Source organism: Elgaria multicarinata, chromosome 7, assembly GCF_023053635.1.
Source record: "Elgaria multicarinata webbii isolate HBS135686 ecotype San Diego chromosome 7, rElgMul1.1.pri, whole genome shotgun sequence".
In the NCBI taxonomy this organism is placed as follows: domain Eukaryota; kingdom Metazoa; phylum Chordata; class Lepidosauria; order Squamata; family Anguidae; genus Elgaria; species Elgaria multicarinata.
Window position 1 is genome coordinate 9,924,497 of NC_086177.1, and position 72,089 is coordinate 9,996,585.

Below are 72,089 nucleotides of genomic sequence, written 5' to 3' on the forward strand. Positions count from 1 at the left end.
GGGGTGCCACAGTGGAGAAAGCTCTCCTCCTAGTAGCCACCTGCCTCACTTACTTTGGCAGGGGCTCACGGAGAAGGACCCATGTGGATGATCTTAGGGTCCAGGCAGGTACATATGGAAGGAGGCGTTCCTTCGAATAACCTGGCCCCAAACCATTTATTATTATTATTATTATTATTATTATTATTATTATTATTATTATTTATTTATTTATATAGCACCATCAATGTACATGGTGCTGTACAGAGTAAAACAGTAAATAGCAAGACCCTTACATTCTAATAAAATCATAATAAAACAATAAGGAGGGGAAGAGAATGCAAACAGGCACAGGGTAGGGTAAACAGGCACTGGGTAGGGTAAAACTAAAAGTATAAAGTCAGAACAAAATCAAGTTTTAAAAGCTTTAGGAAAAAGAAAAGTTTTTAGCTGAGCTTTAAAAGCTGCGGTTGAACTTGTAGTTCTCAAATGTTCTGGAAGAGCGTTCCAGGCATAAGGGGCAGCAGAAGAAAATGGACGAAGCCGAGCAAGGGAAGTAGAGACCCTTGGGCAGGCGAGAAACATGGCATCAGAGGAGTGAAGAGCACGAGCGGGGCAATAGTGTGAGAGGAGAGAGGAGAGATAGGAAGGAGCTAGACAGTGAAAAGCTTTGTAGGTCAACAGGAGAAGTTTATATTGGATTCTGAAGTGAATTGGAAGCCAATGTAGAGATTTCAGAAGTGGAGTTACATGGTCAGAGCGGCGAGCCAAGAAGATGATCTTAGCAGCAGAGTGGTGAACAGAAACCAACGGACTGATGTGAGAAGAAGGAAGGCCAGTGAGAAGGAGGTTGCAGTAGTCCAACCGAGAAATAACCAATGCATGAACAAGAGTCTTGACAGAAGAGACAGACAAAAATGATTGAATCTTGGCAATATTATACAGGAAAAAATGACAGGATTTAGCTACTGCCTCAATATGAGGAATAAAGGAGAGCGAGGAATCAAATATAAAGCCAAGACTACGAGCTTCCTTGACTGGAGTAAGTGTAACATCATTGACAGTGAGAGAGAATGAGAGATGAGGAGATGGTTTAGGAGAAAAGGTTTAGGAGGGCTTTGAATGTCAATATCAGAACTTTGAATCGGGCCCGGACCTGGACTGGCAGCCAATGAAGTTGTAAAAGGACTAGCGTAATGTGATCTCGCTGGCCAGTCCCTGTTAGTAAATGGGCTGCCCTGTTTTGTACCAGCTGAAGTTTCCCCCAGCCTTTGAATTTGGCACCCTGCGAAATTACTAAATGATATCTGTAGGGTTTTTTTGCAAGTGCAGCCTTGACATTTTGAGTGTCTTCAAAAGAGGATGTTCCTATTCCCCTATAGTCCTTGTGCAGAAAGCCTAGAGGGGCCACTAATAAGAAACTTGCAAAGTTTCAAAAGGATAGGTGCAACCTTTTACATGGAAGGTGAGTCCTTCCAGTTTTGAGAGAGGGAGAAGTGATTACCTTCCTCTCCTTCCCCCAACCGGGTTTTTGGGAAATTTGTATGAAAATGACACACATCATATTGGTATCCCCAAGCATAAAACCTGTATGGCTTCAGAAGAATGGGTACATAGTATTCTAACAATTAGTTCCAATGGAGGGACATCACCAGAATATCCTAACCTATTAACATAACTTTATCCACTCCCAAACTGGAATCCAGCACTGCTTCAAGGGAAACCCATATCGATAGCCGTGTTCACAGTACTATGATAGCAAACCCACAGCAATACAACAAGTTTTGCAAAGAGCAGTTTGCCCGGCTCTGTTCCTTGCACTCTTTCACCCTTCCAAAAACAGTTCCCTACCACATTGGTCTCCAGTTCGGCTGCTTCGATTTGAAGAGATATGAACACAGCCTAAATTTGCAGTGGTTTGATTTTGCAAGACAACAACAACAGCAGCGGCAAGAAGTTATATCTTTCCTTCAGATGAAATTAAATCACTGTTTGTGGAGACAATCCTATTTGAACATGATTTCTGCTGCTCTTTGGCAATCGCGTCCTTCAAAGCAATGAGGTATAACTGAGTTCATTTCTCTGGCACTTGGGGGATTTGTGACCATTGGGCGGCAGCAGCAGCAGTAAGTGCGGGTTGGTGGGTTTTACATTATATGCATTGGTGTATCCATATTGCTAAATATGGTTAGTAATTATATCAACATAAATAGTGATCTAGCAGCTATCAAACATCAATGGGGTTTTACCGTCCTGTGAACTCCCATCTTGAAATGTCTGTCAAATTCGTGGCCTCTTTCCCCTCTCACTAAGTATAGTGTATCTATATTTCATATGCAAATTCTCCAATGAGTGATTTGCCTGTTTTGTAAGCTAGACTGCACCTGTAACATGTGGGATTGAGTTAAAAATGACAAGCAGACAAGCACAAAGCACATTATCTTGACAAACCCAGCCTCTGAAAATTAGCCTGTGCCTGAATTATTAAAATAACAAGGAATATTTCACTCAGCTATGCAGAAATGTTCCTAATTGTCCACTTTAGCCAACTTCTTTCAGACTTCACAATCGGTCAATTTGCAGTAGGGGCTTGCAAATTCCTGAAATCCCATTAGAGGATAGCTCAACAGCAGTTCAGCCACCCTCATTTATTTTAATAACCTGCCAAGCAGACATGAAAACGGGAAAGCAGAAGGTGACAACATGACAGGAACCTGACTTGTCAGAGCTACATTATAATCTAGTTAAACTACTTTCTGCCTTTCATTTCTTTTCTGGTAAGTGGTGAACTAATTGTCAAATTACTAATTTTGTTGGCATTAATATCAATACCAAGGCATGAAAACCCCAAATAGATAGCCCTTCTTCTGTTATCTCCATGGCAGCTGGAAGGGTGAAAAATAGTTCTCGAATCTCACAGAATGGAATCTGTGGAACTTCACCAATTTTGTGTTGTGGCTAGGAACTTGCAATGTGCAGACAAACGTTCTGAGGAACTTTGAAACTATTCCACAGACTTCAACCAGTCAGCCTCACCATATGGTAACAGATTTTTAAGATTAAAGAAGGAAAGATAATGCATATATTTTTCTTTGAACAGTTGTACTTCTGTCCAAGTTATGGGAATTTGCCACTCATTTTTGAAAAACTGTGTCATGTAGTTGACAGAGTGTTGAACTTAGACTGCATTCAGATCTCCATGTAATCTGATGACCCTTGCTTACGGGATTGCTATGTTTATTTATTACATTTATATTCCACCTTTGTTCCACAAGGAAACTCAAGGTGGTGTGCATCAGCTTCCTAAGCAGTCTCCCAGTCACTGGCCGGACTCCAACCTGCTTAGCTTCAGGGGCTGCTGGACTATGCACCCTCAGACCATACCCTTGGGCATGACCCCTGGGGATGCAAATGTAGTAAACATTTAAATGTAAAACAACTACATTGCTTGAATAAGCCTATCACCACTTAAGTTGGCAAAGAATGGACAGCCCATCCTTTCACTCCATCCGTGGGGCAAAATGAACAGGACATAGACAGCCTCAAATCAATTATGGACATCAAGTCACATCTTTAAAATTATTTTAATGATGAAATATGGAGTTGGGAAACAGATCACTATATAATAATAATAATAATAATAATAATAATAATAATAGGGATGTGCTCCGCTTCTAATCGGACCGGCGAATTAGAAGCGGAGCGGGGTGCTTCGCCTCCCCTTAAAGCGGAGGCGAAGAGGATTGGGGGGCCGGCGGAGCGTTGTGAAGAGGATCGAGGTGAAGGTGGATCCTTCGCCTCGATCCGGAGCTCCGCAAGAAAGGTAAGTGGGGTTTACCGGGCCCTGCCGCTGTCGCTGTCGCCCATGCGGTGACAGCGGCAGGGCCCTAGACTTCCTGGTTGAGCCACGGGCTCAATTGAAGAAGCCGAGGGACCGCAGACGGACGCAGGTAAGGCCCCCCTCCCCCTCCCCCTTGGTCCCTTACCGGGCTCTGCCGCCGTCGCCGCACAGGTGACGGATCGGCCGTGCGGGGCGGATCGTGGGTCCGTGCACACCCAATAATAATAATAATAATAATAATAATAATAATAATAATAATATATTTATTTATTTCTTCCCAGCCTCTCCCTTTGGATCGAGGTGGGGAACAACATTAGAACAGGAATCAATACATCTTAAAAATGTATGATTTCACATTGATCTGGATAGGCCTGCCGGAAAAGGCTAGTCTTTAAAGCTGCCTTAAAATCAAACAGAGAGTTAATTTTACGAATCTCCTCCGGCAGGCCATTCCACAATTTGGGGGCGACAGAAGAAAAGGTCCTCTGGGAAACTGATGTCAGCCTAGTTTTAGCTGACTGAAGTAAGTTCACCCCAGAGGACCTGAGTGTGCGGGGCGGACTATATGGGAGAAGGTGATCCCGCAGGTAACCTGGACCCAAACCATTTAGGGCTTTAAAGGTAATGACTTTGTACTTTGCCCGGATACTAATTGGCAGCCAGTGGAGTGATTTTAATGTTGGGGTAATATGCTCACCCCTAGATGTACCGGTGACCAGTCTGGCTGCCATATTTTGAACTAGTTGAAGTTTCCGAACTAGGTACAATGGTAGCCCTATGTAGAGCGCATTGCAGAAGTCAAGCCTTCTGATATATCTGATTGTCATTGTCCCCTCCCCTTATTGTTCTACGTAATAAATTAAACAATGCATTGTTCCCACCCCTCTCCGAGATTGTATCAACTTTCCAACAGACAGAAGGCACCACTTCCAATATAATTCCTTCAATGTTTTTCTAAAAACGCTTTCCTCATCACAATGGACATTAGAAAAATACTGCTGAGAACGATCTTTTCAAAAATTAATATAAGATCACCACTTTACTTTTAAAGGCTCCTTTTGTTTCTGTCAGCCTTATGTAATTTGCACTATTTCTCTCAACTGTCACATCCCAGAGCTTCTTTGACCATTGTAATTATTATGAGCAGAGCTCCTGAACGATTAAAAGTATGGATGGATGGTAATGCTAGATTTAAGTAGTACATGAAGGAGCATCTCTTCTCTCAGGTGTTCATAATGTGATCCCCTCTTCCTGTCATTTGCCCTACCTCCTCTCTTTTGTATAGTATCTTGTTTAGATTGTAGGCCTGCATCTCTCTCTTTCTCTCTCTCTCAAAACATTTTACAGCACCTAGATAATACAGGTTAATTAATGCTGCTCCTCCTTGGCCACAGCTAGACCTAAGGTTTATCCTGGGATCCTCCAGGGTTCACCCCTGCCTGAGCACTGGATCCCCTGTGTGACACCTAGATGAACAGGTTTGACCCCAGGACGATCCAGGGATAAACCTTAGGTCTAGCTACGGCCCTGCTGACAATAATGAATTTAGTAGCAGACACACAGGTTTACAACGCAAACAAAACAAAAGATACAAAATCAGGGACAACTCTAAATGCTTTAGAGCAGAGGTAAGCAAGTTGTGGCCTTCTAGATGTTCTGGCTTACAGCTCTCATCAAAGTTATCTAATGGTGAGTGATGATGGAAATGTAGGCCACAGCATCTTGAGGGCCTCAAGTTGCTCACCCTGCTTTAGAAGATGGACTACCAATTTAAAATGATTTAATGAGTAACTGGAAGGCTAGTAGGATAAATAATGAAGTTCAACCAAGGATACCTGAGAGAACGCCTTCTCCCATACCAACCTGCCTGGTCACTGAGGTCATCTGACGGACTGCTCCTGGTGGTTTCACATAGATCCATCCTCCAATTGGAGTCCACCAGGGGAAGAGCCTTCAGCGTGGTGGCTCCCCTCCTATGGAATTCCCTGCCTCTGGAGATCAGGCAGGCGCCAACCTTGTACTCCTTTTGGCGCCTCCAGAAAACATCTTTATTCCAGGAAGCCTTTCTTTAATAAGCAGCATTGAGTCTCTGTATCTGCTTCTTTTAAAATTTGTTTTAAGTGTTTTATTCTGTTTTTATTTTCATTTTATCTTGTACACCACTCCGAAATTTTTCAATGGGGAGCGGTATATAAATATTCTAAATAAATAAATAAATAAATAAATAAATAGATATCATAGAAAAGAAAGGGGGGAACCACAAATCAACGCATTTGTGATGAAAGAGAATTGACTAGACATGCCATTTCTGGGAATGATTTGGGGTTTATAGTGAATGCAAACAATGAGTCAGCAATAAAATGCTGTGGTAATAAAGATCAATGCCATTGTTGTACATATCGATCAAAATGTCATAGCAGCACATGGGAAGCAATGGCAGTGTTCTTCTCCGAAGACTCCCATATGCTCAACAATAAACTAGATCAGAATAGTCAGGATACTTCCATTTTTTAAATTAGTATAATACACAAATAAGGCCTGGTTTACATCTGTAACAAAAATTAAGTGGGAAATAGATTTTTTGAGACAGTAGAATGGATTGTACATCCCTAGAGTAGCAGTTCACATTTTTTGATGTTTCGTGAGTAAGAAAATCACCTGCAATTAGAAAACAAGCACATCAGGGAGAGGGCTGCAATCATTCTCCCAGCAGTATGATTATTTTTTACTCACTAAAAGTTTAAATTTTTTTTGTTTTATTTGGTGAGCTTTGCCTATGTACATGAGAAGAGCTCTGCTGGAAAAGAAGAAAGGTCAGTCTGTTTCCACAAGGGCCAACCAGGAGTGGATCTAGAATCATAGAATCATAGAATAGCAGAGTTGGAAGGGGCCTACAAGGCCATCGAGTCCAACCCCCTGCTCAATGCAGGAATCCACCCTAAAGCATCCCTGACAGATGGTTGTCCAGCTGCCTCTTGAAGCCCTCCAGTGTGGGAGAGGCCACAACCTCACCAGGCAACTGATTCCATTGTCGTACTGCTCTAACAGTCAGGAAGTTTTTCGTGATGTCCAGCTGGAATCTGCCTTCCTGTCACTTGAGCTCGTTATTCCGTGTCCTGCACTCTGGGAGGATCGAGAAGAGATCCTGGCCCTCCTCTGTGTGACAATCTTTTAAGTATTTGAAGAGTGCTCTCATGTCTCCCCTCAATCTTCTCTTCTCCGGGCTAAACATGCCCAGTTCTTTCAGTCTCTCTTCATAGGGCTTTGTTTCCAGACCCCTGATCATCCTGGTTGTCCTCCTCTGAACACGCTCCAGCTTGTCTGCGTCCTTCTTGAATTGTGGAGCCCAGAACTGGACGCAATACTCTAGATGAGGCCTAACCAGGGCCGAATAGAGAGGAACCAGTACCTCACACGATTTGGAAGCTATACTTCTATTAATGCAGCCCAAAATAGCATTTGCCTTTCTTGCAGCGTATCGCACTGTTGGCTCATATTCAGCCTGTGATCTACAACAATTCCAAGATCCTTCTCGTTTGTAGTATTGCTGAGCCAAGTATCCCCCATCTTGTAACTGTGCCTTTGGTTTCTATTTCCTAAATGTAGAACTTGGCATTTATCCCTATTAAATTTCATTCTGTTGTTTTCAGCCCAGCACTCCAGCCTATCAAGATCACTTTGAAGTTTGTTTCTGTCTTCCAGGGTATTAGCTATCCCACCCAGTTTTGTGTCATCTGCAAATTTGATCAGCGTTCCCTGCACCTCCTCGTCCAAATCATTAATAAAAATGTTGAAGAGCACTGGGCCCAGGACTGAGCCCTGCGGCACCCCACTCGTTGCCTCTCCCCAGTTTGAGAAGGTTCCATTTATAAGTAGTCTTTGAGTCCGATTCTGTAGCCAACTGTGAATCCACCTAATAGTTGTTCCATCCAGCCCACTTTTAGCTAGTTTGTTACACATAAGTGTCACATAGTTTGTCTACACATAAGTGAATAAACCTTTTATAAACATTTTTAATTGCGTTTTCCAACTTATCCCGCCACATGACGCTTGGCTTTTATCGTTTTATCACTTACTGTTCCTGTCGTTATATTTTCTGATCTTACCCGTATAAGGAGCTGTATTTTCTGTAATGTGGCTGATTGTGTCGTTAAGAAACATTCCATTATTTTCAAATGCTTTCCCTTAGCCAATCACCTTCCTCAGGGGTGTTTCCTGTGTTTCCTGCAGCCATTTTAACTTTTTCTTGCCTTGTGTTCCTCTTTGCAGCCACAACTTCCCTTCCCCTTTCCATGATCTGCATGTGATGTAAACAGTTGAAATCAATGGGATTTCCTTGAAAGAATCCCCTAACCCTGCTGGAGGCTCCCTGCATGTGTATGGGCATTGTTCGATATGTGTTTACTCTGAAGTAAGACTCTCTCTGTTCAATGGGCTTTCCTCAAAGGGAAGCCAGCATGTGATGTAAACAGTTGAAATTGATGGGATTTCCTTGAAAGTAATCCCCTAACCCTGCTGGAGGCTCCCTCCGTCCCTCTCAGAGGAGGGGGCAATGGAAGAAAACAGGAAGCGGGAGGAACAAACCGCAGACGGGGGATTTGAGGAAAAAACTATTAAAAATACGTTGTGTGGCCCAGATCAGCAGATATCTACGCACAACACAACGGTAAGAACCATTTTAATAAATACATGTGCCTGGGGATGTATAAAATCGTAATAAAACAATACGTTTAATGACTCAAAAAATGGCGTTTTATATATATGTCTAGATCCGGCCCAGATGCCAATGGGAAACCCACTAGCATGCATTAGCCTTCTCCCACTGGTTTATATAGGGTCATACTGCCTCTGATATTGGAGGCAGCTTATAGCCATCAGGACTAGTTGCCATTGATACCCTTATCTACCATGAATGTGTCTAATCCCCTTTCAAAGCTGTCTATGTTGTTGGACATCGTAATATCTTGTGGAAACAAATGCCATCGCTTAACTATGCACAGTGTGAAGAAATGTTTCCTTTTATGTGTCCTGAATCAAACCACATTCAGCTTCATTGGATGAACCTGGTTTCTAGTCTTATAAGAGAGGGAGGAGGGATTCCCTATCCACTTTCTCCACACTATGTATAGACCTCTAACAGATTTTCTCGCTTGCTTTTTCTTTAAAACTAAAAAAGAAGAAGAAGAAGAAGAAGCCCCAAACCTTGTAACTTTTCCTTATAAGGGAGTTGTTCCAGCTCTCTGGATATTTTGGCTGCCCATTTTCTGTACCTTTCCCAGTTCTACAGAATCTTTTTCTGAAATGTGGTGACTGTATTCCATATTCTAAGTATGGCTGCATCATAGATTTGCATAAAGGCATTATGATATTGGCACTCTTTTCAATTCCTTTCCTAATGACTTGGGCCGTTGCTAGGCGAGGGTTTAGCCCGGGCTGATACCCAGGCTCACCCCTGTGCGTCCAGATGACTCACAGGGGGTACCGGAGTCAGCCCAGGCTAAACCCTCCCTTGGCCCAGGATAACTGGATCCTCTTGTGGCCTGGTATTTCTGTAGCCCCGGGCGAGCGAACGAGGGGGGGCACGGGCAGACGAGGGGGAGCACGGGTGGGGGGCATCAGACATTGTGGGGGGGAAATCAGGGGCAGGGGGAGCGGAGAACCCTTTTTTAAAAAAGACCTACCTTTTTGTTGGTGCGCTCCTGCGCACATGCCCCCTTTATGTTTTTTTTTAAAATGGCCAACGCGACCGGGCTTTCCCTTACCCCGTTGCGTGTCACATGTAGACTGGGGTGACGGCCCACGCTAGCTGCAGCACGGGCTTGCCCCTACTCCCCACCAGATTATCAGGTAGGTCTAGCAAGGCCCTTGCAGTCTGAAGTGGTACAATCCACTTCATCATCTCAGGATTCTATTATCTGATGGCCATGTGTAGACTAAGGCATCATCTACACCAAGCAGGATATTGCACTATGAAAGTGGTATGAAAGCGGTATATAAATGGCAGGAGCCACACTACTGCTTTATAGTGGTATTGAAGTGCACTGACAACTGTTGGGGCCCATTGACACATGCCATATGCCACTTTGGTAGTTCTATATCCTGCTTGGTGTAGCTCCTGCCTTTTATATATCACTTCCATACCACTTTCATAGTGCAATATCCTGCTTGGTGTAGATGAGGCCAACGCTTAAGCACAGTTCTTAGGGAACTGCAAAAACGGCATCATTGAGGAAATGGCATAGCTGCTTTTGATGGCAAGCATCCCGAAAATGTGGTGCAATTTTTCGGGAAGGTGGGAATATTTGCAAAAATAAATGGAAATGTTTTGTCCATTTTGGGCTAAGTTATGTTTTACTACTAGCTGCTAAAAAGATTCACTAGTTGGGGAACAGGGAAAAACTGTACCACTGAAATACTATCTCCATTTTGGGAGGGAAGTAAAAAAGAAGAAGACAGCTGCGGATATTTAGCTTGCCATTAGCATGTCTGCTTTCTGTTTCAAACATTTAAAAGCTTCTGTTTTAAATTAAGATAAACAGGTCCCCAAACAGCTGAGCCGTGCATGGCACAGAACAATTGAGGAAGGATCAAAGTGCCTGACAGATAAAACTGTGCTGGATGTGGTAAAATAAACAGGACTTAATCCCTTTATAACTTGAGTAAATAAATACAGCTTTAATTTAGATACAGTTTTGCCTCCAGGTTACTCTGTTCTGTTAACACCTATCTGTCAGCAGTAATACCATGTAAATGAACCACTCTGAGCTTTCCCCCTTGCATTCCGTCTAATCCTCTTCCATTCTTCTAATCATCCTACGCACAGAGGCCGGTATCTATTTTCATCTGGCAAGATAAGATCTCCTAAGGAATTAAAGAGGGCTTCCACTTAGCTTGGCAGCCGGCCCAGCGTTGGCTGTGATCTAGGGCTTTAGGGATTTCTCATTATGCGCTGGTGCACGCTGGATCGAAGACTCGCATTCCTGGCTACTGGATTTTTAATCCTCCTGCGACCAATGTTAGGGGCTCCACTTATTTGAGATCTTTGATTACTCGGAGCTCGGAGCCTTTGATTGAGTGAACTTCTAAAGACAGCGTGTGACTGTTGATTTCAAGTTAGTGGTTTTAAGTAACTATTGGAAAAAATAGATAGGGGGAAAAACCCAACAAGATTAGGCTTTTCAGTCACTCCCTCCCTCCCCCTCTTTTTAAATTGACTTTCCGAAGCTTAACTATATGTACACAAATGCAAAACCTCTCCATACAGATAAGTAATCATTTTAATGAAGAACTCAAGTGGCCCTGTTTTTTCCTCTGTTTGCTTTGTACAGGCACTCAAGCGCAGATTGTAAATGTGCGCTATTTATTGCTCATATTTGTGTACAGAAAGCAGTTGAGACCACAGATCTGTATGTGCTTCTCCTCCTGTTTCTGATGTGGGAGTGGAACCTCAGTCAATGTAAGAGATTAAGCATCTCCAAAGCAGCCCTGAGTAGCCTTGGAACACTCAGGCATATTTGCCCCCTTTAACAATGGCTGATTAAGGAGGCGCTTGTGTATGCAGGCTGAATTCCTTTTGTTTTGGAACCAGCAGCAAGTGGTTTGCGAGGGAGGCAAAGCTGGGCTATTGTGGTCAAATCCACATCAGCCAGCCATGGCTGTGAATTTGAGCTATGAAGCAGAAAGCCTTTGCTCCAAATGCCACCTCTGCTCTATCACAGCCTCACCCTCTTGATCCATTTGCAATATGGGAACAATAACACTAACCCAGCTCAAAGCCTTGCAGTAAGGGTTACAATCAAATCATAGAATCATAGAATAGCAGAGTTGGAAGGGACCTATAAGGCCATTGAGTCCAACCCCCTGCTCAATGCAGGAATCCACCCTAAAGCATCCCTGACAGATGGTCGTCCAGCTGCCTCTTGAATGCCTCTAGTGTGGGAGAGCCCACAACCTCCCTAGGTAACTGATTCCATTGTTGTACTGCTCTAACAGTCAGGAAGTTTTTCCTGATGTCCAGCTGGAATCTGGCTTCCTTTAACTTGAGCCCGTTATTCCGTGTCCTGCACTCTGGGAGGATCGAGAAGAGATCCTGGCCCTCCTCTGTGTGACAACCTTTTAAGTATTTGAAGAGTGCTATCATGTCTCCCCTCAATCTTCTCCTCACCAGGCTAAACATGCCCAGTTCTTTCAGTCTCTCTTCATAGGGCTTTGTTTCCAGACCCCTGATCATCCTGGTTGCCCTCCTCTGAACACGCTCCAGCTTGTCTGCATCCTTCTTGAATTGTGGAGCCCAGAACTGGACGCAATACTCTAGATGAGTGTGTGAAGTACTCTTAACAGATACAGATCTGTGTAATCATTAAAATCATTGGAGGAGATCCGGCGGGTTGTACCACAACCTGAAGATTGCTACATTGAGGCAACCCAGAAGAAGGCCTTCTCTGTAGTGACACCCACCTTATGGAATACTCTCCACACTAGTATTTGGGAGGCGCCTACAGTGGCCTGCTTTAGATGCCAGTTAAAGACCCATCTCTTCACCCTGGTTGATTGTGCTGCCCGGTTTCCTTGCTAATTACCACACTGAGTTCTTGGTTTGAAACTTTTAATAAATGGTTTATTTTAATGTAAACCACTTAGACATATGTTTTAAATATGTTAAGTGGTATATAACTTTAATAAATAAATAAATAAATAAATAAATAAAATATATAACTCTTCAGTCCATATATAACACATGTACTTGGAAATGTCCCACTGGATTCAATGTGGCTTACTCCCTGATAAGAAGCCACCTATAGAGCTTTGACCATTAGGTGGGATGGAGACGTAACAAATAAAAATAAAAGAAATTCTTTCAGCATGCATACACCTACTTAGAGATTGTGGCAAAAAAGGGCTACCATGTGAAAAATGGACATATTCTTGATCCAGTTATGAAAAGGGGACTTGCAAAAGTTTAGAGATACTTTGACCACTAAATATAGAAATAATGGAAGACAGGAACACTTGCCATTGGTAATTTCTGCTTTTATTTTTACAAATGTTATTCCTTTCTGTTCTTACATTGCTGTATAATATTTTTGTTTTATTAATATTTCCTTTTGTAAAGGCTGTTAGAATGATGGGAGAGTGAGTGTGGGTAATAAGGAATATAACACACACACATTTCTATTTATTTTTAAAATTTATAAATGTTATAAATACAAATCAGGACCAAGGTACCTAGCAGACTGCCTTCCCCTATATATACCCATGAGACATCTAGAAAGCCAGAGGGGATCTACACTAGTCAAGTTAGAATGTGTCTTACCGTTTTTAAGTGTGCGTTTGGTAGTATTTTGCCACATGATGTATAGTTTGTGACGTTTTATTGTTGTCTGTTCTCCTATTTTTATTTTGAACTTCTCTGAAATAAGTCATTCTATTTGTTATGATGTGGCTGAGTTCATCGTATTAAATGGGTTTCCTGTAGTTCTTAATTAGCCAATCACATTCTGGGGGGGGGGGCATGTTTATGTAATTTCCGTGCCCAAAGTTGGAGCCATTTTTTTCTTTCAAGCCTCTTTTTTCCATACACTTCCAGTTTCACTTTTGGGGGGCTGCTGGCTGGATTATTTGTAGCTGAAGGATTGTCTCAGAGAGAAGAAGAAGTGGGAGGGGAAATTACATACAGATTTATTTTCTTGGTGTGGCCAAAAGGAATGCATTCCCACGGAAAGAAAAAAGCAAGTAAACATTTTAAAAACTGCTACGTTTTAAATCGTTCAAAAACAAAACGTCCAATAACTGTAAAAACAATGTTTCATATACTAGTGTAGATCCCCTCCTAGTCTTTCCAGGAGAGGGACCCATCCGCTGGAACCCCATATGTGATCCGGGAGGCGAAAAATGTGATGAGTTTTAAATGCCTCCTGAAAACATAACTGTTTACTCACGCTTTCCCTGGCTTGTAATTGTTGTCATAATGTTGCTCCATTTGATTGTGTTTTTTCTATATATTTTTTGTAATTGTTCTGTTATGTATTTATTGTTGTATTTGTCATTGTTTATTAACTTATTATTTTAATCATTTTTTAATTTTGGCATGTAAGCCACTTAAAGATTTTGTTATGAAATGCTATACAAATAATAATAATAATAATAATAATAATAATAATAATAATAATAATAATAATATAATTGCAAAGAATGTTTACTAGTCATAGTATCATTTGGAAAGAATTGCTGATTTGCTTGAAACAGTTTTCTGTGGTTATATTACTAGCTCTGTTCATATGGATGCTCAGACATGAGGGCAGAGGCACATCGGACTTTTGCCCATGTCCATTGAAGCCCATCCTGAACAAACTGTAACCCCTGCCAGATGGTGGTCTACAAGAGCTCTTGTTTTTGCAGTCCTAGGCAGGCACATACCTACACACACACACAAAAGGAATGAACCACCATGGACAATTGGCGGACCGTTTGGTTTTGTGAGCCCAAGTTGTTCAGACCTTATTTAAAAGGCTGAACGAAGCAGCTGATATTTATTTATTTGATTTATGACACTCTCACATACAAAGCCAAGAGACAACCAACATAATTCCATTCAATCATCTCTGATTGTGAAGAACATGTGATTGGCAGTCTTCATATGTAGCACCTTTTGAGGTTGATCTCTTTTTTGGTGGACCAGTCAGATGGGCGAGAGGGACTAACTGCCTAATGCTGGGAAGTAGTGTGGGGTTGTGGTGGCTAGTCAATGTACAAGGGATGTGCTCCCACTGGCCTGGCCTGGCCGATGCAGGATGAATAGAGCTTGTGAGCATATCCTAGGGGGGTGACTTTCATCCTGTGGTAAAGCACATGCTTTTGCTTGCCAAAAGTCAGAGGTTCAACTTTTGGTATCTCCAGCTCGAAGGATTGGGTAGGAGGCAATGTGGACAGCTCTGCAGGAGTCCGTGGAGGACCAGGGCCTTTCAATGTAGAACAATGTTGAGCTAGCTGGAAAAATAGTCTACCAACATGACAGTGTAAGGTGGCTTCCTATGTTCCTGTGCATATACGGACAGTAGACATAGGTTTGTCCACCAAATTGGGGTGCTGCTTTGGGTAAGATCAGAGATCTCACAAGCAAAGCCTATGTGGCAAAGGTCCTGAGAACCTTCCCAGCCCTGAGATATCTTTTAGCTTGCGATGGGAAGGATTGAACCTGGAGCCTTTGGCAGGCAAAGCCTATGCTCTCCCTCTGAGCCCCAGCACTTTCCTGTAGCAGCCTTCGCCAACTTGGTGCTTTCTAGATGGGTTGGACTGCAGCTCCCATCATTCCATGCTGGCTAGGAATGATGGGAGTTGGAGTCCAACCCCCACCCCTCCCCTGAGGGCCCCGGGTTAGGGAAGGCTGCTATAGCAGCACTGCAAACTTTTATGCATTTATTTAACAGCCTCTATGTACACGTTGTTTTACAAAGAACAGGTTTGTTTGACAGATTTGTACCCCGATGGTCTTACCGTCTAAACAAGGACTCAAGGGAAACAACCAAGGACGTGGAGGCCAGGGTATATGGGGAGGGGGGGCCAATGTGTGATTACATATCAATGAATGTGAGGAAACTGCAAATTGGTTAATTCTTCATTGGAAGGTATACTCAATGAATCCTTGGGGTGTGAGATAGATAGTGGTTTTCTTTGCTTTGTAAAAACAAAACAACGACCCCCCCCCCCAAACCATCCAGATTTGGACTGGGTTCCAACCAATTGAATTCAAGCATGCAAATTTCATTAGGTAGTAATGGAAGAAGGGAATTGCTTGTGCTGATGACAGACTCCTGCCATTGCACAGAATGCACTCTTTTGTACTCAGCAGGTGTATGAAGCAGATAAATGTGGGAGGGCAGAATGAGGTAGTGGTAAAACAAGCTTGCATAATAAAAAATGATTTGCATAATAAGTAGCCATCACAGCTCATCCACTTCCTAGCCAAGTTATGGTCTACAAGACAAAGGAAGAGTATTAAATGAGACGTGGATTGATTAAGCTACTGTGTAACAACTGGAAGGAAATAAGACGGTCATTTGTTTCTCCCAACCAAGAAAATCCACTAGTACTGGAGAGGGGAGGGTTGAATTCATGAAGGGTATCAGAGTACAAAAGGGCTGCTGCTAAGGTCAGGAGAAAACGTCTGGAAGTTAAGCATATTACCGTGGGGTCTGCAACAGAATATTGTGACATATCCTCATTTCTTTGTAGGATTTTTTTTTCCTGTTCAAGGGCTTCAGCCATGTTTCCCGTCATGGCTTCCTCCAACAGGTCATTCCATTCTTCCACTGCTGAGTTTTCAGATTTTCTTTTCGAACTGACTGTCAACGTTCAGTGGCTACTGAGCATGCATAGCCTTTATTAGGCTGCTTGGGGGGGGCGGGGCGGAGAGGGGGTTGCTGTGGACCTGAACAGATGTTTGAAATATTTGTAAAACCTTTGAAAGCAAATTTATTATTTATTTAAAACATTTACATCCCGCCCTATATCAATAAGATCTCAGGGCGGCGTACAGATAAAAGCACACAGTATACAAACAGTAAATATACACAGCTAAAAACAAATTAAATCGCAAACCAAGTTAAAACGCTATATAATTTAAAAGCAGTTAAAACGATTAAATCTGAACAAATTCATGCCAGAAAGTGATATCAACAAATGCCTAAACTAGCATTTTCTCTGTATCATAAATTTCATTTTTGTGTGTGACTATACCACTTGATGACTACTAGAGCAGATATTTTCTGTTTTTATAAAAATAAATCTGTACATTACTGTCTAGATAGATAGATCTGCATTAGTCTGTTGGGCCCCAGGAATACATTATGCGATAGAAGGCTAATTCTGATCCAAGTTCGCTTGATCTTGATATAGGAGTTAGCACTCCTTATTTATAATGCTATTTTTTTTGCAGTGGGGGAGGGGACCGTGTTAGGCTATTATAAGGTCCCATTGGACCGTTTCTATTATTTATTATGAGCCCGATAGTTCACGTAGGCTTTTGGGGGTTCTATTTTGCTTTCTCTTCTGTTAACTTCGTGTTAAATTATGGTTTTGAAATGTGATACAAATAATTTTTTTCCCTTGCTAAAATGGCATTGTTTTAAAATCAATCATAACCTTTATTTCCAGCTAGGACTTTAAAGGGGTCCAACAGACCCCCCAATAACTGATGCATATCTTCAACAAAAATGGTGGAAGAGAAGTAAAAAAAGATTTTTCATACTTCTGCAAACATCAGGGTTCCTCCAAGTATGCCGAACCCTCCCCCTTGTTACCCAGTAGCTGTGTTTTGGCTACAATCCGATTGGCACTCGTAACCACCTGAGTTCACATGAAAATGGGCTGGGCCGGGCAAAGCTGGCAATAGGCCCAGGCCAGATAGGATTTTTTTTTAATCAGTTCTAAATACATACGAACTAGAACGATTTATAAAAAAGGTAATGGCAAGCACTTTTATTCAAGATGTATATAGGACATCACTTCTTAACATTCAGAGATGCCTTACGTGCTTTTCTTTGGGCAAATTCATCATCAACAACAGAAAAATCAAGCAACTTTGCCTAGGCGGACTCGGAGTAGGCCCCCTCAAAATCATAGGCCCATGCCAACTGGCCTCACTGCCCCCCCCCCCCTCTGCCCAGCCCTGAAAACGGGTGATGTACTGGAGTGTCAGTAAACCTAGGCTCCCCATATAGCAGGAAAGCTTTGTTTATATCAGAATTGGAATAACCGATGAAGTTCCCATGAGGGCGAAGATGGTTTGATATTGGTTCTTTTGCATGGTTCCTCACCACCCCCAGGCAGTAATGGGACTACTACCGGGGTCCTTGGGGGTGGGGGGAGAATGCTGAACTTATAGCATTTTTGTGATATCTGGTTATATATAAATATAGGTGGAAAAAAGAGGGGGGAAAGCACTGCAAAACAAATGTGGAAAGAGAGACATGCTCTGGTGCTAGTGAAAATCTTATCTTTAATTATTATTATTATTATTATTATTATTAATAATAATAATATATTTATTTATTACCTGCCTCTCCCTCTGGATTGAGGTGGGGAACAACATCAAATATAAAAATACTACAAAATATATAAAACTGAAAACATATAAAAGTAAGACATTATTAAAATAACAGCCACACATTTTAAAATTCGACGGGGTAGGCCTGCCGGAAGAGATCAGTCTTTATAGCTTTTTTAAATTCAGAAAGACTGTTAAGTTGGTGAATCTCTCCTGGCAGGCCATTCCACAGTCTGGAAGTGGCAGAAGAGAAGGTCCTCTGGGTAATGGTTGTCAGCCTAGTTTTCACTGACTGAAGTAAATTCTTCCCAGAGGACCTGAGTGTGCAGGGTGGATTGTATGGGAGAAGGAGACCCCGCAGGTAGTCTGGACCCAAACCATGAAGGGCTTTAAAGGTCAAAACGAACACTTTATACATTGCCCAGAAACTCTTTGAGCATACGGAAGATAAGATTTTTCACTAGCACCAGAGTGTGTCCCTCTTTCCACATTTATTTATAAATATACACACACTGAGCAAAGGGGAGCAAGCAAACTCCTGAACCAAGGGTGGGTAATTTGTGACCCTCCAGATGTTTTGGTCCAGATCTACACCAAGCAGGATAAAACACTTTGAAAACGTTTTGGAAACTGTATATGTTGTGTGTCCTGGGCCCCAACAGTTGTCAAAGCTGTTATAAACTGTTTTAAAGCAGTAGTGTAGATCCTGCCTAGGTCTACAGCTCCCATGATGCCTCACCACTGGCTATGCTGGCTAATGCTGATAGGAATTGTAGGCCAAAACATTTGGAGGTTGCAAGTTGTTCACCCCTGTTCTAGACAGATCGTTATAAGTTTCAATTAGTTTTCCCAAAAGCTAATAGCATCTCCTTGGAGCTCTTCAAGTTTCCTTCTTTCCAGGCAGCTGCAAAACAAACTAAGGGGAGACATGATAGAGGGGTACAAAATTATGCATTATTATTATTATTATTAATTATTTATTTATTTATATAGCACCATCAATGTACATGGTGCTGTACAGCGTAAAACGGTAAATAGCAAGACCCTGCCGCATAGGCTTACATTCTAATAAAATCATAGTAAAGCAATAAGGAGCGGAAGGGAATGCAAACAGGCACTGGGTAGGGAAAACAGGCACAGGGTAGGGTAAAACTAACAGTATAAAGTCAGAGCAACATCAAGTTTTAAAAGCTTTAGGAAAAAGAAAAGTTTTTAGCTGAGCTTTAAAAGTTGTGATTGAGTTTGTAGATCTCAAATGTTCTGGAAGAGTGTTCCAGGCGTAAGGGGCAGCAGAAGAGAAGGGATGAAGCCGAGCAAGGGAAGTAGAGACCCTTGGGCAGGCGAGAAACATGGCATCAGAGGAGCGAAGAGCACGAGTGGGGCAATAGTGTGAGATGAGAGAGGAGAGATAGGAAGGAGCTAGACCGTGAAAAGCTTTGAAGGTCAACAGGAGAAGTTTATATTGGATTCTGAAGTGGATTGGAAGCCAATGAAGAGATTTCAGAAGTGGAGTGACATGGTCAGAGCGGCGAGCCAAGAAGATGATCTTAGCGGCAGAGTGGTGGACAGAGACCAACGGACTGATGTGAGAAGAAGGAAGGCCAGAGAGAAGAAGGTTGCAGTAGTCCAACCGAGAAATAACCAGTGCATGAACAAGCATCTTGGCAGAAGAGACAGACAAAAATGATCGAATCCTGGCAATATTATACAGGAAAAAATGACAGGATTTAGCTACTGCCTCAATATGAGGAATAAAGGAGAGCGAGGAGTCAAATATAAAGCCAAGACTACGAGCTTCATTGACCGGAGTAAGCGTAACATCATTGACAGTAAGAGAGAATGAGAGATGAGGAGAAGGTTTAGGAGGAAAAACAAGCAATTCAGTCTTTGCCATATTAAGTTTCAAACGACGATGAAGCAGCCAGGCTGAGATATCTGAAAGACATGCCGAGATACGATCGTGAACATCAGGAGAAAGTTCCGGAGATGAGAGATATAATTGTGTATCATCGGCATACAGGTGATATTGGAGGCCATGAGATTGAATAAGCTTACTCAAGGGCAGTATGTATAAAGAAAACAACAACGGGCCTAGCACCGAGCCTTGCGGAACCCCTACTGAAAGGGGAAAAGAGGAGGACGAGCTGCCGTTACCCGACACGCTGAAAGAGCGACCCTCTAGATAGGAGGCGAACCAGTTATAGACAGAGCCACAGAGTCCAAGGTCATGGAGGGAATCTAAGAGAAGATCGTGATCAACCGTGTCAAAGGCTGCAGTTAGATCAAGGAGAATAAGAACGGAATAATGGCCTTTAGACTTGGCAGTAAGAAGATCATTGGTGATCTTGGTAAGGGCTGTTTCAGTGGAATGCAAAGGACGGAATCCAGATTGAAAGGGATCCAGAGCAGAGTTACTAGAGAGAAAGTCAAGACAACGAGAGTAGACCACACGCTCCAGGATCTTTGAAACAAACGGCAACAAAGAGACAGGTCGGTGGTTAGACAGAGATAGCCTATCAAGAGTAAGTTTCTTGAGAATGGGAGAGACTGTAGCATGTTTAAAAGCAGAAGGAAATGAACCAGAGGACAGAGAAAAATTAATAATATGAAGCAAGGAAGGGAGGATAGCGGGAATAAGATTTATAAAGACGCGAGAAGGAATCGGGTCACGAGAACAAGTGGAAGGCTTCGAAGAGCGCAGTATTGTAGACAGTTCATCAGCTGAGACCGAAGGAAACGCAGAGAAATTTGCAGGGGGAACTGGCAGATGAGGAACAGGAACTGGAAGAGGAGCAGAGCTGGCCAGATCAGAGCAAATGGTTTGGATTTTAGCATTGAAAAAAGAGGCAAAGTTATTAGCAGACAGAGAGGCGGGGAGAAATGGTGGATTAGGCTTAAGAAGAGAATTGAAGGAAGCAAAGAGCTGCTGAGGATGCCTAGCATTTGACTGGAGCATGGTGTGGAGAATGTGGACAGGCAGACATTTTTCTCAAAATCCTAGAACTTGGGGTCATCCCATGAAGCTGATTGGTGGGAGATTTAGGACAAATAAAAGGAAGGACTTCTTCACACAGCACATAGTTAAATTATGGAATTCACTACCACAAGATGTCGTGATGGCCTCCAGTTTGGATGGTTTTAAAAGGGAGCTGGATAAATTCCTGGAGGAGAAAGCTATCAATGGCTACTAGTTATGATGGCTACTAGTTATGATACCTCCAGTATCAGAGGCAGCAAGGCTGAATACAGCAGTTGCTGGAGAACATGGGTGGGTGGGTGCTGTTGCACCATGTCCTGCTTTGTTGGTCCCTGGTTGACAGCTGGTTGGCCACTGTGGACTAGATAGACCCTTGGTCTGATCTAGCATGCCACTTCTTATGTTCTTAAATTACTGGCTCTTTTGCAATTCCCAAATATTTTCCCTTGAACCCCAAATGAAGCATGTGGCATGTGCCTTAGTTTTGTAGCCACCTATTATCCAAACTCATTAAATCAATGACTTCTAGACATCAAAAGCCACTGAATAAATATGTCCATTTACCTCTAGAGACATCAATGACACTGCCAACTTGCCAAAACATCGATTTTGCACCATACAACAGCACTCCCACTGCAACGTGTGTCTTCATTCCTAGTCAACTATGTATGTATTCAGCTTGTTGGTGCAGCTATGCTTCAGGGTCTTATAACTTGGTTTGAAGAACTATAACACGAAACAAGAGCCTTCCCTTTCTAAATCTGGATTCAAACCATGTGCAGAAGAACAGATGACCAAGACCTCTTGCCAATTTGCTTGATCAGTTGCCAATCAGGTAATGAAGATCTCATATTTTCAGATCTGCTCACAGCATGGCGCTTGGCAAAAAATCTTCTATTGCTTCTACCAGTGCAACTTGGCATTGCAGATGGTGCTAAATTGGGCTAGTTGGGTGGCTGCCAGCTTTAACTCTGACCAAAAGCTGCCATAGCTTTCCTACAAGAGCTGGCAACCCTTTTTTAAAACAAACAAACAAAAAAATTGCCAGATTCACATTCCTTGCTCAGGGCTATTTCACATGTGCACTTAGAAGATCATTTCCTTTCTCTGTATTAGATTGCTATACCCTTGATGACTTGCAGCTGAATATGTGAATGGACTCCGCAAAAAGATTTTGTGTGTGAGGTGAAATTGCTGAGATGCTATGCCATCTGTGATTGCTGTGATCCATATACACATGCAGGTGATCACTTGTGTGTGTCTGGTGGAAGTGAATCTTGGCTTGGACAGAGGAACAGTGTTGCCTGTTGAGCAACTACAGAATCAGTCAACTCCATCCTTTCCCATTTACCTTGAATGTATATTGACATCACATAAGGGTGGGCAACCACGGCAGAGTCTTGCTATTTACTGTTTTACTCTGTACAGCACCATGTACATTGATGGTGCTATATAAATAAATAATAATAATAATAATGAGCATGGCCAAATACGGGTCCCGGTTTGGCAGTGGGCATGGCCAGGGCTGCTGTCCCCCTCACCCCCAATCTCACATACATTATTATTATTATTATTATTTATTTATATAGCACCATCAATGTACATGGTGCTGTACAGAGTAAAACAGTAAATAGCAAGACTCTGCCGCATAGGCTACAGGTCCACACAGTCTTCCCCCTCTTCTCAAACACCCCCTTTGCCCCACTGTCTCTCCATCTCAGTGTGCAGGGATGGGAAGATATGAACCTTGCTTCTTTGCAGACTGAGATTTCATTGTGCCTTCCTACTGCCCAGCTGACTGGTGGTGGGTCAGCATGGTCTTCAACTTTCCCCAGAACTAAGCAGCTGGGCAGGCAGGACACATACAATTTAGATGGGGAGGATGGTGCCTGGGGATGACGCTCCCTCTGCTTTCTCCTCTCCGTTTAAATTGCACCCCCACACACACACACCCAGCCTCTGAAATGCCTGCGTGGCAAGCTGGGGGGCTGCCATTGTGATGGAGAGGATGACAAGTGGGGATGGTCCTATCTGTGCTCCATCCCTTCCCATGTACATTGTGCTCTCCTTGTGTGCCAAACAGGTGTTTGGCAGACTGGGGGGGGGAGTAATTTTGGCAGCAACAGGAGGGCACCTGGAGGCTGCAGAAAAAGAATTTGTAGGCTGCAGGTTGCCCACATGTAACTTAAGACATTGTATGGACAGTGATATTATGTAATTTAATCACCAGGTAGCACTAGATTTAATTGTGTCTGGGTGGAGTCGAGAATTCCCTCTTGCTGTTCTGCTCTTAAGAGAGACAACAAATTTTATTTTTATTAAAAAAAATTATTCTCTCAATATTTTAACACTTAATTTTAACTTAAATTTAAATCTTACTGTTTTAACTCTGTATTTTAATCTTATATCAATTTTGCTGTGTGGTTTTATCCTGGTTGTGCTTTTTATACTGTATTTTGTAATTGTGCTTTTAACCTGTTGGTTGTTTTATTGTGGTTTTAATTTTTGTGAACCGCCCAGAGAGCTTTGGCTATTGGGCGGTATAAAAATGTAATAAATAAATAAATAAATAAACAACATTCTTGTCTAACTTCCTGTCCTCCTAATACATGTCTGTATCCTTCCCCAGTCTCCGTGGTCTCTAGGGCTATGCGCTGCCTCAGAATGAACCCCCAAATGTGAGGCAAGGCGGGCCAATTTGGCCTGCCTCGACTTGAATACAAGGCGGTACCGGGTCAGGCCAAGGCATCCAAATGTAAAATGGAGAGTGAGTCCATTGGACTCTCCTCCTCCCCTCCCTCACTGCTCAGCCCCAGGAACCTGGAGCTGCTGTCAACCGTGAGACTTACCTTTACCATCCATCTTCCTCCATCAGAGCTGTCATTTAAAGGTAAGATGGGGTCTCTCTTGTTTTCATAGATCTAGGGCTGCAAACTACGGCAGCCATAATAATAATAATAATAATAATAATAATAATAATAATAATAATAATAATAATGTTACCCCGCCTCTCCCTCTGGATCGAGGCGGGGTAGAACACAAATAAAAACACCATAAAATACATAAAACTAATTCAAACGTTTAAAACCAGTGCATCATTAAAATAGGGTGACCATATTTTGGAAACCAAAAAGGAGGACAACATGGTCGGCCCCCAAGGGTGTGTGTCCAGCACCAAGGGGGCGTGCCCACCCAAACTTAGCCTTGGTCACATGTCTGATTTTACAGCACACATTTAAGACAAATCTGTTCTACATAACTTCTTAATGTTAAAATCACTGAAATAAAGAACAAGTGTATCTGAAATTAACTTCACTCACTCCTACTTTTGTAGGTTTTGCTGTACTTTGAAGCTCTTGCTATATTCTTTGTGTTACATTCTCCCCTTCCCTCAAATATCTTTTCTGACTGTATCTTCACTCATTGCAAGCTGCTGTTGTTGTTAACAGGGTTTGCTACTGGCCAACTGGATGGCTGGCTTTTTTTAATTTCATTTTTTTAAAAAAGCGTGTGTATAATTGTCACAAGTTTCTCTACTCTAACATTAGGGTGGGTGTTGTGGCAGTGAACACTACTTTGCCCATTCACACTTCTCACTTATATACATTAGCTTCTCAAGGCTTGTGTGTTGGCACCACTTCGCACATCCAGATTTTGAACTCCTGTCTACTTCCTGCACAAACATGCAACTCTGAGACCCTCTTACTAATGCCCTGCATTTCATGCCATCACCATGGGGCTAAGTTACAATAGATGTCTCTGAGTTGTCTGTGCAGCCTCTGTTGTCTCTCACTCTAAGTCATTGCAGACAAACCAAAGCCTCCAGCCTCAAACAATATCTCTCTCTCTCTCTCTCTCTCTCTGGGCCTTGCTAGACGAGGCCTTAGCATGCTTTGAGGCCCAGTTTCCCTGCTGTGCGTCCACATGATGCACAGGGGAATCCAGGCCCAGGCCGCGCTGAAGCCTCCCCTAACGCGCCATAAGCGAAGTCACTTATGGCGCGCCTTTTCCGCAGCCCCGGCCTGAGGCTGGGGCTGCGGAACATCTAGCAAGGTCCGTGGCTTTTTGTGGCTACTCGCTTACTCGTGAGTAGCCTGGAAAAGCCACGGACTGGGCACAGCGCTCAGCACTGTGCCCATCGGGCCGGGGGGATCCCGGGGGGGAGATAGGGGGGGAAGGTCAGACCGGCAGGAGAGGGGGGGGGAAGCCGGACATCGGGGATGGGATGGGGGGAGGGACGGACAACCAGGGATGGGGCAGAGGGACAGACAACCGGGGATGGGATGGGGGGATGGACAGACAACCGGGGATGGGATGGGGGCGAGGGATGGATAATTTTAGAAAAAAAAACCCACTTACCTTCTCCGGAGTCTTCGGGGTGCACGTGGCCCCTTTAACAACAACAAAAATGGCCGACACTGCAGGGCTTCTGTAGTCCCTGCGCGTCGGCCGTCTAGGAGGCGGGGCGGCGTGTGCTAAAGTTAGCGCGCCGTCGCCCCGCCTCCCTGCCAGCTTATCCGGCTGGGTCTAGCAAGCCCCCCCCCTCTCTCTCCCCCCCCTCAAAGTCTCCCAATGGTCCAGCTAGGCTGCACACTTGTGGCTCGGGATATTGCTTATTGCAGGTTATTGCTTGGTCATGTCTGGTGACTCTTACATTATTATTATTATTATTATTATTATTATTATTATTATTATTATTATTATCCCAGCTTTTGCACAATACTTTAAAAACCTCTGCCACCAGCCGCCTCCAACTCCTATCCTTTTGCACAACTTTGATGCACTCTTAAAACACTCTATGTGGCAAGCCAGCCTCAGGGCCAAGCTACAGGTGCATCTGGGTTGCCTTCAGCCTCTCTCTGCCTTATTCCAGCCTGCCAACATTTCCAGCCTCAAATAATCCCCCACCCCCCTCTCTCTTTGCCAAAGTCTCCCAACGGTCCAGCCAGGCTGTGCACTTGTACCCTGTGGCTGGGGGTAGGGCAACAGCTTATGGCTTGGTTGTATCTGGTGACTCTTGTTTTTTTAAAAAAACTCCACTGCCAGCCGCCTCTGCCTGCACCAAAACTGGACTCTGAGACACTCTTTAAAAGGCTCTGTGTGGTACAGCAGCCTCTCAGGGCTCAGCTACAGCCATCTCTGAGTTGTGGCTTCAGTCTAACTCTGTCTCTAAGAGATATGCCAGCCAGCCAAAGCCACAAATCTATCTATTTTTCTCTGGTATGCATTTCAAATGTTCTGCATTGCATCCCAGCAGTGCAGTCAGAGCCTAGCTCACAAGTGTACAAAGTGAAGTGGAAGGGAAGTGGTAGCGAAGCAAAGCAATGATATGCCAGATTCCAACATTTGCAGCAACAGGGCATCCGCAAAGAAGAGAGCCTCTCTCTCGACTGGCACCCTACTGTTGGCCGTGAGAGTTTTTCTCTAAAGATGACCCTTCATCGCCCATGATGTGGAAATTTGAGAAAAAGGCCTCTGGCCCATTCTGTTTTGCCCCGTGGGCGGCTTTGACTGACGTCTCTTTCCCCACATTTTGATTTGTGGATGCCTTGCCTCTGCTGAGCTCCAGGTACCCGACTGCACTCCAAATCTGCAACAGGAAAGTTGCCCTGCTTGCCCAGGACTTCTTACCTAAAGACTGGAGATCCTCTTAATGCCAAGGGCTGAAACTGCTCAATATGCAGCACCCCAAAGAGGAGGTTTGACAACCTGAGTTTGAAGGATATGGCTCCAGCAGTTTTAAAACACAATAATTTTAAAACTTTGAACTTTTTAAAAAATCCTAAAAAAAAAATGGATGAACAGATCTGATTCAAACTTGGCATGGCTAAATCTCTCCTTAAGAGCTATCATGGTGCCAACTTTCAGCCCTTTATCTTTAAAAATGTCATTTAAAAAATAATTTTAAAACCTCAAACTTAAAAAAAAATATCCTAAAACTCAATGGATGGGCAGATCTGTTTCAAACTTAGCATAGCTAAAGTCCTTGTTAAGAGCAATCAAGGTGCCAAGTTTCATCTCTTTATCTTTAAAAATAATGTTTTTTTAAAAAATTTTCCTAAAAGTCAATGGATGAACAGATCTGTTTCAAATTTGGTATGCTAAAGCTTTACCTAAAAGCTATCATGGTGCCAACTTTCAGCTCTTTATCTTTAAAAATGATGGTTTAAAAATAATAATTTTAAAACCTCAATTTTAAAAAAAAATCCTAAAAAATCAGTGGATGAACGGATCTGTTTCAAATTTGGTGTGGCTAAAGCTCTACCTAAATACTATCATGGTGCGAAGTTTCATCTCTTTATCTTTAAAAATGACAATTTTAAAAATAATAATTTTAAAACCTCAATTTTTAAAAAATTCCTAAAAAAATCAATGGATGAACGGATCTGTTTCAAATTTGGTATGTCTAAAGCCCTTCCTAAGAGCTACCATTGTGCCACGTTTCATGTCTTTATCTTAAAAAATGGTGGAGTTATAAACATTTTTGTTAATTCCCATTTTAGTTGCTCTTTGGAAAAATCCGGATTAAATCCTAATTAAAAGCAGCACACCATTAAAAAAGGCATCTTAAAATTCAACTGCTGGATGAGATCAGTCTTTATGGCTTTCTTAAATCCTGGAAGACAGTTAAGTTGATGAATCTCTCCCGGCAAGCCATTCCACAAACTGGGAGTGGCAAAAGAAAAGGTCAATGGCAATTTCCATAGTTTGCAACCCTAGATCTATGAAAATGACTGAGCCCCGTCTTACATTTAAATAGGTGCTCTAACGCATGAAGAGAGATGGCAAAGACCCATGCATAGGTGTGTGCAAGGGGTGTGCGGCGCATGCCCAGTCACACCCTAATGTCTCAAGCAATAAACACTGAATTGAGGGGGGCACTGAATTGGAATCCAGATGCAGCGGGAATGGCCCTCCAGATGCTCTGCCACCATGCTGAAGAACCACTGCCTCCGAGAGAGCACAGTTGCTCCTGGCAGCAGGAATGAAATGGAATTGCTCTGCTGGGAGCCTCTCGGTCAGGAGTAAGGGCATCAGTGTCTAGTGTTTAATAAATAAATGAATAAAAATAATGCCCTTTATCACTGAGTATTCAATAAATGTTTGCCTTTAAAAAAATATCCCTGGGTGCACACCCTAATGAAATGTCCTGTGCAGTTATGGTCCCACAAGAAGTTGCGGTGGTGGCTCTGGGTTGGGGGTTGAGTGTAGGGAGGGAGGGAGGAGGGTGAGCAAGCAAGGGGGCAGTCCAATGGATTCCCAGTCGGCTTTCCTGGGTGCAGGCTATGCAGCTGCATGGCGGGTGCCCAGGAACCTGCAAGGGCTGAACCAATTCAGGGTACTTGAACCTATTTATTTATTTATTTATTTATTTATTACATTTCTATACCGCCCAATAGCCGGAGCTCTCTGGGCAGTTCAGCTTTTGTTCCGAATTGAAGTGGCCCAGCCCCAAGCACCCCGAGTTAATTGGGGGCCATTTTGGAGTCTCCAAAATGGCCTCTGGGCTGAGTTTGGGGGCTGTGCACAGCCCTATTGGTCACTATATTTGGAATTGGGCAGAAATTGTCTCCACGGCAGACTCATTAGTTCTCCTAGGAGTTTTGGGTTATGTGTATCTTACATTTCCTTATAACAATGGGTAGACTTGAATCATCAAAAGAGTTTATTCTCCAGTATAACCAGGGCCGGTGCCACCATAGAGGCCACTCAGGCAGCCGCCTAGAGCGCCAAGCTAAGAGGGCCGCCGGGCACAGTGCAGCCAGCCCGGCCCGAGGATTCAGCTGGGCCTGGGTGGGCAAGATGGCGCCCTGTGCCTGCCCAGCCAAAGTGAAGCGAGAGACGCAGGGGTGGGGGTGGGGTGGCTCCACATTCGGACTTCCAGAAAGCGCCCGGAAGAGAGAGAGAGAGAGAGAGAGAGAGAGAGAGAGAGAGAGAGAGAGAGAGAGAGAGGGAATGTATGGGTGAATGGGGTGCATGCATAGGGTCTTTGAGTGAATGCATGTGTTCATGCGTGTGTTTGTTTGGAGTGAGTGATGCTGAATGTGTGTGTGCGCGAGTGTGAGTTGGGGGGATGATTTGGAGGAGATATTCCTATTAAATAATGCATTTTAGACCCATAGACGTTCCTTTCCAATTTGTTTGCTATAATTGGCATAATGTATTTCTTTCACTTTAAAATAAATTTAGCAGTTTCAAGTTTTGTGCTTCTTATTTTTTCCAGGAAACATATGTTCTTAAAAATCAAAGTTGGCATTTTTTGGGGTATGTGTGTGAAAGTAGCTCACCTTGCCTAGGGTGCAAAATAGTCTGGCACCGGCCCTGAGTATACCTCTTGCCTCTCACTATGGCATGATTGTGTGGGTTGATCTCTGCAGAGTAGTTTTATACTTTCTTTTCCCTGCAGCCTGTGTGCATGATATCAGCCAACTCAGGATGACATTCCCTGCATCTGGGGAAATGCCCTCTAGGCCAGCTTAGCCTTTGCCATGGGCTCCTTGTTATGAACAGTTGAGGCTGGGACTGAACCTAGAGAGCTAACTGGAATCATGTGGGCAGAAGGGAATGGAGTATTTAACCTTAGCCCATATGGCTGGCCGGCACAGTGACACCTCTGGATTGACCTGGCTATGAATACTCGTAGCTTGGTCTTCTACCTTTGTTCTGTTGGCTTGTTGCATTTTCAACCTCCTGTAGTAGAGATGTGCAAATCAGCAAAACTCAAGTTTGCTGAAATTCTCCAGATTCCACTCCAAAGCTTGTACCAGATTGCAAACTTTGTTTTTTTTAATATAATTTTCACATGAAAAGCTGTGCATATTTTCGTGTATATTTTTCAAAATGTTTAAGTCAGTTGTGAACATCTTTGAGACGTATGCATTCTTCTACCATCAAAGTGCATGTGAGCATTTGACAAAAATTACTTATTTTTCATGCACATTTTTCAGTGTTGTCAAACATATATTTTCAGTCCCTGAATCACATTGCAAGCTCAGAAATGTATGGAGTTCACCCACAGATTGTGTCCATTGTTCAGTCCAGAAGGTGTAAGCTGGGTAAATCCTGTTTAAAAATGAACTGAACTGAATTTCTCATACATCTCTACCTGGATCCAACCCCAGACCCAGGTCAAGCTTCTAGCTTGAGTTGGCGAGCCCAGGTATTTATTTATTTATTTATTACATTTCTATACCGCCCAATAGCCGGAGCTCTCTGGGTGGTTCACAAAAATTAAAAACATTCAAAATATAAAACCACAGTATAAAACCATAATATAAAATACAATATAAAAGCTCAACCAGATAAAAACAGCAGCAATGCAAAATTACAAATTTAAAACACCAAGTTAAAATTAATTTATAGACTGTTAAAATGCTGGGAGAATAAAAAGGTCTTCGCCTGGCATCTAAAAGCATATAATGTAGGTGCCAAGTGAACCTCCTTATGGAGGCCATTCCACAGCCGGGGTGCCACAGCAGAGAAGGCCCTCCTCCTCGTAGCCACCTGCCTCACTTCCTTTGGCAGGGGCTTGCGGAGAAGGACCCCTGAGGATGACCTTAGGGTCTGGGCAGGTACATATGGGAGGAGGCGTTCCTTCAGATAGCCTGGCCCCAAGCCGTTTAGGGCTTTGAATGTTAATACCAGCACTTTGAATCGGGCCCGGACCTGGACTGGCAGCCAAGCTGGAAAAGGACTGGCGTAATGTGGTCTCGTTGAGTGGTACGCCACCCTGTGGGTCTAGGCTAGCTTTTCCCTGACAGAGTGGTGGTTGGATTAGAAGATCTTTGGTCCCTTATTACTTCTGCATTCTAATGAATTCATTTCAGCCAAATTAGTGGATTGTTCTGATAGTTCGGAAAAAGCTCCAGAGTTCTGCATTCTTCATTCTATGCTCACAAACCCAGGCACGAATGCTCAGTAGAAATGTGTAATGCCATTTTATGGTGCACAGTACATAGTTTACTTTATAAAAAGCAAAACAACTATACGTTATTTCCCTCTCCAAAGTACAGGTGACAGTGACAGGTTATTTATAAAAACACATCGGGAGGCGAGTAATTCAAACTTCAAGTCTTTATATTCTTTTAAATGTCATTTCCTCCCCTAAAGGCTGTTATCAAAATAATCTAAATCACTTTCTTTATATTAATCAAAGAATTACAGCACTTAAATTTGTAGTTGTCACTCACGCGGAGTATGCCTAAAGCATTTTGGAATTGTTTTGTGCAGTCTTTTCAATCATTTTGGGTAGTTTTTCTCAAGACATTGTCAACGTGTACAAAAAATGGGGACCAAAGTGATAAAAAGTAAGGAATGTTATTCCTTTTGGACTTTTAAGCTATGGTGTATTTTTCTCTCTACTTACAGTAACCTAATAAATCCACTTTTTACTAATCCTATATTAATAGCAAATTCATTCTTCACACATACCTATCTTTATGTAGCCAAAATGGCATTATCCACATAAAAGAGGGAGGAAGCAGCAGGTTTAGATGAACCTCAAAGTTTCCCCTTTTTTCTTTTCAGAAGTGCAAAAGAACTTTAGGGAAAAAACTTAAGGGGGAGGGCATGGAGACACACCCAAAATGGCCAAAAGTGGGTGCAGAATGTGGGCTGACTGAGGGGGGAAAACCCAGAAAACCAGGGGTGGGAAGGGGGCAATGAAAGTGTGTATCCTGGGAAAGGATGTGGTTGGCTGGCTGGAACCCTGAACTGAAGCACCCTACACTGCAGCCTTTTGTTGCAGGTCCAGCATGTGAAGAGTTTTCCTGAAATATCTTATATATAGCACCCCAATTATACTTCTGTAATACTATATGACAAATAGGACTTGCAACTAAAGGTGCAATCCTATCCTATGCATATTTAGACAGGAAAATATCCTACAACTCCCAGCATCCCTCATGCTGGCTGAGGAATGCTGGGACTTGTAGGACTTCTCCCCCCCCCCCACCATAAGATTGTGCCCTAAATGTTGTAATGGTGACTGCTCCTGTTCAGTGCTTCACCTAGGCACATCTTCTCCATTTCATTCTCTCTCCCCTTCACCCCCCCACAATACACAATCAACATTTTGTGACTATTAAACATAGAACCATAGAATAGTAGAGTTGGAAGGGGCCTATAAGGCCATCGAGTCCAACCCTCTGCTCAATGCAGGAATCCACCTTAAAGCATCCCTGACAGATGGTTGTCCAGCTGCCTCTTGAATGCCTCTAGTGTGGGAGATCTCACAACCTCCCTAGGTCATGGGTTCTATTGTCGTACTGCTCTAACAGTCAGGACATTTTTCCTGATGTCCAGCCAGAAACTGGCTTCGTGTAACTTGAGCCCATTATTCCATGTCCTGCACTGTGGGATAATCAAAAAGAGATCCTGGCCCTCCTCTGTGTGACAACCTTTCAAGTATTTCAAGAGTGCTATAATAGAATCGTAGAATAGTAGAGTTGGAAAGGGCCTATAAGGCCATCGAGTCTAATGGCTCAGTCTTCATTGGGCTCTTTTTGTGTGTGGGGGAATGCCCCTTAAATATTTTATTTTTCCTAAACATTTTTTCTACTTCTGCAAAACTTGAGGTTCCCCAGAATATGCTGAGACCACCCTCTTGTTTCTCAGAGCGTGGCTAGAAGGGGCGATATCCCGGGAATTGTCCCTGTGCATCCACATGATGCACATTTCCCCGGGATATGGACCTACACATTTTTCGTGGTTTTTCCTGCGGTCCCAGAATGATCCCGAGACCACGGGATGTGTGGGCAGTCATCCCGAGTAAACGTGAGGAGCCAGGAACCGGGCACAGGGCACAAAGCTTTGCAAGCACTCTGTGCCATTGGGGGTGGGGGAGTGCGATCGGGGCTTTTTTAAAAAATACAACAACGTTTACCTTTGTGCTGGAGCAGTGGTGCGCTCCAGTTCCTATTTCTTTTTCAAAAAATGGCAGGCGCGACGTCCTCTTCCTCCTGGAACGTCACACACCGCGTGTAGACGAGGGGGACGATTTCACGATCATCATATTGTGAGATCATCCCCTCCCCCCTCATCTAGTCATGCCCTCAGTAACCACATTTTGGCTACATAGTCATCTAATATGTCTGTGACCCTGTTCAGATGATATGCTAAGCCACTGTGAGCTCCACCAGACAGGGGAAATCACACTTCCCTACCTTCACTTCTCCCCCTGTTTTCGTTGCTCGTTACTTCCTCAAGACAAAGTTAGCAACGTGCAGGAGGCTCCTTCAGTCGGCTGTTCTAATTGCGCTACTTCTCCTGCACACAGAAGATAGTGGCAACTTCCTACCTGGTTGAATTTTAAGATGCCTTTTTAATAATGTGCTGCTTTTAATAATGTATTAGTTTTAAATGTTTTAATTAGTTATATTTTATGGTGTTTGCATTTGTGTTGTACTCTGCCTCAATCCAGAGGGAGAGGCGGGTAACAAATAAATATATTATTATTATTATTCCGTGTTTAAAAATAAATCAGACTTTCTGAGGTTTTTCTGTCCCACGAGGAAGGCCAGGAGGGGTAAGAGGTGCATGGGAGGTAGATGACCTCCTGAGAGGGACCTGCAAAAATCCATTGAGCGCCCAGCAACCAGCGTGCAATAAAATGCTCATCTGATGGAGTTCTGTGTTTAAGCATTTCGATCTAAATGTTATTGCTTAACATGTCATGTGAACCATGACACAGCCTGTTGCTAGACAAGGGTTTAGCCCGGTGCGAGGTCCGGGCTCCCTGCTGTGTGTGCAGATGATGCACAGGGGATCCCAGGGTCAGGCCGGGCTAAACCCTCCCTTGACCCGGGATAACTGGATCCACTTTTGGGCCGGTTTTTCCTGCGGTCCTGGCCTTAGGTCGGGCTGAGGCTGGAACTGTGGGCGTGTGGACCGTTCCGACGCTTTTCCTGGCTACCGCACTTACGTACGAGTAACTGGGAAAAGCGGCAGATGGGCCACAGCGCTCTTGCCCCGGAAGCAGGCAGGCTCCCCTGTGCGTCTTTCAAATTTGTTCTATTGGAGCCTCCAAAGGAAGCGCACAGAGCAGGTGGGAAAGGGAAACTCCCATTAGGTGAGCAGAAGTCTTATATTTCAGTCTTATATTTATATTTACAATAACATCATCATACTAAACTTTTACAAAATCAAATATTCAGCATCATTAGGAATTCGGCACAACTTTTTTATCACTGGTTTCCAGACACTTTTAAAATATTCCATTTCTTCTTTTTGATAGGCAGTTAGCTTGGCTATTTTGTCAGATATCTGTTTTCTTTTCTTTTTTTTAAAGGATTCGTATTAGATTTCTGAAACTTTGCAAGTGGAATTCTTGCTGAAGTGATTAAATTCATAATTGTTCCATGGATATTTTTTAGTTTTATATACTTCACAAAATTCAACAAGCATAATTTAGGTTCTGGTTTTAATTTTCATTAGAATATTTCATTTATAGAATTTATAACCATTAGCCAATTCTCTTTTGCTCCTTTACAAAAGCATGTGGATAGTTTGAAAGGAAGGAAAGGAACCTCTTGTGCAAGCACTGAGTCATTGCTGACTCTTGGAGGGACGCCAGCTTTCGCTGACATTTTCTTTGCAGGCCTTATAGCGGGGTGGTTTGCCGTTGCCTTCCCCGGCCTTTATTACCTTTCCCCCAGCTAACTGGGTACTCATTTTACCGACCTCGGGAGGATGGAAGGCTGAGTCGACCCGAGCCGGCTGCCTGAAACCAGCTTCTGCTGAGATCGAACTCAGGCCGTGGGGAGAGTTTCAGCTGCAGAAACTGCTGCTTTACCGCTCTGCGCCACACGAGGCTCATGTGGATAGTTTATCTTTTGCTAAATTAACAGTACCTGTTATTTCTTTTCCCCATGTTGTCAAACCCTACTGAAAAGCCATCTTATAGCAATTCTGTCTTAGATTTAAGGATATAAAATGTGATTTTACATGCAACTTCAGGCTGTGTCTCATTCAAATATTTACTCCATTCAGTTTTAAATGTCCCATTAGATATTACTTCTGGTTTTTTAAATATATATACATTCTACATTTTTTTTTGTTTCAAACTTTTCAGAACATCAGTCTTGGAATTTAAAATAGTTTTGTTCCAATTCTGAGCCTTTAAAAATGTCTGATCTGCAGAAACTGATGAAATGATGTTTTCTACCATTTGCAAAACCTCTTGATATTACCTTACAATTCACATATCGTTTTTCGTATCTATCTCCTAAATGTTTGTCGAGATTAAAATAATTGTCATTATTGAAGCTTCTAATCTAGATATTGAAAGTGCTAATCTAACTTTCAGTTTCTTCACATTCCTAACAAGTTAATAAGATTATCATTCAGTGTTTTTTTAAAAAATTGTTTTAAACCCAGATAATATAACCTAAGGTTATTGTACAGAATATTTGTTCCAAGAAATATTTTTTTCAAAAATAAAATGTTATACAAAACCCAATATCCATCTTAATAAGTTGGCACATTATTTTAAATCTGGTTTCTGAAACCTTCGACTTTGTTGTTGTCTGGCAATTTTTTTGTATTTATTTATTTATTTATTTATTTATGAGTTTCAGATAAACAAAGATATCAGTTTTGCCACACACACACACAAATCTGATATTGGAACTGGGATATTTTAAAACAAACCTAATACTTGGAATGAATTTCAATAAGAATAAATTAGACAAGTTCGGAGAAAAAATTAGTTAGGAATGACCTGTTAAAATCTTAAGAGTGTGGCATCATGTCCAAAGGTAAAATACTTCACAAATTATGGGGTTAGTGCAATGTTAGTCCAACTTATAATAAACCCATTGAAACGAATGTGACTTAAATTAGTCATGACTCACTTAAGTCCCATTCATTTCAATAGGTCTACTCTAAGAAGGACCGACATTGGATATATATAAATAATAATTTACTCATGCAATTTCTTGGGCCTCTGATTTCTGTGCCAGCGCTATCCCTCTTGGTGCCATTACCTCATCTACTCAGATGACACAGTGGGTGCTTGTTTATTATTGCAAGTGTGCCAGATGCCTGACACTGTATCAGATGTCTCATGTCACGGCCCTTTAGTCTACCATTGGGCTTTTCTACATAAGACTTAGGCCACAGCTAGACCTAAGGATTGTCCTGGGATCATCCAGGGTTCGCCCTTGCCTGAGCACTGGATCCCCTGTGTGTGACCTAGATGAACAGGTTTGACCCCTGGACGATCCAGGGATAAACCTTAGGTCTAGCTATGGCCATCGCCTGCAACTTAACTGATAGGGGTGTGCACGGACCCCCCGATCCGCTTCTCTTCCAGATCCGCAATTTGCGGATCAGGCTGCTTCGCTCCGCCCCACTCCGCCTGTAGTCCGCTCTACTCTGCTGCGGAGCTCTGGATCTGGATCGGAGCTCCGCTTTTTCTCCCCATAGGCTTGCATTGAAATCCAAAAAAGTCTACAACTTTTTTTCTGTTAAAGTTAGAAACTCAAGTTTAGCACCATGACACCTCATGGACATATACACATGCATGCCAATCCTCAAGCCAATCCAAGCCTCCCCTGATTTTTGGGGAATTTATGAAAATCTGACACCCCATTTTCAGACATGGACTGTTCCCCGACATTTTGACAGATAAATTTTTTTGAAGTGAGCACCCTCACAGATGCCATCTAGATCCACATTCATGCCAAGTTTCAAGCAAATCCTACCATCCCCTGATTTTTGGGGGGGCTTTAACCTCTAACACACCACCCATAACCCCAATTCACACCCCTTTCGATATCTCCATCAATTTTCACGTTAGAAACCTCAAACTCAGCACCGTGATAGATTATCCATGGATACACATGCATGCCAAGACTCAAGCCAATCCCATCATCCCCTGATTTTTGGGGACTTTATGAAAATCGGACACCCCATTTTCAGACATGGACTATTCTCCGACATTTTGACAGATAATTTTTTTTGAAGTGGGCATCCTCACAGATGCCATCTAGATCCACATTCATGCCAAGTTTCAAGCAAATCCCACCATCCTCTGATTTTTGGCGGGGCTTAAACCTTTTAACTCACCCCAAATCAAGTCCCATGCTACAACTATGTCAATTTTCACATTAGAAACCTCAAACTTGGCACCATGATAGATTATCCATGGATACACATGCATGCCAATCCCATCATCCCCTGATTTTTGGGGAATTTATGAAAATCAGTCACCCCATTTTCAGACATGGACTGTTCCCCAACATTTTGACAGATTAAAAAAAATGGAAGTGGGCACCCTCACAGATGCCATCTAGATCCACATTCATGCCAAGTTTCAAGCAAATCCCATCATCCCCTGATTTTTGGCGGGGCTTTAACCTTCTAACTCACCCCAAATCAAGTCCCATGCTAGAACTACGTCAATTTTCAATTTTCACGTTAGAAACCTCAAGTTCGGCACCATGACACCTCATGGACGTATACACATGCATGCCAAGACTCAAGCCAATCCAAGCCTCCCCTGATTTTTGGGGAATTTTTGAAAATCGGACACCCCAGTATCTCAGGGATTTAAAGCTGCAGACAGGGGCCATTTCAAAGGAAATCCCAACATGCCATGAATTGGGGAGTAGATAAACTTCCACACTTGAAAAATTGATTTGGAACTTCAAAAAGTCTAAGTGAGCGCAGGGAGGACTTATCCCCTGAGTCAAAGCAAGACACACACAAACCATCCCTGCGAGGCGGGCAGGGGAGGAGGGAGGGAAGGCAGGCAGGCAGCAGACATTTCTGGGGGCATAAGGAAGTGAGCCAAGGATAGTTTCAAAGCAGTAATGCAAACCATCCCTGTGAGGTGGGAGCAGCACAGAGAGATGCCTTTTCTTTTGTATCCCATAACTAGGAGGCTAGGAGGATAAGAGTAAAGCTTTGTGATCCTTGCTTCAGAGTTGATTGACTGCACTGTGATCACAGCCATTATTAAACAACAACAACAATAATAGTAACGTTAATAATAGCAGTACTAATTAATATTAATAGCAATAATAATAACAACAACAACAATAAGGAGTTGAACCACAATGAAAGCCTGCCTGACTTCACTGAAGAGGAAAAGCCAGGAGAGCTTGGGCTATGGGGTGTAAATATAAAATGGAATAAATAAATAAATAAACAAAGGAGGGGTGGAATTTAAAAGCAGCAGTGTTGCTGCATAAACAACAACAATAAATTTTTTTAAAAGGCTATGTCTGTCTTTTACCAGTAAGAGGAAAGTGGATGTGCCCAGGGGAAGGGGGAATTAATTATGCCAATTTGACTGGCCCTCTCTAGGGACCAGTCTTTAAGAAGCAACCTGCCACTTCAACTCATGACAGGCATTAGCTTCAGTCTGTCCACTGGTTAACCTTTGGAGGGCTCTGATGACCCTCCAGGGCAGGGCACAGTGTATGTGCACTGGGCATGTCCACATGCCCTAGGGGACCTCATCCCCTTGCACCACATCTATTCAGTTGTTCACCAAGGTTAGGGTGGGTAGCAGTGCTGTGTTTCCTATCTGTTATTGTTTACTTAGTATATGATTTCAGGTTGTGTTTGTGCATTTGGTGGGGCTACTGTTTTAAAAAATACTGGGAAAAGTCCGTTCACAGACTAAGAAAGAGAAGTTTCCCAGTATCCCAAATCCCGTTTTGCCTATCCCCTCCTCCAACTTTGGGATCATGTGATCATGAATCTGCCTCTCAGCACTTCAGAAAGGTACCTCTCCCACTTTTTTTTACCCGATTTTTCCAAAAAATTTAGCAAGTGAACCGCACCACGCAGAGAGCTGAGAGTAGGCTCAAAATGACCCCCCAGCCACGACTCTCTAAGCACAAGAAGTTTCAGAAAGATAGCTTAAAAAACAACACAGTTATCCCCTATTCTTTTCCGCAATGCAATCCTATGGGCGAAATTTTTCAAAATGACGATTGGAGCGCTCCGCAAAAATAGAAGCGCTTCTCCTATGGGCGCTTCTCTTCGCCTTGCTTCTAAGGGTCCACGGTCCACTTCTACTCTGCCTCTGGGCAAAGCGGAGCAGGCCAATTCGCTTCTGATTCTCCGATTCTAATCGGAGCGGAGCACATCCCTAGTGGCAGTGGTGAAGCCTGCCGTTCCTGGGCCCCAGTAAGTGCAGTCCTCTCAAGCACTGCATGCTGGGAGTTGTAGGCTGTAACTTGGAGGCCTAAGGCTGAGCAAGAAAATGGCGGATCCATCTTAACATGGCAGATCTGCCATAAAATGGCCTCCGCGATTTGGATTTCCGAATCCAAGGCCCAGGGCTTGCACAGCCCTAGTGTAAAGGACCCTCAAGTGAGCAAGCACGAGTGCACAATAAAAGAAATGCTCAGTGGCTCAATTATTTTGATGTCAGAAAGGTTGTGAATAAGAAAATTGTACGAACCGAATTCCAAGGTCCATGTAGCCGTTCACCCTTGAACAGAAGTTGTGGAGTGCTTTACATAGAACAGAATTAGCCTATTGAGCAACATTGTAGGTGGTGGGAGGGAAGCTGCTGTCATGTAAATTCACGAGATGGACTAAATTTGTGAGCTGAACGTAGTGCCAGTTATTAAATGCTGGAACAACAGAAAAGGCAGGGAACTTCCACAACCCAAGGGAGAGGGGACTTCCCATGCATAATTGGCAGTGAAAAACTTAACAACCGCCTGGCTCTATTAGATGGGAGTGTCTTCCAGACAATCTTTGTCCCATCCTCTATTAACCTCAAGCTGAATACAAGCTTGGGACTTCAGAGGTGATGGTGACGACTTGAACCAGCCCAAACACTTTTCTTCGTCCTGCATCTTCCTCCTTCTTTCCTCTCTGACTGCACCACTGGACTGAAATGCAGAAGGGGTTTAAATCCACCACGCCCCCATTCTTCATGACTCAAACTGGCCTTGCCCTCCTGGGAGCTCAGGCTTACTCTGCCCGCCTTTCACAGCAGTTTTCAGGCACTGGACAAGTGAGCTGCAGGCAGTGGCCCTGTTTGAGCTCAAAAACGTAGATACATTTAGAATTTTATGTTTTATTTATTTAAAGCATGTTTAATTCCTTACATGTCTGAGTGCTTTATCTATATTTATGGCCCGACGTGGTAGTATGATATTTATGTAATTATATAGAATGACAAATGCCCTTTAGATTTTTCTACCTATCTCCGGGATTGAGTGTCAGTTCTATGCATGCTGGAGACTAGAAGCCCATCTCATTTAGGGCACATTCCTATGCATTTTTAGACAGAAAAAAAAATCCTACAACTCCCAGCATTCCTCAGCCAGCCATGTGAGGTAAAGAGATGTGGTGAGAGAAATAGTGAGGCTAGAAGCTGGCTCTCTTCTAAAGGAATGAAGAGCCATTCAAAATGATGCTCAATCTCTTCTAACGCTGCCTCTGAGGGGCTCCAGCAAACTCATAAGACCTTGCAGATCTGGACAAACCATTTAGATTCAGGGTAGTAAGTTTCATAAACATCCTCAAGTCCAACCTGAAAATTAGAATCATCTCACGGCTGGAGCCCCTGGACTCCCAGCCGAATAAAATGAACCTCTCCTTTCCTCAACATGCTTGAGCCCAAGGGATAAATACATTCTTACGATTCGTTGAGCTTGACCTTTGGCCTTCTTTGCAAGCCTTCTTCCCCATTCATTCAACAGGACATAGCCAGGAGATATTGTGCAGTGTTCTCTTCCTACCATGTGGGGAGATGTGCCCCAATGAGCTCAAATGATTGGGCTGTGAATGTCATAAAAAATGGAGCCAATGAAGAAGTTGTTGGACGTAATTAGAGAATTAATTAGCCCCAGCCAACATGGCTAATGGTCAGAGATGATGGGATTTATAGTCCAACATAATCTTGGGGACCACAGGTTCCCCACCCTTGTATCAACTTCTTAAAAAATCTTACTACATGGTAGCAGTAACTGCGCAGGCTGGTAGCCAAAAGTAACCCCCAGACACGGGGCTAAGGCCAGCTTTACTGGTCCTCTGCTTCCGCTTTGTTACAAGAGGAGTGGTAATTATGCCCTTAACTGTGTGGCTGTTAAAAACTCAGTACATGGGAAGACTTGAAGAGGCTGCAGTCTTGCTTCCAGTTGTCTGAATCTATTCCTTGAAATGTCTGTATATTTTTTTTAAATAAATATTTTATTAAGAAAATACTGCAGTATCATACATCTTGGTTAGAAATTACTGCTCTTGTAAACAAACAGGCCATAAAGAGGGATTATGTAAACTTCAAAACAGTAATCATGTAAGTTCACTAACTCACTAGTACAGCACTTATCTAAAATAATGCATCTCAATATGCCATAGTTTCAACCCAATTACATAATATCTAGATCTATGATTTATTTTCCAATATACCAAATATACCAATATTTATTTGTATAGAAATTTATATCACACCATTCTAGTTCCCATGCACCACTCAGAGTGGGCACAGCCGTTTAAAACCATTATATAATATAAAACCCCACATTCAATAAAATGCAATAAAAATGAAGAGGAAGAGACCATAGATAGAATAACCTTTAAACTAAAACACTTAGCAGGCAAAAGTTTGCCAGAATAGAAGTGTTTTCAGTCACCCAGCAAAAAATACCGAGAGAAGGGGCCGCCTGCACTTCAGGGGGCAAAGTATAGCACAATTTTGGTGCAGCTACTGAGAAGGCCCTGTCTGTCATCACCATCAACTATGCCCCCACCCTCTGATCTTAAGGGGCGGGCAGGCTGGTATGGGAGGATGTGATCACTCAGGCATCCTGCGCCCAAGCCATTTAGGGCATTAAAGGTGATCATCAAACACTTTGATTTGTGTCCAGAAGGAAATTGGCAGCCAGTGAAGACCCCATGGCCCACATCCTCTAGCATCCTTGCAGCTGCATTCTGGACCAAGTGCAGCTTCCAACAACTCTTCAAAGATAGCCCCAGTATTTCAATCATGGTGTAACAATGGCAGTGTTACTATAGATGAGTCTAGATGGACCCTTGGTATGATCCAGCATGGTTCTTCCTAGGTTCTTATGTCCCATGTCCTCAGGAATGGGAACAGCAGCTACACAAGCCCAAGACGGGCAAAGACACTCTAGGTCACAGCTGCTAAGTATGTGTTCATTTAGGATCCATCCCCAATTGCAAACCTGGATTTCAAGTGAAGCACAACCCTATGTCAAACAACTTCCTTCCTGCACAGGAACACAACAGTATAGTCTGGATTAAGCTTTAATTTGTTAGTCATCATAAGAACATAAGAAGTGCTATGCTGGATCAGACCAAGGGTCCATCTACTCCAGCACTCTGTTCACACATCGGCCAGGGATGAACAAGCAGGACATGGTGCAACAGCAAACCCCCACCCATGTTCCCCAGCAACTGGTGCACACAGGCTTATTGCCTCGAATACTGGAGATAGCACACAACCATCAGGGCTAGTAGCCATTGATAGCCTTTGCCTCCAGGAATGTATCCAACTCCCTTTTAAAGCCATCCAGATTGGTGGCCATCACTACATCTTGTTGTAGTGAGTTTCATAATTTTACTATGCACTGTAAAATTGAGCAGGGGGTTGGACTCGATGGCCTTGTAGGCCCCTTCCAACTCTGCTATTCTATGATTCTATGGTAAGTACTTCCTTTCATTTGTCCTGGATCTCCCACCAATCAGTTTCATGGGATCATCCCGGGTTCTAGTATTTTGAGAGAGGGAGAAAAATGTCTCCCTATCCACACTCTCCATCTAGTTCATCTAATTCATTACTGTGCCCAGGTATCAGTCTAGAACTCCTCCAGCTTCTTTGGTATAAGATGAAAAAGATAAATAGATCAACGTACCACCCACTGTGTATAATCTGCTTATTGGTGGCAACACACTCCATATCCTTGGGTGACCTCTCCCAGTTAGATTTAAATAACATGGGGAACACCATACACCAATGGCCAGGGTGTTGAACAGGAATCACCAAACATCTGGAAATGATCCCCAAGGAAGGACTAGAACCACCAGAGAACAATGCCTCCAAGACCCCTCTCTGCCAAAGAACTCAAGAAAACACCATGGTCAGTAATACTGAGCACTCCAGTGAGCAGAACAGGCACATACTCCTCCTTTCTAGTTCCTGGTGTATTAAGTCCAGTCCCAACACTAGGCCTGAACATAGACCGAAATGCATTTCGATAATTTGTTTCGTCCAAGAATCTCTACAGGTCACTGCACAGTCAAGTAACTTGCACAAAAATGGCAAATTTAAAGCTGGTTGGAAATGATCCTGCACAGATTCAGAGAGGACTTTTTTCAATAAAGGGCTTACTGCAGCTACCTTAAATCCAGAGGGAACTACACCCTCCTTTATGGAGACATTCACCACTGTCCTCACCCACTTGGCCAAGCCTCTCTTGTCTGCCTTAATCAGGCAAGAGGGATAAGGATCAGGCACAGCCATTGTTGACCTCACACCACCAAGGAACTTTCCCTCATTCTCAGGCTATGCAAACGAAAACCTATCCAACACAAGTGGACAAGTAGATGTCACAGGTACGTCATTAGGAATGGTTACAACCATGGTATCTAAGGGCCTTCCTAGATGAGGGTTTAGCCCGGTGCGAGGCCCGGGCTCCCTGCTGTGCGTGCAGATGACGCACAGGGTATCCTGGGGTCAGGCTGGGCTAAACCCTCCCTTGACCCGGGATAACTGGATCCGCTTGTGGCCCGGCTTTTCCTCAGCCCCGGGCTGAGCCCGGGGCTGCAGAAAGTCTAGCTGGTTCCGTGGCTTTTCCCGGCTGCTCGTTTACTTGCGAGTATCCAGGAGAAGCCGCCTACTGGGCCTATCAGGCCGAGGGCGAGGGAATCGTGGGGGGGCTGAGATGGGGGCCAGGGGGGGAGAGTGGATCCAGCAGGAGAGATGGGGGGGGAGTGGAGCCAGGGTGAGGCGATCGCGACCAGGGTGGTGGTGGAGGGGGCATCGGACATGGCAAGCGGGGGCGGCAAGTGGACGGGCGAGCGAGGGGGCAAGCGAGGGGGCGAGTGGGGGCAATCAGACATTGTGGGGGGGAAATCAGGGGCAGGGGGGAGTGGGGAACCCTTTATTTTTTTTAAAAAAATGACTTACCTTTTCATTGGTGCGGTCCTGCGCACATGGCCCCTTTAACTTTTTTTAAAAAATTGAAGACGCGACAGGGCTTTCCTTTCCACATTGCGTCTGACGTGTGGAAAGGAGCGACAGCCTGCACTACTTCTAGCGCAGGCTGGCTGCTCCTCCCACACGGATTCTGAGGTAGGTCTAGCAAGGCCCTCAGTCAGAGCAGTTGTGAGCATCTGTACCTGTAAAGTGTCTAGCAAAATTGTCACAGCAGGCAATTGAATCCTCCTTCTTAACTCTGAGTTGATGTTATAGAGCTTTCACCAATTCACAGAATGACCCTATGTAGATGCGATAGTAGTGGGATGTTATCAGGAAGGGAGACTGAGGAACTGAAGCAAATAGAGGTGACAAAAGATGACATTCAAAAACTTGTTGACTAAAAGCAAATAAATCATCAGAATTTCTGATCTTCTAACCAAAATATGCAACATGTCTCTAAGCTCAGCCTCTATAGCAAAGGACTGGAGGAATGCCAATGTGACACCAATTTTTAAAAAGGGATCCATGCCAGTTTAATGCCCATTCCATGTAAATTGGTTGAAAACTTATGAGTAAGCATATTGAAGGACAAGTCCTTCTGAAAAACCATCAGTACAGCCTCTGCAAAGGTAAGTCCTGTTGCACTAATCTTTTACAGTTCTTTGAGAGTGTCAATAACCATGCAGACCTGGTAGATCTGGTAGATATTGTTGTATTTGGACTTCCAAAAGGATTTTGACAAAGTCCCTCACCAAAGTTTCCTTAGCAAACTTAGCAAACATGGAATAAGAAGATAGGTCCTTTTAGGGATCAGGATCTGGTTAAAGAACAGAAAGAGAGAGTAGGGATAAATAAATAAATAATAATAATAATAATAATAATAATAATAATAATTTATATAGCACCTTCAGTGTACATGGTGCTGTACAGAGTAAAACAATAAAATAGCAAAACCCTGCCGCACAGGCTTACATTCTAATAGAATCATAATAAAACAATAAGAAGGGGAAGAGAATGCACCAAACAGGCACAGGGTAGAGTAAAACTAACAGTATAAACGTAAGATCAAAATCAAGTTTTAAAAGCTTTAGAAAAAAGAAAAGTTTTCAGCTGAGCTTTAAAAACTGCGACTGAACTTGTAGTTTGCAAATATTCTGGAAGAGTGTTCCAGGCGTAAGGGGCAGTGGAAGAAAATGGATGAAACCGAGCAAGGGAAGTAGAGACCCTTGGGCAGGTAAGAAACATGGCATCAGAGGAGCGAAGAGCACGAGCGGGGCAATAGTGTGAGATGAGAGAGGAAAGATAGGTAGGAGCTAGACTGTGAAAAGCTTTGTAGGTCAACAGGAGGAGTTTATATTGGATTCTGAGGTGAATTGGAAGCCAATGAAGAGATTTCAGAAGTGGAGTAACATGATCAGAGCGGCGAGCCAAGAAGATGATTTTAGCAGCAGAGTGGTGAACAGAAACCAACGAACTGATGTGAGAAGAAGGAAGGCCAGTGAGGAGAAGGTTGCAGTAGTCCAACCGAGAAATAACCAATGCATGAACAAGAGTCTTGGCAGAAGAGACAGACAAAAATGATCGAATCCTGGCAATATTATACAGGAAAAATGGTAAATTCTCCAAATGGCAGGAATTAAATAGTGAGATCTCACAGGGATCTGCATTGGGACCAATTCTTTTCAACTTGTTAAGTTATCTGGAATTAGGAGTGAGCAGTGAAGTGGCCAAGTTTGCCGATGACACCAAATTATTTCATGTGGATAAACCAAACAGGGATTGTGAGGAGCTCCAAAAGGCTCTCTCTCCAAGCTGGGAGAGTGGGCATCCAAATGGCAGACAAAAATTCTCAACTTCAAGTATTACCTGATGGGATCTGAGCTGGCAGTTACCAAGAAAGAGATCTTGGGGTTGTGGTGAAGAGCTCCCTGAAAATGACAACCCAATGTGCTGCTGCTGTAAAGAAGGCAAACTCCATGTTAGGCATTATTAGAAAAGGAATTGGGAATAAAACTGCCAGGTTCACACTGCCTTTATAGAAAACTATGGTGTGACCACACTTAGAATACTGTTTACAGTTCTGGGCACCACACCTAAAAAAAAGATATTGTAGAGCTGGAAAAAGTGCAGGAGAGGGCAACTAAAATTCTCTCTCTCTCTTTCTTTCTCTCTTTCTCTCTCTCTCTCTCTCTCTCTCTCTCTCACACACACACACACACACACACACACACACACACACACTACTACAAACTGGGATCCTCCTATGAAGCTGATTGGTGGAAAGTTCAGGACAAATAAAAGGAAGTACTTCTTAGTGCATACTTAAACTATGGAATTCACTACCACAAGATGTAGTGATGGCCACCAGTTTGGATGGCTTTTAAAGGCAGTGGTGGATAAAGTCCTGGAGGAGAAGGGTATCTAGGCTTCTAGTCCTCACAGCTATGTGCTACCTCCAGTATCAGAGGCAGTAAGGGCCTTGCTAGACCAGGCCTTAGCGCGCCTTCCAACCCGGTTTCCCTGCTGTGCGTCCAGATGACGCACAGGGGAATCCGGCGGCAGGCCGCAGTGAGGCCTGGTCTAGCGCGCCATAAGCTAAGTCGCTTATGGCGCGCTTTTTCCCCAGCTCCAGCTTCAGGCCGGGGTTGGGGGAAGTGTGGAGACTTCCGTGGCTTTTCACGGCTCCTCGCTTACTCGCGAGGAGCCGCGAAAAGCCGCGGACCTGGCACAGCGCTCATAGGAGCACTGTGCCCATCGGCGGGGGGGGGAAGAGAGGGGAGGGCGAAGGATGGGAGGGTGGGTGGCACGGGGGGAGGGCGGGTGCGATCATGCCGCTCGCCGCCCGAGCAAGCAGCCGAGCGGCGCTTGCCCAGGCAATGCCGCCCCATCCCGGGCATTGCCCGGGCAAGCGCCGCTCGGCTGCTTGCTCGGGCGGCAGTGGCGTGATCGCACCCGCCCTCCCCCCGTGCCACCCACCCTCCCATCCTTCGCCCCCCCCCCCCCGTTTTAAAAAATAAAATAAAAAAGCCACTTACCTTCCACTTACGACTTTGGGCCACCTTTAAACAAAAAACAAAAAAAATGGCGGACGCTGCAGGGCTTGCGTCCTCCCTGCGGCTCCGCTGTCTGGAAGCATGGGGGAGGCGCGCTAACGTTAGCGCGCCTCGGCCCTGCCTCCCTGCCGGCGTAAGCCGGCAGGTCTAGGAAGGCCCCAAGTCTAAATACATCAGTTGCACCATGTCCTGCTTGTGGGTTCCTGGTTGATGGCTGGTTGGCCATTGTGTGAACAGAATGCTGGACTAGATGGACCCTTGGCCTGATCCAGCATGACTCTTCTTATGTTCTAATGTTTACATTAGAAACCTATGTCAGTTTTCTGCCATCTTCACCATAATGGTGCTCTTCAAGACTTCTATAGTTTGGTGGGAGTGCTGAGAACACTCTGTTAGAGTATCCCTCTCTGTATTACAGTTCCCATGCTTTCTTGAGGTGAATTAAGTACTGTTAAGCCAGTTTAAAACTGCTGCTAGCCAGTTCAAGGGTCTGTCTTTGCCATCCCTGTGCACAGTGTGATGGGTCCCTTCTTGGTGGGCCAACTTTGCCTGACTGTTCTTGCTTCTTGAGCCAGCCACAGTGCAACAAAACTGGCATCTGCATGTGCAATTTTGGCTTGGAGCGCTTCATTGTGTTCATTAAAAGAACATTATTGCATAAGAACAATCTTTTGGGAGAAGAACAATAGTTCACTAGTATTTTTTTAAAAAAAACTCTAAGCCATATGTGTCTTTTCTACATACCTCTTGCAAATGAGGAGATCTCTCCATAACCTCAATCAAGTTGAATTCTGCCTTTTATACTGTTTGTTAAGGGAAGCCTAAGGCACAAACCAAAAAGCAATAATATTGATTCATGCATGTTGTTCCTTCTCAGAGCCAAGGTTAGAGCAGGAACAAACAGAGATTCTACAAAGTCTCTTTTGTGAACAAGGAAATGAGACTTGATTCTATTATTTCCTTTTAAAAATTTGTGCATTAGACCATAACATTGGAAAACTGAAGCTGGAGTTGTCTTCTTAACTTGGGTTCATGCCCTATCCTACTTATTTTTTTCCCCTGTGGAAGAAATATTTTCCTCTCCTAAACATTGTGACAGAACTTAGAGGCCCCGAGGTTTGGGGCAAAATCCTGTCCTACTTTGAGTCTAGGGCAGGATCTACACTACTGCTTTATAACAGTTTATAACAGTATTGACAACTGTTGGGGCACATGACACCCTCCATATACTATTTCCAAACTGCTTTCAAAGTGTTAAATCCTGCTTGGTGCAAAGCTGGCCAAGCTCTGGTACATGGTCTGCAAGCAATTTCAGGAAATGCACTAAAACCGTTTGTAGCTCACAGTAGTCTAGATTGCCTTAGAGGCCAGATCTGCACCAAGCAGGAAATGACACTTTAAAAATGGTTTGAAAACTGTATGTGGAATGTGTCCTGAGCCCAACAGTTGTCACTATTGTTCTAAACCATTTTAAAGCAGTAGTGTTAGGGTGACCATCTGAAAAGGAGGACAGGGCTCCTGTATAGGCTGCCCATACCCTCCGGAAAATTCCGGAAACCTCCTGGCAGAGCTGGGGATCCGGAGCAACTGGACTTAGGGCCCAAAATACCAGGGTTGTGGTTACTGGGCCTGCAGCAACCACAACCCTAACTTACCAGGCCTAAATTTCCCCGGCGAGTGGCGGTGGCCATCTTGAATCTCGCCCGAACTCACGCGAGATCTCGGCAGCTGGCTGGGAACTCTGTGAGACCCAGCCAACAGCCGAGATCTCGCGTGAGTTCGGGCGAGATTCAAGATGGCCGCCGCGAGGGGTCAGCAGTGAGAGTGAGGAGAGTGGTTGGGGGCTGCGTGCAGGAACTTCCAGCAATGCGGCCTCCAAAACCCCCACCCCCCAGCGCAGAAGAAGAAGAAGAAGAAGAAGAAGAAGAAGAAGAGGAGGAGGAGGAGGAGGAGGAGGAGGAGGAGGAGATAGAGGAGGAGGTAAGACTGAGGTTTGTGTGTGAGAGAGAATGTGTGGGGTCTTTGAGTGAATGCGTGTGTGCATGCATGTTTTTGGAGTGAGTGATGCTGAGTGTGTGCGTGTGTGTGTGTGCGTGCACACGCACACGTGTGCTGGCAGTGTGAGCGTATTGATGTCTGAATGGGATGCCTTGTTGTTTGACTGAATGAATGCATGTGCATGTTTGCAGTGGGGGTGGCTGTAGTTTTCTGTGAGTTGGGGGGATGATTTGGAGGTGAAGTTCCTATGAAATAATGCATTTTAGACCCATAGACCTTTCTTTCCAATTTGTTTACTATAATTGGCATGACTTGTATTTTGTAATAGTGGCTGACAATTGTTCATCCTTCTTAAAGAAACGTTTAAAAAATTAACAGGGTTGCTATCATCATCATCATCATCATCATCATCATCATCATCTATCTCTCTTTTCTTGCTTGTGGTGGTTTTTCTAGATGAACATGATGGGCTTTGCCAAGTCATGCTGTCTTTTACGGATTCAGAAATGTCCTGACTATTGAACATGTTTTAAGTATGACTGCTTTCTGGATGTTGGCGTGCATGTATTTTGGTAGGCCTAATTTCTGAAGGTTTTCTGTAAAAACAACCACGATGTCATGCTGGTGACTTATGTGACTAACAAATAATTGTAAGTTTTTCCTGTTGCCATAGTTCTTTAACTTCCATATCCAGTCGTGTATATTTTTCTTTTCTGCAACATTTTTGTCATTAGGTATTGCAATTTCAATGTAGGTGTGTTTTTCTCGGTTGTTTTTGACTGTTATGTCTGGTTGAAGTTGAAACAAGCTAAGACAAGCTTTAATCCATTTTGTTCCATGGCTAACGTTTTCAGGCTAATAGTAGTTTATACTCTTTCTGAATGCTTGGTTGTTTGGTTGTTGTATACTTGTCAACTGCTTCATTTGTTCAGTGGTAGCAGTATGCAGTAAGGTGATGGGGAAACAGTGTTAAATGTTAGGAAAGGTTAGACTATGGTCATCCAGTGAAGGATTTGCAGTCAGAAAAGATATTTGAGGGAAGGGACGATTGTATCATACACAGGGCTCATCTACACCAAGCAGGATATTCCACTTTGAAAGCGGTATAGAAAAGCTAGGAGCCACACTACTGCTTTATAGCAGTATTGAAGTGTACTAACAACTGTTGGGGCCCATGACACATACCATATACCACTTTCATAACACTTTCATAGTGTTATATCCTGCTTGGTGTAGATGTGTCCTGGGCCCCAACAGTTGTCAGTGCACTTCAGTACCACTATAAAGCAGTAGTGTAGCTCCTGCAGTGTAGTTGAATACCTCTATAAAGTAATAGTGTGGCTCCTGCCTTTTATATACCGCTTTCATAGTGGAATACCCTGCTTGGTGTAGCTGAGCACACAGTATAGCAAAAGCTTCAACGTACAGCAAAAGCTACAGAAGTAGGAATGAGTGAAGTTAATTTCAGATACATTGAATGTCTCACTTATACTTTATTCCAGTGATTTTAACATTAAGATGTAATGTAGAACAGGTTTGTCTTAATTGTGTGCTGTGAAATCAGACCTGTGACCAAGGCCATGTTTGGGTGGGCACGCCCCCTTGGGGGCTGGACATGTTGGTGAGCACGCCCCCTTGGGGGCTGGACATGTTGGTGGGCACACCCCCATGGGGCGGCCATGTTGTCCTCCTTTTTGGTTTCCAAAATATGGTCACCCTATTCCTGTATCTTTAACAGTTGCATAGAAAAGGGAATTTCAGCAGGTGTCATTTGTATATATGGAGAACCTGGTGAAATCCCATTTACATCACAACAGTTAAAGCTGCAGGAGCTATACTAGAGTGACCAGATTTAAAAGAGGGCAGGGCACCTGCAGCTTTAACTGAAAGCTCAAAGTTGTTTTTAAATGGATATTATCTGTGTATGTTGTCTGTTTTTATGGTTTTAAATTTTGTATATCGATTTTTAATGTTTTAGTCTTCTGTAAACCACCCAGAGAGCTTTGGCTACGTGGCAGTGTAGAAATGTAAATAACAATAATAATAATAAGCATGAAAACTCAAGTGCATTTTCATGCACATATCCCCAAGTATATGTATCAATAGTATGCATTTTTGAAATGTACATTTATTCTGCCATTGCTTAAAGTGCCTTAGTGCACATTTTTCCAAAGTATTTTGGAAAAGTATTTTTTCCCCAAAAATGTGCACATTTTTCAAATGCATATTCCCCCCCCCCCCCCGTGAATCACATCATAAGCTCAGAAGTGTCTGGACTTTGACCACAGTTGGCATGCAGGTCTGTGTTCAATTCCAGGGTAAATTATAATAAATTCCCTAGTGAAATCAGGACCCAATTTTCTGCTCCTGTCTTGAGGGAAGGAGAAATTTCTGTGAATTTTTTTGTGGGAACGTTGCTTCTTATCTTACTTATCCTTCTAGGGTGGCCATATGACTGGATTTGTCCGGATTTGTCCAGGTTTTTGATGACAAATCTGGGAGGGGAAGGGGAAATCTGGATTTTTCCAAAGAGCAGCTCTAATGGGACTTAACAAAAATGCTTATAACTCTGTCATTTTTTAAGATAAAGAAATGAAACTTGGCATGATGGTAGCTCTTAGGAAGGGCTTTAGTCATACCAAATTTGAAACAGATCCGTTCATCCATTGATTTTTTAGGATTTTTTTTAAAAAATAAGGTTTTAAAATTATTATTTTTAAATCATAATTTTTAAAGATAAAGAGATGAAACTTCACACCATGATAGGATTTAGATAGAGCTTTAGCCACACCAAATTTGAAACAGATCTGTTCATTCATTGATTTTTAGGAATTTTTTAAAATTTGAGGATTTAATTTTTTAAAAAAATATATTATTTTAAAAGATAAAGAGATGAAACTTGGCACCATGGTTGCTCTTAACAAGGACTTTAGCTATGCCAAGTTTGAAACAGATCTGTCCATCCATTGAGTTTTAGGATTTTTTTAAAAAGTTTGAGGTTTTAAAATTATTTTTTAAATATGACATTTTTAAACGATAAAGGGCTGAAAGTTGTCACCATGATAGCTCTTAAGGAGAGATTTAGCCATGCCAGGTTTGAATCAGATCTGTTCATCCATTTTTTTAAAGGATTTTTTTAAAAGTTCAAAGTTTTAAAATTATTGTGTTTTAAAACTGCTGGAGCCATATCCTTCGAACTCAGGTTGTCAAACCTCCTCTTTGGGGTTTTGCATATTGAGCAGTTTCAGCCCTTGGCATTAAGGGGATCTCCAGTCTTTAGGTAAACTGCCACAACACCCACCCTAATGTTAGAGTAGAGAAAATTGTGACAAATATACACAAGCTTTTTTAAAAAATTGAAATTAAAAAAAGCCAGCCATTCTCGATCCTCCCAGAGTGCAAGATATGGAATAACGGGCTCAAGTTACAGGAACCTCAGATTCCGGCTGGACATCAAGAAAAACTTCCTGACTGTTAGAGCAGTACAAAAATGGAACCAGTTACCTAGGGAGGTTGTGGGCTCTCCCACACTAGAGGCAGCTGGACAACCATCTGTCAAGTATGTTGTAGGGTGGATTCCTGCATTGAGCAGAGGGTTGGACTTGGTGGCCTTTTAGGCCCCTTCCAACTCTACTATTCTATGATTCTATGATTTTTAGGAAGTGCTTCATTTTGTCCAACAAATGGCTGAAATTTCCTTTGACTCAACTCTAGACTGTGAATTGAGAGTGTACCTTACACTCTCCTGGAGTTGTGCATTGGAAGAAAACATCAGTAATGGTGGGCATCCTTCTTTCAGGAAAGCTTATCTGCTATTACTGAGTTTCTTATTGATAAACATGTGCAGTGTCAGTAAGTGGTGAGGCACCAGAAGGGTGACCATATGAAAAGGAAGACAGGGCTCCTGTATCTTTAACAGTTGTATTGAAAAGGGAATTTCAGCTGGTGTCACTTGTATATATGAAGAACGTGGTGAAATTTCCTCTTCACCACAACACTTAAAGCTGCAGGTGCCCTGCCCTCTTTTAAATCTGGTCACTCTAGTATAGGTCCTGCAGCTTTAACTGTGGTGATGAAGAGGGAATTTCACCAGGTTCTCCACATATACAAATGACACCTGCTGAAATTCCCTTTTCTATGCAACTGTTAAAGATACAGGAGCCCTGTCCTCCTTTTCATATGGCCATCCTAGGAACCACTAAGTATGTGATAGACAGGTAACTGTTGTTATCCAGATAGGTTGACCTAGATCCCATTACAGCCCTTCTAGATCAAGGGAAGCCATTAAGCTGTCTGGGTAGGTGGAGGTGTCCTGGAGCCTAATGACAAACCACAGCCCAGGAAATCTTCAAAACTGTAGTGCCAATGGCTTACCACACAGAGTAGTAGCGGACAATGCAATGGTTTCCAAATCCAGCTCCAACACTTGGCAGCCAGGGTTCCTAGATCATGGTCCAAAAGCTACTGGCATGGTACAATGGACATGTCCCTTGCATGCTACACAGAATCTCATTATAGATACACATCTGGGTATGCCACTTCCTGCTAATTCACAGCTACACATACTTGGGATCCCAGTAAGTTTGTTTCCTTTCTGGCTTAAAGTGTGTGCCAATTTGATGAAATAAAGAATGCATATTATCAGAATGGTAATTTACAAAATGCTTCCTCCTCCAACTTACCTGGCATTCCTAAGTTTAACATGAGTGGAAAACTCCAAGTTTGCCTTTTAGAAGTCTTTAAACAGAAAGACTTATTTTGATTGTAACTAAACTACCCATAAATCTATGCACACATGTATTGATCTTGGCTGCCTCTTAAAAATGACTCTGTCCCAGTAAGTTGGCATATTTCATAAACAAAAAAAGAGCAAATTATCGATCTATCACACACTCTAAAAGTCCTGTGAAAAATCTAGGTTGCTTTTAAGTTCATTCCGTACCTAAGGGAATGAGAAACCCTGAAATGAAAAATAGATATTTTTAAAAGGGGCAGAAATAACACAAGATATATAGCTGCCCCTGCCAATATTTAATCTTCCATTGTAACTCCGATTCAGGGTATTGTATCTCTTGTTATATGCACTGATAGGCTACTTAAAGCATTAGTATAACTCCTTCTGACATGGATCACTAATTAATTTAGTTATATGCCAGGAGATAATTAGTTCTTTGTGGGAAATGCTGCTATAGCTTGCAAACTGAAACTGTTGTTTGGCATACTTGGTTTACTATGAGCCCAGGCGTGAAGCCACAATCTTCTGATGATGGGTTCAGATATACCAGAAAGAAGTTGAAGCATTTATCGTTTCATGATTTGAATGGACTGTTCATATTTTCAGAACCAAGTCTATGCTACTAGAGAACTTATTTTGGGGAGAGTTTTTGCATATCTTTGCCTTTGTAAGTGATTCTTATGAGGTCCAAGCGAGGTGTTCTGAGACTTTGCTTCAAGGGCCCAAACAGACTTTCAAAGAAATGTCTAGCTGCCACCTGAAGTAGCACCACATGTCTACCCTGCTACGTTCCACAAATGATATCTAGCAAAGAAGACATGTGATGTTATGTCATTGTGCTTTGTGTTTCCCCCACCTCCATTTCATTGGTTGCCTGTTCAAGGGTGGGGTGTGTGTGATACCACTCCAAGCATTTTCTTTTACTAGGTGTAATAGGAGAAATGTCGAGAAGAGTACAGGCCAGCTGATCCCAGCAATAGCGAAATGTTCCTAAAAAGGTATAGTTTAGAACTCATAAGCTATGAAATTCCAATGATATTAGGTGAGCGACAGAGCACAGATGATGATGATGAGATAGACACAAATTAATATAATCCGCACTACATTGCCATCAACCACATGTCATTTTGACAGTGTTGCCAAAGAGAAATGTAAGCACAAAAGGAGAATGGGGCAGAGAAAGTGAGGAGGTTCTGCATCCTTGCTTTGTTCACTCCCTTTTTATGGGAGATTTACATGACTTTATCATCCAGTCTTTCCTGTCTTTTCTCTCTACTTCTTTAGCCTTTCTTCAGACTGCTGGAATTCTGTTGTTGTTGTAGTAGTAGTCATCGTTGCTGCAGCAAAAATAAATAAATAAATAAATAAATAAATGGAACGTAGCACAATTAGTGCAGGTGTTGATCATTCTTACTGCTATTATTCCATCTTTTTAATGATACATGGGTTTTCTCCACACAAGGCTTTTATCCTGCGATTGAGATTGGTTACGCACGGAAGTTTATGGGTCCTTTACATGACATAATCAACTTCCAGTGTCTCTCCCATGTTTTCCAACCATTTCTGCATCTTCATTGGAAATGGAGATAATGAGGTAATAAAATGAAAGTGGTTGGAATTTGTCCGTGTAAAGAGGAAGTGGTGCTATAGCAACAGTGCCATTTAGTGGTTATATAATAGAACATATATAGAACTTGCAGATAAAGCCAATCCTCTGGAGAAAAGAAAAGATGTGTGTATGAAGGACCCCATCTTAATCCTGCAAAAATAATAATAAAATAAAATAAAATTTAAAAAATCCAGAGGCAGTAGCCTTGGTAAAGTTGTGGGATAAACAACATCAACCCTGATGTGGTGAAGCCCATGATTTTGACGTGTGCAGGAACATTTCAGGGAGTTGGATACACTTCTTCACTTCCCATGTTATTTCCGGTTCCCATTACAAGGTGTATGCATGTATTTTAAAAACAATCTGTGATACTTTAGTTTTATTGTCCCAGCATATATGACCACTCCAATAGCGCTCATTTCTCTTTCCGACCACCTCCCCCTTCCCTCCACAAAAGGATCCTTTTTACTAGCCTTAAACCTAGGTCTTAAGATCAACCACAATTGTGTGTGTGGTGTGTGTGTGTGTGTGTAGAGATGTGAAGGAAAAATTAGGAGGAAAAGCCATTGTGCATATTGTAAGGGAAAGAAACATGCTTTCAAATTGTCAGAGGGAGAGGAGAGAGAGAACAGTTATGTAAATATCACATCTCTTTTTGGATTTTATACATTAAATTCCAGCTATGCCAGAGCACATGCCCTCCATAACTGTGAAGAGTTGACTGTTAAGGGAAGCTTTCCTTGAATGACCAACTGTAGGTTTATTTGCACTTTGTTTCTTTAAAATATGTACTTTTAATGTGTTTCTATTCTGTTTCGATTATTTTATTTTAGTTGTCAACCGCTCCGAAATTCTTGAATGGGGAGTGGTATATTGTAAATAAATAATAATAATAATAAAATAAGATGCCACCAACTTTATTATTGATGTGGCAGGCTGGGACTTGTAGCATTTTCACTTTTGGGAGGCACCAGCCAGCCCTGAGCAATGAACAGTAGTGTGTCCATTCTACGTGAAAATAATTGGCTGAGCTGAACAGGCTCCCCTGACTTCACCACCCTGTTTAGTAGATGGGAAAGAAGGACCTTTTTCAATGAAGCTTGTATGTGTGTGTGGAAAAGAGGCAATGTTCACACATTTTTTTGGGGGGGGGGCAGGCAGGGGATGTGACTGTATTCCCCACATTGCCTAGGCAACAACACATCACTCACTGCGTTCTGGTGCTGTGCTGTGCTGCATGGACAAGCAATGAGACCATGGTAGAGAACAGTGTGAGAAAACCGGGAGAGTTGCCACTTTGCTTGGGCAATGCACATTCCCTCTCCCCCACCGAGAACACGGTCACGAGTGACAATTATGGCTGTAACCTGACTAAATAAATCGTGCAGCACAATCCTAAATGTGTTGAATCAGAAGGAAGTCCCACTGAGTTCACTAGAAGTCATTTCCTAGGAAGTTGCTTAGGATTGCAGTCTTATAATTAATTGCATGAGTTCCAGTCGATTAGTTGAACCTACTAAACTTGGATATGGATAAAAACAGTTGTTCTGAAGCAAGAAGGATGCTTTATTTTTGGATGATGCATGCATGTATGGTAGCAGGCATCAGCTGAGAAGAAGCATTCATTCCTGTATAAGAGAAAAAAGGTGTGTGTGTGTGTGTGTGTGAGAGAGAGAGAGAGAGAGAGAGAGAGAGAGAGAGAGAGAGACCGAAGCTAGACCTAAGGTTTATCCCAGGATTGTCCTGGGGTCAAACCTGTTCATCTAAGTGCCACACAGGGCATCCAGCGCTCAGGCAGGGACAAATCCGGGATGATCCTGGGATAAACCTTAGGTCTAGCTATGGCCAAAGAGAGAATATCTTCTTTTAAAAGGTTTTTGCCATCTGCAGCTTTCCTAAATACTTGTCTTAAGAATAATTATTGTCCTGCCTTACTAATCAGGGCAACTTTTAGTTGATTAAACATTTTAAGTGATTAATTGAAACATTTAATTCAAGGCTGGGGAACTAGTTTTGTACATGTTTTAATCTTGTAAACTGCCTTGAGTCCCAGTACTGGGAAAAAGGCGGGATATATTATTATTATTATTATTATTATTATTATTATTATTATTATTATTATTATTATTATTATTATACGACCTCACCTTCCCCCACCTATCCCTCTGTGAGCCAAATGACATCATAACTTGATCTCTGACTGAAGCTCCAGCTCCAGTCAGCTCTTTGGCTGGTCTGAGCTCAGATTCGCTGTGCAGGGGCTTTCTCTGGCTGTGTCAGGAGGCATTGAGGCAAGTCAATGGTCAAAAGTGGAAGGAAATGTGAAAGAGTTCTAAAGCCGTTGGATGATTTGGAAACTGGCAGGTATGGGACAACAACTTGAGGATAGGCTTGCAAATAATCTTGTATTCTGTTTTTGGTAACAAACAGCAAGCTTTATCACACCAGTGTTATACTGTGCAATCACTGTGAATTGTGTGCAAAGGCAATTTTTCAGCTTATAATCTGCCTTTATTGTGAAGCACTCTCATGCATCCTGCTTTAATTGCACTTCTTAACCAAAAGAAGTGCAATATTTTGCTACTAGTTTTCGAGCGTATCATTTGTTCTTTTCCAAGCAGCCACTGGGGCGCAGGAGCAAGATTTGAAGAAAAATTAAACAAATGTTTACATCTGCGTAAGCTTTAAAGATAACGACATCAAAATTGGCACAGTAATAGATATTAAGGAGAGCTTTAAGCATTCCAAATTTGAATCAGATTGGGTCATCTGTTGATTTTTTAATGATTTTTTAAAATATTTCTCCCCTTAAACCCATTTCCTGGTATGCAATTATCCCCACACTGTAACTGTACTTCAGCAAAGCTTAGCTACTTCTTTAGTGATGCTTCGGGAAGTGGTGTGTGTGTGTGTATGTGTGTGTGTGCATATGCTCTATCCTTTGATCTTGTTTTGTATAATATTAGAGTTTCTGATGTGAAATGAGGAAGTGTAACTATTAGATTGTAAGCCTATGCGGCAGAGTCTTGCTATTTACTGTTTTACTCTGTACAGCACCATGTACATTGATGGTGCTATATAAATAATAATAATAATAATAAAGTAAAACAAAAAGTAATTCTGCAGTAGCCACTCTCACTGTTTATTTCCATACTCTCATTAAAGAGAACATAACCCTATGCTAGACTTATGATTTATTTATTTATTTGAAGCACAATTAGTTTTCATTTCCATCCCTTGATGTTGTCAGGCAAGGGGAGTTCAATTAATACATCATTTCTGAAACTTATCTGACAATGAACATGCTCCCTCCCTATTCTTCTCTCTCTCTCACTCACTCTCTCTCTCTTTCCCTCCCTCTCTCTCTCCCCCCTCTCTCTCTCACACAGCATAAATTGTATGTAGTTTGCCAGTGCAGTCATATCTATGTCTCCCTTGCTTGCTAGCCAAGACCTCTAAAAACCCCATTAAGGCTATTAGAGAAATTATTTCCCTTCCTTTGTGAGCTGAGTAGATTTCACAGTTATCGCAGCAAGAGGAAATGAATTAGGCAGTGGAGATCTGTCTCTGGATGGCTATTCCTGTAGCAGGAATGAAGCCAAGAAAATGGAAAGCCACGTTTCCCTGGGTGTCATAGACACCAGACCACCAGTGGGTGGCAGTGTAATCTAAGTGTTGGGTGCCAAAGGTCCCTGGAAAAAAATTCCCAGGCACTCCTGACTGGCAGCTGCGAGGGAAGTAAGCACTTCTTCTAGCAATTATAATTAGAAATCAGCTTTGCCTCTAAAACTATATGGAAACCAATATTTTCCGTGTGCTGTACTCACCATATAGATGTGGAAAAGAGAGATTCCAAGCAATAGCGTCAAGTCTAACATTGTGACCTGGATTGGCAAATGTTATCAAATATTTAAGATGAATCCTGGAGTTTTGTTTGAGGAATCAGATTATACTATTCAGTCAGTCTGCATATTACACTGCCACTTTGCTTGTTTGGCATCATTCCACCTATACCTAGGCGGGGTAATAAAACTTGGATGGAATTTCCTATTTTTCTATTGATTGGTAGGTCATATATTTGAGTTTAACCATGCTTGGGATGGTGGGTAAAGTAGGGTTCTCCGTTTCTCAGAGAGCTAATGGCCAGGCCCAGCACAACTTGAAGCTGAATGTAACTCACTTGTCATGTCTTAGAATTATAGAGTTCGAAAAGAACCTGGAGGTCATCTAGTCTACCCCCTGCTTAATGAAGGAACTGCTATGTAGGATGCAATTACAATATCCCTGGCAGATGGCCATCCAGCCCCTGCTTAAATAACAGCAACAAATGAAAGCGCTAATTTCCCACAATCACGCATTCCTGTCAGAAAGTTTCTACTGACCTATACGCCCCTGCAATTTCTACCCACTGGTTCTAGTTCTGCTCACTGGAACCACAGAGGACAATATTCCACCTTCTTCATGACAACCCCTAGCTAAAAAAGCACAATGGACAGGCACTAAACTTGGCCACTAGAATGCGTTTGGCATGTTAGGTCACAAATTGTGCAGGTGTGGCTTAGGATGCATTTTGGATCCATGGGACCAGCTGTGCCCTGATCCATGTGTAGAAAGGAGACCAAACCAAATAGAGGGTTTCCACTCTCATTTGCCCTTTCTTTCCTGATACTTTCTCACTGCCACCAGGCTAGAGATGTGAAGGGGGGGGGGGAAACGTTTTCCCCCATTTTTTTTTCTGAAGGCTTTTTTGTTTCTTCCCCCCCTCCCAAAAATGGGAAAATTTGAAAAAATGAAGAAAAATGGATTATGAGATGTTTTATTTTAGCATGATGAATAAAATGTTTAAGACAGGGGGGGATCTACACTAGTACATGAAATGTTGTTTTTACAGTCATTGAATGTTTTGTTTTTGAACGATTTAAAATGTAGCAGTTTTTAAAATGTGTACTTACTTTTCTCTTTCCGTGGGAATGCATTTCTTTTGGCCACACTAAGAAAATAAATCCATTTGTTCTCCCCCCCCCATCTGCCAATTTCCCCTCCCACTTCCTCTTCTCTCCACCAGCAAACAAACCAGGAAGCAGCCTCTCAAAACTGAAACTAAAAAATGTCTGCAAAAAAGAGGCTTGAAAGAAAAAAATAGCTCCAACTTTGGGCGCGGAAATTACATAAACATGCCCCCAAGGAATGCAATTGGCTAATTAAGAACTACAGGAAACCCATTTAATACGATGAAATCGGCCACATCATACCAAATAGAACAACTTATTTCAGAGAAGTTAAAAATGAAAACCGGAGAACAGACAACAATAAAACGTCTCAAACTGAACGTCCTGTGGTGAAATACTACCAAATGCACACTTAAAAATGGTAAGATACATTCTAACTTGACTAGTGTAGATCCCTTCAGGGTGTTCAGATATTTACTTCTCCAAATGATTTCTAAAAACTCTGTACAGTATCAGATTATTACAATTTCTGTGCACCGTGTGCAAGCAAGTCTTAGGTTGCAAATTGGGGCTACAACTCTCAAATGTAAGAGCAATATGCATTTCGGCCTCTTGGGGGCACTGCCACTGAAGCAGGGACTGAAACTGATAGTGATAGCTGTAGCTCAGAAAATGAGTCTGATTAAATCTCATGCATATTCATTGCATCTTACTCCCTGCCCTTTCTCAGTTCTTTTTATGGGATTGGGTGCTTTCTGTCCACTTGACACTGTGGAGGACTAGCGGAGACATAAATAATTTTCTTTGTTACTAATGTTGATGGTTTCCTCTGTTGTTGTTTAAATTTTTTGCTTGCTCAAAAACTGGCAAAACCAAAGAGGTTCGTTACAGTTCAATTGTTCCTAACAGTTCAGGAGCTTGTAGCTCCATTTGTTACCAAAAAGGTAAAAAAGGAAGACAGAAGTAAATTCAATTTGTAATAATTGTTTAAATACACTGTACTTTTAATGTACCAAATGTAATAATTTTATGCCAAACCAACTTGGATATAATTACATTTTATATTCTTAAAGTAACAAAGTGACTTTCAATCTGTAAAAAGTGCTAATATTGCATTATTTCAATTTTTCTGAAAATTTCTGTTTTTTTTCTGAACCCCCCCCCCCTCCCAGGAAAAAAAATGCTAGTTTTTTTTTTTCTATGGCTTCAAAATTTCTGGAAATGTTACCTCTCCACACTAGGTGGAATTCTTTCTTGTCCCTGGCTGCCTCCACCTCTGGATCGCTTGTAAATACCTTAAGGTATTGTGAGGTTCAGTGGGATGGACAATCCAATAAGAAACAAAATGACAAGGTTGAAACATTTTTTTAAAGCTGACTGAAAAAATATTAGGAAAAGGGAGTTAATATCTGAATAGTTACAGGACACCCTCCCCACATAAAAACCATAAGAGAATCAGGATAAGAAAATGACCAGGGTTCAACACATCTCAGTAACCTAAGTAGACTAAATCCCTAATTTCTCCTAGTTCTTCCCAGCGACATCTTACTGTCAGAATTCTCAGCTTTCCCAAGCATTCAGTTTATGCCCAGCATTTGGCTTTTCCAAAGCAGCTCTCCAGTTTTCGTTTTCTTTCTGACTCTTCTTTCTTTCAAACCTTCCTCTTTCTGTTCCAGCCTTCTTCCACCTCAAAAAATGCCCCCTTTTGCCTCATCTTTTTATATGTTACTTAAAGCTAGTCTGTTCTCCAGTAACGGACCAAACAAGAGGGCTCGCCTTTACCTCAAATTCCTTTTCCTGAGCTCTGAGCATATTTTTTGCAAAAGCTTCTGCATCTTGCAGAACAGAAAACTACCTTTCTCTCAAAGCACACAAATCAGCTCCGAGGAGCTGAGCAAGGCTCCTAACCTATAGCTGAACCTCTTGATTCTGTAGACTTCGGGCTTTTGTACATGAAGTTTTTAACCAGCACCTTTACCGAGGCGTCTGCTTCGGGATTCTTTGCAGGATTAACAACAGCTCTGTCATGACCTGTTCACCTTGAGATTCCTTTTTTACCTTTTTCTTTAAAGGATCCAAGTTGGTATATGGCTGCCCACTCTGTCGATTAATCTTCCTTTCCGTTCCCACCCTGGGCATCACCTTTTACTCTCCCACTGGTTCTGTGATTCTCAGACCCCTTTTTGGTCCCACAGCAACCAGCTTGGCACTTTGTGCACCTTTTCATTCACCTTCTACTTTACCGCTGTCACCATATGAATCAATACCTTACTAAAGTATATTCAAAATGAGAGTAGGGTGACCCTATGAAAAGGAAGACAGGGCTCCTGTATCTTTAACAGTTGCACTGAAAAGGGAATTTCAGCAGGTGTCATTTGTATATATGGAGAACCTGGTGAAACTCCCTCTTCATCACAACAGTTAAAGCTGCAGGTGCCCTGCCCTCTTTTAAATCTGGTCATTCTAGTATAGCTCCTGCAGCTTTAACTGTTGTGATGAAGAGGGAATTTCACCAGGTTCTCCATATATACAAATGACACCTGCTGAAATTCCCTTTTCTGTGCAACTGTTAAAGATACAGGAGCCCTGTCCTCCTTTTCAGATGGTCACCCTAAATTAGAGGGCAGTTTTCTTCCTTCACACATACACAACTTTCCATATGTTCCTGCCTTGAAACACGACTGTTTAGGCACAGCTGTGCTTGGCTATTTCTAGTTTCTACCCATGAAATGGTGGTGATTTCAACCATATCAACGTAATTTAGTGTTGTAATGGTGTGATTAAAATGGCTGCAGCCACGTGGCCTTGCCCAACCATACCACTTAATCACTTAGCTGTTCACTGAAAGGTGTCCCCTAGTTGAGTATGGAAATTTCAACATGAAAAACAAAGTTCATGAAAATTTGGCTCATCTCCTTGACCAGCCTTTCCCAGCCCTGTGCCTTCAAGATGTGTTGGACTACAACTCCCAGCATCCCCCAGCAAGCATGCTTTTTTTTGTTAGAAAAAGGGAAGGAGATTGTTCATGCCTCTTCTGTGAAATATCTTGATTGGCTCCAAGAGTGGCTTCAGAATATAGACTTTGTGTTTACTTAGGCCTTAGCTAGACCAGCCTTTATCCCGGGGCGAACCCCGGGATCGTCCCTGTATGTCCAAATGACGCACAGGGGATCAGCCCTCCCTTGCCCCGGGATACAGACCTATACCTTGGGCCTGGTTTTTCCGTGGTCCCGGGCTGAGCCCAGGACCGCAGAAGGTGTGGCCTGTTGCCGCAGCTTGAGCTGGCTCCGCGCGATTACTCATGCAGAGTAATTATTCACCCATTGGGTGATGGATTACTCACCCATCGGGGGTAGGGTCGGGGGAGCAGGGAAAGTAGTTTAAATTTAAAAATCCACTTTACATTTGCGCACAAGCATTCGTGCGCTCCGTCCCCTTTACAAAAAAAACACAAAACCAAAAACAAACGGCGGGCACAATGCCTCTCTTCCTGAGGTCGTCACGCCTTACAGGTAAACGAGGGTGAGATCTCGCGATAATCGCAACATGAGATCACCCCTCTTCCATCCAGGATTATCCAGTAGGTCTAGCTAAGGCCTTAGTTCTCTTCTCTATTCTTTTTTCCCTTCATCATTACTACTAACCAAAAGGTTAACTGCTTGCTATAGGTAGCAAGCCATTTCAAATGACTAAAAATAAAACACACCTTTTTCTCTCTCTTAAAATCTAACTTCTGCAGGATGGGATCAGTGCGTGACTCCAGAAAACCCTTGAAGAATGAAATCTGCAACAGATTGTCATTGCACCATTGAGCTTATCCAGTACTAAATCAAAGCACCAACTATTTGGCAGCAGCCTAATGTAGTCATGTGGTCAGTGGGATATCCTGTGAATCCTGAGCATTGTACATCGGGAATCAAAACACCCAGCCATCCCCAATGTCGTGCCCTCTAAATATTTTGGACTACAACTCTCATCCATCCCAAACAACATGGCCGGTTGTCAGGGATGATAGTAATCCAAAACTTTTGTAGGCACCACACTGGAGAAGCTACAAGACCATTACATAGATGCACACAGTCTTTCTTATAGTCTTCGTCACCTCCTCCTCCTCCTCCTCCTCCTCCTCCTTCTTTGTATATTTGCCACCCCCCTCAAAATCAGAAAATGTTTATAAATATTTATTTATTTATTTAAAGTATTTTTGTCCTGCTAGTCAGCCCAAAAGGCTCCCGGAGTGGCTTACAAATGATCAGTAGAAGAAGACACAGGCTTACGATCTAAAAAAATCACACAATGAAAAAGGAATGGGGAGGGAAGAGGAAAACTTGTGCTCCTCTTAAATCTTTACACTGGCTCCCTGTCTGTTCTTGGAACTGGCACAAGCTCCTCTTCTGTACCCTCAAAGCCATCTATGGTGTTATCCTCATTTATCTTTCTGCTAATTCTAATATATCTCTGCCCAAGGCCATAGTTGTTCCAGCCCCACCGTCCTCAGCTATGCAAACGTTTCCGTCTCCCTCAAACGACGCTGCCCTTTCTGTTTTCCTATCCCTCACACGTGAGTGATGTCATTTCTCTTCTTTCCTTCCTTTCTCTGTGATGTCACTTTTCCTGTACTTCCTTCTCATCCTTCCTCAAAATCCACCTTTCCTGTGCAAGCTTTGGCACAGCCCCCTCCCCACACCCTAAAGTAATTAAGCCTGAGGATGGGTACGTGAAATAACTACACCTGTTATTGCCTTGCTTGTTCTGCCTCCGTTTCCTCCCAATCCTTTGTGTTGAATTAAGGCCTGAAAGCACTACAGGGCAGGGACTTGTCCCTTTGTACTCTGAGAAACACTATGCATATTCATGACGCAGCAGAGGGAGTTGGGAAGCAGGGCCATTCCATCAACTTTGCCAAAAGACCAGCTCCATTGGGTTCCTCCTCTGTCTTAACTCTCTTCCATTTCAGCTCTTCATTGAAACTTTAAGAATTGTCACCTGACTTTGCTCCCCCCCTTCCCTCCTCTATTTCCTTTCAGGTCATGTCTTTTAGCATGTAAGCCTGTAGGCAGAGACTACCTTGTCTTGTTTTATTAACTTACATAAGCAACTCTGGAAGGCTGTTTTGGCTGATGAGTTGGGTAAAATGGTAATGGTAATGGTTGTTGTCATCGTCATCATCATCTTAGCCAATGATAGAAGAGGCATACATATAGAAAAATAAGTGAATAAAGTGCATTCCTGAAATGCAACAAGTGAATATCTATTCCTGAGATTTGTATTGTATTGCTTTGGTTTCATTAACCAAGCAGTATTTATCAAGCGCACTGATTTAAGCAGTGGCTATTGGCAGTTACAAATAAATGACATCAGAAAATGACTGAAGCTCTTCATTTGCCACAAGGCTTCCCCCATCCTTTTCATTTTAATACATCTTGGAATTACTAGTGTTTCAGCTACATCTCAAAGATTAATGATAGTCTTCCTGTCATATTTAAATATATATTATTTTTCCTACACTTTGCAAGGAACTCAACAGATTATCTCAGTGTTTGGACAATATTTTAATTATACCATTTTACATTTACTTGATTAAAAATAATGTGTAATCAAAAAGTTGTAGTGGTGTTTTAGAAGAAGAAGAAGAAGAAGCAGCAGCAGCAGCAGCGGCGACATTCCATTAAAACTCCAGTACAAACCATTCATTCATATTTAAGTAAGTATTGAAATGCTTATTTTAATGTATGTTCTCTCAAACTACACTTTTCTAAGTATATTATCTCTCAAAAGATGTCTTTTAAACTGCATTGTGATACACCTTTGAGCCATACTGCACTGCAACACTTGGAGAAGTGCAAAAAATTGCTATGTTTTGTTCCACACATACTGTTGGGAATTGCAGATCAGGCCAGTTCATATCAGAATTTGCAAAGATGGAATTCCTAGGGATCCCCAAGGCTGGGAAATATAATTTCCAGAAGCAACGCACAATGGAGTATATGTGTGCAGTTTCATCAGTGTGCATTATAAACTGGGAGAAAACTCTCAGAAAGAGATGAGTTTTCCCCCAGTGCTCTCCAAGAAAGCTCATAACAACCGAGCTCATTCTGAACTGAGCCAAGGAGCGTTTCTCTGTCCCTAATTCCATGGCAAATTTAGGGTTTCTCCAAATATTCATGTCTTTCTGTTCCTGATGTGTATGAGGGTAAATGCTTGAGTAAGCAACAGGTTAGTGGTTAGTTTTCACAGACCAACAGGAAGAAAAGTTTTAGCCCATTGCTCAAGATGTTGCTATTTATTTATTTATTTATTTCTTCCTGCCTTTCTGCCAACGAATGTTGTCCAATGTTACACAGTGTGGGTATTTGCCTTTCCCCCTCACAAGGGATAATTACAGCTGGTTGTATCTGCTTTTTAGCAGTGAAATGGTGCCCCCTTCCCCCAGTAACTTAAGACTGATCCAGTTTGGGTTTCTTTCTCCACATACTCCACACATCCAATCTCTCATGGATGCTTTTAAGGGTCAAACTAAACTTTCTTCTAACACACATCATGAAGCTACATGTAATTGGTTTCTTTACTACAGCTTCAGGTTTAATGCTCCCTTCCTGTAGCCCAATCCAAACTAGGGCCATAGCTAGACCTAAGGTTTATCCCTGGATTGTCCAGGGGTCAAACCTGTTCATCTAGGTGACACACAGGGGATCCAGTGCTCAGGCAGGTGCGAACCCTGGATGATTCCAGGATAAACCTTAGGTCTAGCTGTGGCCTAGGTCTGCACACATTTATGCTGGAATAAAGTATACATGATATTGAAACCAAGCTAGGCGATCTCCCACATAAGACGTAACATATCCTTCCCTGGTTGTCTTCATAAATCACATGAACGTTTGGAGTCGTTCAGTTTTTAAACAAGGAATGGTGCATGAACTGTTATTTTATTTTACACATGTTGATATCTAGTATTGTTTTGTAAATTGCATATCGATTTCAAACCTCTAGTGTAATCTTCAGTGAGACTAGCGGGTTCCGTGAACACCGTAGCCATCTGCTGGGGTTCACTTCTGCACATGTGAAGTGCCCTGCAGGAATGCATTCAGTCCTCTGAATGATGATGCTGACGTGTGAGTGGCTGAGTCTGAAGGAGGCCACCTTTATTGCGCAAAGGGTTTCCAATATGGCCCAATAGGAACCCCAGCCAATGGGAACCCCTAAGCAATTGCATGTCAGCTCAGAAGTGATGCTGGCATTCATGGTGTAACTGTGAGGGGACAGAGGTAGCTCTGCAGATTTCTGCATGCCCCTTCATGTGTTCGGAAGTGAATGCCAGAAGAGGGCTCAAGCTCATACAGCTGGCTTCATGTGTCTGGTCCACTGAACACAGACCATGTGCTTGGTTTGTAAATTGGCCAAGCAATATGAGCTGGCCAAATTCATATTATGAGATGGCTATGTATGAATTGTGGTAGTTCAGGTGGTGGGGCAATCTGGCTCTCCATTCCTGTCTGCCTGATGGCACACTGACTGACGGCCTGCCTTACCTCCCCATTTTGGAGAACTAAAATTATCACTCTCAGGCTGCTTCCTACATTCTGGATTCGTCGCCAGCTGGAGTTCCGAGGATATTATCCTACGAAGAGAATATCCTGAATGGTGCAGAGGTTGGAGGTTTGGACTTAGACCAGGGAAACTGGAATTCAAATCCCTTGGCAGCCACAAAGTTTACTGGGTGACTGGGCCAGCCACAGTCTGACTTATCCAATAGGGTTATCTTGAGGACTATGTATGCTCTCCTGAGCAGTTTAGAGCAAAGTGGGTTAAAATAATACTGCACTGAAAGATCTCTAATGGTAACTTTTGGCTTGAATTTTGAGGCACAGGGTGCGGGGAGGTTGAATTCCTCCCCGCCCAGCAAATTTCATTGGAAGGGAAATTTGGGGGGAAATGAGCAAACCTCTAAGAATGTGAATAAAATGAGCTTAGGATTGAATATAAGGGTCTTCTTAATCAGATAATGATCTCTTTCTGGGTTGTTGGGTTGTTGTTTTTAGTTAATAATGGATAGGAAAAGTATCTTATTTTCTAGCAAGGCCTAAGCAAAATCTACACACATATACACATCTGTTACTCTACGGGAATCCAAACTTCTCTTCTCAAGATTGAAACCATTTTCCTGAGTGGCCTCAGGAAAGTCACTTCTCCCTAGTTCTTCCTCCTTGTATGTAAATGCAGCAATCACACCCAGGGGGGACATTTTAATTCGTTACTTCTTCGACCACATCACTTCCCACAGTAGACTTATCTGCTTTCCACATTATCTGATAATAGTCCCGCTCCCCTTAATGTAGTCAGCTACTCCTTCGACTCTGCTAACTTATTTTTATCCTTTTTCAATGTCACAGCTGCTTTTGACATTATTATGCTGACAGGGCGTGTCATTTCCCCACTGAAGCTCATCTGCTATTTTATATTAACACCCATGTCTCTGGTTTAAATATTAAACTGGCTTCTCAACAAGCTTCACATTGCAAGGGCTGGCTATGTTGTAGCTTGCTTCAGTGATCATTTCCAAATTATATGCTCCCCCCACAATCTTCCTAGGACAGAGTGTCTTCATTCAAGTCCTTATGCTTTCCATTCCATCAACCTCAGGTCTGACATTACATTTTTCTCTCATGGATTGTGTTGGAAATATTCTAACTCTAGATTCACACACACACACACACGTGTGTGTGTGTGTGTGTGTGTGTGTGAAAGAGAGAGAGAGAGAGAGAGAGATACAACTTGCAATAACTTAGATTGTCAAATGTAAGTATTTTCAACCCTTTTTGAAGCTGACAGGACCAGTCAAGCTTTCTAGTTTGTGAACTGGTGAACCTCTTGAAGTTGCAGTGTAGAGGAAGAAGAGGCAGTGTTGTTCTTGCAGTTCAGGTCTCAACATGCCTCCTTTATCTGTGGATTCAATGAATAAGAAGAAAACTTTAAGATAAAAGAAAGAGGGGAACTCCCCCCCCTTTTTAAATTATAGAGTAAGAGAAAATATAGTTACATATTTTTGCTGTGGAGAAAATCAAGCCCATTTTAATTTTGTATGTTTTTTTCTAGTGTCTGCCTGTTTGTTTATGTTTTAAAATAATAATAAAACATTTAAATCTCAACATGGCTTTACCACACAGGAAGGCTCCTCCTGATCTGAAGAAGGAAAGGAACCTTTCATGCAAGCACTTGAGTCATTGCTGACTCCTAGAGGGAGGCCTGCTTTCGCTGACGTTTTCTTGGCAGACTTTGTAGCGGGGTGGTTTGTCGTTGCCTTCCCCAGTCACGGTCACCTTTCCCCCTAGCTAGCTGGGTACTCATTTTACCGACCTTGGAAGGATGGAAGGCTGAGTCGACCTGAGCCGGCTGCCTGAGAACCAGCTTCCGCTGGGATCGAACTCAGGCCATGGGGAGAGTTTTGGCTGCAATAACTGCCGCTAACCACTCTGCGCCACATGAGGCTCTTTCCTCTTGATCTGACTTGCCTATAATTCTTTCCAGCTCTTGGTCTGAGCAATAGTCACTCTGGTCTTGCTGAACACTGAGGATTCCCTTCTTCAGATGTCGCTGCCCAATGGGTGTGGACATTTGGGGTGAGGGAAGCACACATCATCAGGGCCAACAGTACAGCTCTCCCTTTCTTTTCTACTCATGAAGCCCTCTGGATGTGTATAACACATGAAGTAGGCCTTAGGCAGTGCCTGTGGGTGCCTGATGAGGTTGCTTGCAGAATCTGATAGGATCGTGAGCCCTTCTTTCTACGGTCAGTTCCCCCACATGCAAGGAAAAGGGCAGGCGATGGGAGCATGCCCCCCATCTCAAATGCTTGAACCAGGCTAGCCTGACTTCTTCAATCTTCCATGTAGTGGCTGGAATGGCAGCCCCCATGTTCTGCAGCCCTCCAAGTCATGTCCTATCCAACATCTCCTTTTCAATCTACAAGGCTGTCTGACACGAAAGGATTGGGTGCGTAACTGCTGTTTCTCACCTTCTTAAGGGAAATCCAAGAGCATCTTCTGTCTATGCAGACCTCCCCTCATTGGTCAGTGGCTCTTCAGCTCTTATCATTCCAACTGAGTGGTATAACATCTGGCATAGTGCCTCTCATGGTTTTGCCCCATGTCTTCCAACTTTGACCAGCATGAGAGAACTCCTTGCCGAAGAGACTGTGGCCTAAGTTTATTTGATCTACTAGTGGCAGGTGGCAGAGGACAGTCTTCTTTTTGAAGGGGCTGACAGAGAAATGGCTTCTTTTATGCTGGTAGGTGTCCTCTTAACTCTCCTGCAAATGGTGGCCTGGAGCCTATCTACACATTACCCAGTATCTCTATAGGTGCCCTATTTGATGGGAACAACATAGCAAATAGTGACAGATATCTTCAACCTTTTCCCACCCTCAGACACAGAGGTGTTGGTCCCATGGAAGGTTAAGGAACCTTCCTTCCAAGCAATAGACATAGCTTTGAAGTGCAGGTCAATTGCTCTTCATGATAGTTTTGCACAAGACATCAAAGCATAATGCCTCAGATAATTTTTCCTTAGACGTAGCACAGAGGACTGAATGTCAACCATCTAAATGTAAGGCCAGATCTACACCAAGCAGGATACAACACTTTGAACATGGTTTGAAAACTGTATATGGAGTGTGTCCTGGGCCCCAACAGTTGTCAACACCTATGAACTGCTTTAAAGCAGTAGGGTAGAACCTGCCCTGGGCAAGTTTCAATTATGGCCATGGCTAGACCAGGCCTATATCCCGGGATCATCCCTGTGCATACAAATGACACACAGGGCGAGCAGGCAGGGACGACCCCTCCATTTGCCTGGGAGAATCCTTAGGTCTGGCTAAGGCCTATGTGAGTTTTCCATTAATCAGGCCTGTACAACTTATAACCCATCAAGCCACATGCCGCCACCAGCCATGTTTTGTGGTCTGCTCTGTGCCTTGACTTACAGTTGCAGGTAGTCAATAAAAACGAAAGGGCTATCCATCCAGCAAACGTTACTTGCAAGTCCCTCTGTAACTAACAGGACATAATGGCTGTGTGACTACCCTAAATCCTATTGTTTTCAATCCTATAAATCCCATTGAACGCAATGGGGCTCACGTCTGAGCAGGCTTGTATAGTGTTGCACTGTATGTCAGCTTTCCCTAACTGAGTGCCGTCCAAGTGCAGTCCACCATGTGCCCTCCAAGTGGAGGGTACCTGGTGGGGGAAGTCCACTGCAAGTCATAACAGGAGCAGGGCCAGGATGTTTACTGAGGCCCTGGTGGGGTGGGTTCAGTTTGGTGGGCCATCAGTCATGCAAGCCTGCCCTTAACGCTTACATGCATGCAGTGCCCGATGCTGTACATCCAATATTAATGCCTACTGTGGTCTATACATAGACGCCTCCACTGCTTTCCTGCTGAGCTGCAATTAATTTGCCATGCCTGCTCTGCCACTCCACATAAGGCGACACATTTGGCTTCGCCGTGCTGATTTAGTAAGCAGTCTAATTTGCTCATGAAACTGACATCGCTGCCTTCTGCTTTCAGGAGCATTATCCGTCTTAAACAGGACATGAACAACAACAAGGAAAAAGCAAACCAAGAAAATGATTGTACCTTGAGAGACAATGCCACATAAAATGTGTCTCTCTGCATCTGTAGTTTGGCAACAACAACAAAGAAATGTAAAACAAGATTCCTGAAACTAGTACTGGCTTGTAAAATCTTGTTAAATCATATATATATATATATATA